Source organism: Euphorbia lathyris, chromosome 8 (genome assembly GCF_963576675.1).
Source record: "Euphorbia lathyris chromosome 8, ddEupLath1.1, whole genome shotgun sequence".
Taxonomy (NCBI): Eukaryota; Viridiplantae; Streptophyta; class Magnoliopsida; order Malpighiales; family Euphorbiaceae; genus Euphorbia; species Euphorbia lathyris.
The window spans coordinates 72,263,310-72,329,388 of NC_088917.1; the positions used below are offsets into that span (position 1 = coordinate 72,263,310).

General features: G+C 38.0%; 1 protein-coding gene across 1 annotated transcript; it reads left to right on the forward strand.

Moving 5' to 3' along the window:
- The first annotated feature begins 34,040 nt into the window (after positions 1 to 34,040).
- LOC136203651 (receptor-like protein 9a) lies at positions 34,041 to 39,566 on the forward strand. The gene is made up of 4 exons (XM_065994854.1): positions 34,041 to 35,535; positions 36,366 to 36,524; positions 36,941 to 37,087; positions 39,263 to 39,566. The coding sequence occupies exons 1-4, from the start codon at positions 35,469 to 35,471 to the stop codon at positions 39,475 to 39,477; spliced, it is 588 nt and encodes a 195-aa protein (XP_065850926.1). The 5' UTR covers positions 34,041 to 35,468; the 3' UTR covers positions 39,478 to 39,566.
- The last annotated feature ends 26,513 nt before the right edge of the window (positions 39,567 to 66,079 follow it).

The following is a 66,079-nucleotide window of genomic DNA, read 5'->3' on the forward strand; positions in this document are numbered from 1 at the left end:
TGCTGAGAAAGAAGCTTCTCAAGCAGGTGCTTCTGGCGAGAAGAATGTTAAGGAGAAGGCTCCTGTTGTTACTTGATGTTTATTTTTTGTAAAACTTGAATACAATTTTTAATCCTTATGTTTGCTATTTATTTTACCTTTACGTTTGCGTAAGGAAATATATATAGGCTTTTAGGATTTATTTTGGAGTAGGTGGCCAGACATACTCCATTGTGCGAACCTTTGTGAAGGTTTGAAGCTGTTTTATTCCTTTAGAGGAAGTAAAGCTGCCTTTAGGGATCAACTTGCTACCTATCTTTGAGGTGAAGTGATCCGCCTGTAGGACTTGTGAACCCTTCTTTGGGAAGGGAGTAAGAGAGTGTAAAGACCTTGCGTCCAAGGAACGTTTTAACTCTGTCTCGAATGGGGATCATCAACAGATGGATCCGCCCATGAGATTGTTCTCCTATCTTTGAGGAGAAAAAGTAGCTATGAGATAGCAGTACTTTTTAATGTGGAGAGCGTTTGATGCCCCCTCTTTTTGAGACTGGAATATTTATATTGCTGCAAGAAAATACTTAAAAAGAATATGGACAATAGAACAATTGCTTTTTATTGATAGAAGATATGCTTTATTACAGCAAGCGGGTCTTATATGTGAGCCTCATTAAAACCTTTAACAAGAAAAACCACATGGGAAAAAAGCTTATTAAAGGAAAAAGAGTACTCAAGACCTTGTTTACATTCTATTTTCTGGCGAAGTACTTGTGGAGATTTTGGAGATTCCAAGTGCGTGGCAATGTATTTCCATCCATGTTCTGGATCTTAAATGTGGCGAACCCAATCTTGTCCACTATGCGATATGGACCAGTCCAGGTGAGCCCTAGGTTGCCCTTCCCTTCTTTTGATTGGATTTTGTCGGCCTTGCGGAGCACGAGATCTCCCACATTCAATTCTACAAGTCTGGCGTTTTTGTCATGATAAGCTGCGATCCGTTGCTTGTAAGCCGCCATACGCACATATGCCTTGTCTCTCTTATCTTCCACTTGATCAAGACTTTCTCTTAATCTCTGACCGTTGTCCTCCTCGCAATAGAATGCAACTTTGTCATTCGGAACCAATATCTCGACTGGGATTACAGCTTCCACGCCATGAGAAAAGGCGAATGGGGTCTCGCCTGTGGCCGTGCGAGGAGTAGTACGATACGCCCATAAGACGCTTGTTAACTGATCCGCCCATTTCTTATCATGCTCTGCCAGTCTTTTCTTTATTCCTTTTATGATTGTCTGATTCGTGACTTCATTCATATCGTTGGATTGCGGGTAATATACGGAGGCGAATCTGTTTAAAATGCCCAATTTTTCACAGAAAGCTTTGAACTCACCACAGTTGAATTGCGTTCCATTGTCGGTGATGATCGTGTGCGGAACTCCGTATCTCCCCACAATATTATCTTTGACGAACCCCACCATGCGTTCAGCATTAATGGAGGAGACAGCTTCAGCCTCTACCCATTTAGTGAAATGGTCCACTGCCACTACCACGTACTTCCTTTGTCTACGAGTAGGAGGAAATGGTCCAACAATGTCAATTCCCCAGACAACAAAGGGTCGACCTTCAATGATGGGCCTCTGGAGATGTTTGGCAGTATGGGATTCATTTGCATGAATCTGACAACTATGGCAAGATTCCACCAGTTTCTGTGCATCCAGTTCCGCCGTGGGCCAATAAAACCCTGCTAACCTCGATTTTTTCAAGATGGAGGCGGATGCCTCATGGGCTCCACATGTTCCCTCGTGCAGCTCCTTGAGAACCTGTTGTCCCTCTTCTGGAAAAATGCACTTCAACCAAGGATGGCTAAAATATTTTCTGTAGAGGCAATCGTTTATTATAGAGAAATAGGCCGCCTTCCTGACTATCCGTCGAGCTTCCTCCTTGTCCGTAGGTAGTGCTCCATCTAACAGATACTGACGGATGGCAGACATCCAATCACCTTCTACTGTCGTGAGTAGGGATACTTCTTCCAAGGTGAAGGCCGGAGCTGCTTTAATTTCGAATGGACATTGTGAATCCGCCCAGTTCTCCTTGCTGGAAGCCATTTTAGCTAGATGATCCGCTTCGGTATTTGAACCGCGAGGTACATGGATCAACTCCCATTTAGTTTCTTTGGCTTCAAGGTGATCCAGCAATTTTTTAACCTCAGCAACATATTTGGCCAAGACGTCATCTTTTACCTCGTAATTTTTGATCACCTGGTTGACCATCAACTTGGAGTCACTATAGATCACGATCCGCTCAGGAGTGATTTCCTTCAGCAGGCGTAGTCCCAATATTAAGGCCTCGTACTTCGCTGCATTGTTGGTTGCTATGAAATCCAATTTTGCTGCGTACCTTAGTTTTATATATTGGGGGCCTGTCATTACGATGCCGATACCAGCTCCTTCTGCTGAGGAAGCTCCGTCTGTGTACATCGTCCATTCCTCAACTTGAGATTTGGGGAGATTTATCCCTTCTTCTGTGAATTCATTCACAAAGTCTGCCAAGACTTGACTCTTCAAGGCTGATCTGCTCTCGTATCGTACATCAAATTCTCCAAGGCGGATTGCCCATTCCATCAATCTGCCTGAAGTGTCCGGCTTTTGCAATACCTTCCGCATGGGTATGTTTGTTCGAACTATGACAGTATGAGCCTGAAAGTATGGCCTAAGGTGGATTGTCATGGTGACAACAGCCAATGCCATTTTATCAAGCTTGGAGTGTCTGGTTTCAGCATCCTTTAATACTTTGCTCACGTAATAAATTGGATACTGCTGGCCGTCCTCTTCTCTTATCATGACCGTGCAAACAGCTTTATCTGTAACTGAGACATACATATAAAGATCCTCACCTTTCAAGGGCCGACTCATTAAGGGCGGTTCTGTAAGAAACCGTTTGATTCCTTCGAAGGCCTTCTCACAATCCTCATTCCACTCGAACGCCTTTTGCTTCTTGATGACCTCATAAAAGGGTAGGCATCTGCGGGCTGAACAAGAGATAAACCTGCCCAAGGCTACGATCCGCCCGTTAAGGCGTTGCACTTCCCTGATATTCCGTGGCGCTTGCATCTCCAGAACAGCTTTAACCTTGTCAGGATTTGGGCTCACTCCCTTCTGGCTAATCATGAATCCTAAGAACTTTCCATATGTTGCACCAAAGGTACATTTTTCTGGGTTCAGTTTGATATTGTGACGTCGGAGTATGCCCAGTACCTCCCTTACATCATCTACATGTTTTTCCACAGTGGTACTCTTGATGATCATGTCATCTACATAGACGGAGTAGTTATCACCTTTGCTTTCCGCGAATATTTTATTCATCATCCGTTGATAGGTTGCACCTGCGTTCTTAAGCCCGAAGGGCATGACTTTAAAGCAATAAGTGGCTTGGTGAGTCACGAACGAGGTTTTGATTCTATCTGAGGGCTCCATTGGGATTTGGTGATAGCTGGATTTCACGTCAGTGAAGGAGTACATAGCGTGTCCCGCGGTTCCATCTACGAGGATATCGATACACGGCAAGGGGTAGTTGTCCTTTGGACAAGCTTTATTGAGATCCGTAAAGTCAATACACATGCGGTAGGATCCGCCTGCTTTCTTCACTAGAACGACATTTGCCAACCATTGTGTATAAAGTACCTCTTCAATGGCGTCCGCCCGTTGGAGCTTGGTGATTTCTTCCTCTATCACCTTCTGCCTTTCTAGGCCATGGTTTCTCCGCTTTTGGGCAACCGGGACTGCATCTTTGTCAATGTTGAGTTTGTGAGTGATCACATCTGGACTAATCCCAGGAAGGATCTCATCCTTCCAAGCAAAGACGTCTTCTGCTTCATGGAGAACCTTGGTGATTGCTTCCTTAATTTCTCCTTTGAGCCCTTTAGCCATCCGTACCTGCTTTTCATCTGCCATGAGGTACATTTCCGTTTCGCCCAAGGCCATTGTGACGAGTTCTTCTTCGTCTTCTTCCTTTGACTGGGGGCGAATCATTAATGATGCCGAATATGTCTCCTGAGCTACTTTTTGACTCCCTCTGATCATTACACCTCCCTTGGCCGTGGGGATGTAAAGAGTTAAGTGGCGAATGGAGATAAGGGCCGCTGCTTCGGAGTTAAAAGGTCGCCCAAGGATCATATTATAGGCTAACTGACCATCCAGGATAGAAAATTCCAGATCGCCTTTCCAGACTTGTTCATCATCCGCTAGCTCACAATCTAACGTTACTTGGCCCTTCGTGCGAATGGTGTGTCCTGTCACTCCCAGGATGTCTACTATGGTGGTTTCCACCTGGATCGGGTCTACCATTAGTTTGGCGAATGCTCCCCTTGTGATGACATTGCACGAACTCCCAGTATCTATCATCACTCTTTTCATCTCCCAGCCTTCCACCATCATAGTAATGACCAAGGCATCTGCATGAGGAGAGATCTCTGGACCTATATGTGCAAAGGGGCGATTCAGTGATGCCCTGTCAAGAGCAGTGGTCTTTGCCTTTTTCAGTACTGGTTGGTACCCAGGTCCGCCTGCTATGACATTGATGGTCCCTTTTCCTTTCTTCTTCGGGTCATCTCTGGATCTATCACCATCTCCCTTCTTGCCATCATTTTGGATGAACCAATCCAATTTGCCTCTCTCAATGAGACGCTCTATTTCCCGGGCTAACTCCCAGCATGCGTCTGTGTCATGGCCATTTTTCCTGTGATATTTACAATAATTTTTAGGATTTTTACCAGTGTTGGTGTACTCCCCCCCTTTTGGTTCGGGGTATGAAATGCTCCGTTTGTGCTGGTTGTTCTCTATCCACATGAGCACTTCGCTCTTAGAGGCATTGAGAGGCGTGAAGGACGTGACAAACGTCGATTTGTTCTTTGAACCCCTTCGTCGGCCTCTAGAGGATGAGTCCTGGTGCTTCTCCTTTTATCTATCCCGGTGGCGAGATTCGCCCTTGTCCTTTCTAGGCGGAGATAGGGATTCGCGGCGAATGTCATCCACCTCCATAAAGTCCTTGCAGCGCTCCATCAATTCTGCCATACTGCTGGGCTTCTTTCGAATTAGATCCTCCTGTAAACTCTTACAAGTTGTGTTCTTTACCAGAGATTCCACTGCCATGGAGATATCCACATCAACAATTTGTATACACAATTTGTTGAAAGTGTTTACATACTCTCGAAGGGATTCGTTCGCCTTCTGCTTTAATTCAAAAAGCTTCCGTGACTTGACCACTGGAGGGATACAGTCGGCGAACTTAGCACAAAACTCTCTGCTTAGTTGATCCCAACTGTCTATCGAGCCAGGTGGTAGAGATTGGAACCAGTCATAAGCGGGACCTCCTAACGTGGTGATAAACATTTTGCATAGCACTGGTTCCGTTTCACGGTTAAGGGGAAGCAGTATTCGATACTTCCTGGCGTGGGCCTCTGGGTTGTCAGCATCCGTGTATATAGGGAGATTAGGTATTTTAAAATGCCTATCCGTTTCTTCTGCCTCGATCCAAGCTGTGAAGGGCGAATCTCTATTGGCGAATGGGTTATGCCTGGCATTCTCCTCATTCATGCAGAGCACCGTAGCTCGAACTCTGTCGTCAAAATTCTCCGGACCCGCCCTTGGGCGTCCCCTCCGTGGAGATCTACTTGGAGAAGATGAAGAGCTGGATCCAGAAGACGGATCCGAGGGTGATCGTCCACCACCGCTTTCACGTCCGCCTCCTCCTCCACCTCCACCTCCTCCACCCTGTCCGTCCGGGGGAGCTTGACCGCTACCCCCTCCAGGGCCTCCTGAAGGAATGTGCCCATCATTTCCTTGGTGTGGTGGTGGCGATGGGCCATTCAAACGTGGTGTCTCTACTGGCCTTTTGCTCTGTCTATGTCCAGTAGATGGGGGTGATCTACCCTTGCGGGAGGATCTCGGTCTCCGGGGCGAAGGTGATTCGGACCGCCTACTTTTCTCTTTTCTACGCTTTTTGTGTTTTCTCCCTTCTGATCCACCCAAGGAGAGATTCGACCGTGGTCGCCTTGGGATACTTGATCCGCCTAGGTTTATCCCTTGGCTTGCAGATCCGCCAGGAAGAGTTTGATCGTTCCTTTGACTTCCTCCTGCGCCAGCAGGGAATAATTCCCGATTGAGCGGTCGTTCCCCAAACGCCGCCGTGGAAGTTACCATGGATTCTATATTGTGAGCTTGGAGAAATGAAGAATTGAGGGCATTTGGTCCTAGAGCCATCTGGGGCCAAGAAGATATCGTAGATGTGGGCGCCATGCTCCAAAACGGAGGAATGGTCATGAATGACCGTAGGCGATTACCTGTCTCAGAGCCAAACTTCTCTCCTATTGCTTCTGCACACATGTTGATGAATGCATCCGGGGGCATACTACTTTCAGCTTGTGTTGTGGGAGCATTTGAATCAGCACGTCCAGCACTCATTACAGGTTGGCTCGATGGTGTTACTAATGGTGTTTCTACCCCCGATGTGGGGTTCGGTTCCCCATTTGCCATGTCTTTTTAAAGTGAACGAAAAACCCTTTATTTGATTAGGGATTCCACCTTCACCGCACCAATTGATGACTAGTGGAGAAATTTCGATCAGCTTCCGTCCCTGTGGGGGCGTCATTGGGTTCGACGGGGGGAAGCTCCGATGCCAAAGTCAGTAAGGAAGAACAAGAGAGCAAACTGAATTGACAAAGGGTGAGTGAATGTGTACCTTGATAGCCTGAGACATAGGCTATATATAGTCATGAAGTTGTAACTCTCAGTAACTAGAAAGTCTCTATTAATGCTCCATTAATGGCGGTTACTGGTTACCCTTAAGTTGGCGGTTAGCTAATTGATAGCTCATTAATGGTCTTTATTACAAGGTCGGCTCAGCCGTTCTCATGGCGGATTGAGAGCTTATGGAGATCCGCCTCACAGGTTCGCTAGCGGGTCTCTCTTAGCGAGTCCTAGGTGATCCGCCCGTCGGATCTCTTTACTTCGATATGCCGTGGAATTCCTGTATCAGGTGACCAACACGTGGCGTTCTTTAAGCAAATATCCCTTTTGATCCTTGGGATAATATCACAATGTTATCAAGGTGTTTGGTGTTGTTCATTATTTGAAGTGCCAGCGTGATCAGTGGCTGGACTTTTATTTTGACAACCAGTAGGAGTTGACTGGTTGAGATTCTGCACTTGAGGATGTGGGAGAGGTTGATCGGCAGAGTCAATTAACTGCTCAGAGTCAGGCTGAAGCTGACTGGTTTTAGGAGGTTGAGGAGTTTCAGAACTGACCTGAGTAGGTTTTTCCGTTGCTATCTCAATGTCTTGAGCAGCAGGAACTTCGAGCACTTGCTCGGTGGAGATGGGATTTTCTAGAGTCTTGGGATCGGCGTGTTCCTCGATTTGAGAAACAGAGGCTTGCTTGTTCTGTAATTTCTGTGGAGAAGACTCAGTGTTCTTTGAAAAGAACTTGAATTGAAGAGCAGTGAGATCAGTAATGGGATCCCATAGAGGTGAATCATCCAGAAGGTCAATAACTGGAGATTTATGAGCCTTTTTCTTGAGGCGTTTGAATTTCTTAGCCTTTGGAGGAGAGGGGTCAGCTGGAATAGAGTCAAGAGACTCAGAGGATGAATTTAGCCCAAGGTCAGCATAGACTTTCGCTGTTGGCTCAGCGTGTTCCTCAACCTGCTTCGCATTAACTGTTTTCATCTCTCAGCAGCCACTGTTTCAGTTTGTTCAACATCCACTGTCTTCTTAGGAAGAATCTGATCGCCGAAATTACCAAGTTCTTCCTCTTGGTCAACAGGTGGTTGCTCGAGATCAATGCATTGACTTCTCACAAAATGTGACTTTTCAGAGATTATCGAGGCAAGAGGGGCTGCGTTAATGGGATTCAACCCAGAGGATTTTCTCTTCTTCCTCAGAGGTGTTTCTGGAGTATCCTCTTTTGTTTCTTCCTCAGGCTCAACTTGCCTTTTGAGGTTTTCTGCTGACTTAGGTCCATCCTGATCTTGCTCAGCTTCAGTTTTCTTGCCTTTGGACACAAACCGAATCTTTTTCGGGGCAACATCAATGTCTATGGAAGAGGTTTGAATGGCTTTCCTCTTTCTGTCAACGCGAGCTTACTTTACTTTCTTCCCTTCTCGGGTCATCATGCCCTGTGATTCCTTATCCACGGCCCCCTTTCCTTTCTTAGGTACGATGGGTTGGTCGTAGGCCAAGCCGAATAGGATGCCAGCAGAAATCTCCGTTCCCCAGACCTTGATTTCCTCTATTAGGCTCACTTGGTAGTCTTGGAGGATTTTGGTGATGAGGGAGCCTAATCTAAGAGTGCCAGTACTTTTTTGGAACCCCCGATGAGAAAGACCGGCATGTTGAGTGGCTGGTAGGTCCGCATATACCAGATAAAGCATTGCTCAAATTTTGACGCTGAGGATGTCGAGTTGACCTTTGGGAAGAGGAAGTTGGTCAGGATATAGTGATCCATCTTTTGATTCTCACCCATTGAGGTACTAGCGATTTCCCCTACATGATCGGCCGGTTTGCAGAACTTAGTGGGATATTCAATTTTAGCATGGTCACTTGTTGTTCTGAGTTTAGCACCCTCGGTTTTCAGCTTTAGTAGAGTGGCGAGGTAGGGGGATTTATGAAGATGTCTTTCCCCTTGACCTTGGTGACCATGTAGTCCCGGTCATCGTCAACGGCTCTCAGATTCGCATAGAATTCTTTGACCATTTCTGGGTAGGTAGGTTCTCGAATGGAAAAGAGTTCGCCCCATCCATTTTTAGAAATCCATTCGCAGAATGGTTTCTCAGCATCCACAAATCCCTTCGAAAACCAGCGTGAATGGTCAACCTTGTAACCCCTGACGCTGTTGTAGACTAGGGAGTAGGTACGTTCCATCGGTTTCTTTCCCTTATCCTTCTTTTGTTTCTCTTTCGAGGAAGTTGCTAGGTCAGCGTGAGGATTCTTGCTTGGAGTTTGGTCATGCTGACCATGTTCTTGAGACTTGGTGGGGGTCTCGCTATATTCCTACTGAGCAGGAGATGGAGGGTTTTCATCGGAGCGGTTGTCATCGTAACTGGCACCGGAGATATTTTGTGAATCGTTAGACATGATTCTTAGAGATTTTTTTGGGATTTTTAGAGAGATATGATTTGATTGCCAGAATTTCTAAGTGTAAAGAGGTAGAAGTGCGAATTCATCCACTATTTATAGGGGTGTCGAGTTGATCTGAAGCGTTGAGGTGGCGGTTTGACCTCGAGATAATCAACCGACAATGATTCTGGCATTTATGACACAATCAGCACATGTGTTTTCTAATTATTGCGCTTACATCATCCTAGGTGGCTATTTAATGCGCATGCTAGTATTAATTCTACAACGGATCTTTTACTCAGCGTTAAGAATGTCCAAAGTTTTGTATTCTGAGTAGTCAGTTTTACGTAGAATAATCATTCGTGTGCTTAGTAACTCAGCTTAAGATAATCACTAAGTGAGTTCATCTACTCAGCATGGGGGATTTCATATCATGTTATACTTAGCATGCAATAGTTACTAATTTAGCATGAATCACTCAGCATCGTTATCACTCAACGTTTAAGTTAAACATAGAATTTTATTGAAGTGGATTGAACATACCGATAGCTTCTCTAAGTATGTTGAATTGCTCACGAGCCAGTGGCTTGGTGAAGATATCAGCAAGCTGCTCATCCGTTGGGACATAGGTTAGCTTGATCTCTCCCTTGAGTACATGGTCTCTGATGAAGTGATGTCTTATACTGACGTGCTTCATCCTGCTATGCTGGATTGGGTTCTTTGATAGGTCAATGGCACTCTTGTTGTCACATTTGACTTTAATTGTTTTAGTCTGAACACCATAATCTTCTAGCTGTTGCTTAATCTAGAGGACTTGAGCAATACAGCTTCCAGAAGCAATGTACTCAGCTTCAGTGGTTGACAGGGCTACTGACGACTGCTTCTTACTGAACCAAGACACAAGACAGCTTCCAAGGAAATGACATCCTCCTGAGGTGCTTTTTCGTTCAAGCTTGTCTCGTCCGTAGTCAGCGTCAGTGTATCCAATGAATGTGAAATCATAAGTATTGGGATACCACAAACCTATATTCACTGAGCCTTGCAAATATCTAAGGATTCTTTTTACAGCTACGTAATGAGATTCCTTAGGGTTAGATTGATATCTAGCACAATTACATACTGAGAACTGAATGTCCGGCCTACTAGCAGTTAAGTATAGTAGAGAGCCAATTATACCTCTGTACAATTTGCTGTCTACCGACTTACCATTTTCGTCAGCGCAGAGGACAGTGCCTATTGGGGTAGATATTGACTTGCAGTTCTCAAGTTCATACTTCTTCAATATCTCCTTAGCATACTTAGTTTGACTGATGAAGATGCCATTTTTCCCTTGTTTGATTTGAAGTCCAAGGAAGAAGTTGAGTTCTCCCATCATTGACATTTCAAACTCAGTCTGCATCTGCTTACTAAATTCCTTGCACATGGACTCATTAGTGGCACCAAAAATAATGTCATCAACGTATATCTGAGCCAGTAGGGTATCTTTACCCTTCCTCTTAATGAATAAGGTTGTATGAGCTTTTCCTCTGACATAATTTCTAGTCAGTAGGAAACTGGTCAGCCTCCTATACCAAGCACGTGGTGCTTACTTGAGACCATACAGAGCCTTTTTGAGCTTATAAACGTGGTTTGGGAACTTGGGATCCTCAAACCCTGGAGGCTGATTAACATAGACTTCCTCGTTTATAACTCCATTAAGGAATGCACTCTTAACATCCATTTGAAATAACTTAAAGTTCATGTAACTAGCATATGCACACAAAATTCTTATAGCCTCTAGTCTTGCCACTGGGGCGAAGGTCTCACCGTAGTCAATACCTTCTTGCTGACTATAGCCCTGAGCTACAAGTCTTGCTTTGTTCCTGACTACGTTCCCTTGTTCATCTAGCTTGTTGCGGAAGACCCATCTTGTTCCTATGGCCTTCTAGCTTTTTGGGTTTGGCACTAAGTCCCATACTTCATTTCTTTTGAACTGATCGAGTTCTTCTTGCATTGCACCCATCCAGAACTCATCGTGCTCAGCTTCAGAGAAATTCTTTGGTTCCAGAACTGAGACGAATGCTACGTTGCTGAGGTATCTCCTGAGTTGATTTCTTGTCATCAGGGTGTTTTCAGCAGCATCAAGAATAGCACTCTCTGAGTGTCCTCTTGGTATTCTGATTTCTTTTGGTAGAGTGATTTCTTGAGCTGGTTGTGTTTCAACAATCTCTGCAGGTATAGATTGGTCAATGAAGACAATTTGAGTTTCGCTTTTACCTTTGGTCAACCCTTGAGGTAGTGACTCAGCGGCTGGTTCTTGGTCAGCAGGTGCTGAGTATGGATCATCCTCAGTCAGCTGCTTGTCTTTTCCTGCAGGGTTAGTTTCATCGAACTCAACATGTACGGACTCTTCTAAGACCTGAGTTCGTTTATTGAAAACTCTATATGCTTTGCTGTTTGTTGAGTAGCCTAAAAAGATAGCTTCATCAGCTTTTGAATCAAACTTAGCAAGGTTGTCTTTAGTATTTAAAATGAAACATTTACAGCCGAAGGCACGAAAGTATCCAATGTTGGGTTTTCGTCCTTTCCAAAGTTCGTAGGGAGTTTTCTCTAATATGGGTCTGACTAGAGCCCTATTAAATATGTAGCAAGCTGTGTTGACAGCTTCTCCCAAAAAGTACTTTGGAAGCCTATTCTCACTCAGCATTGTCCTGGCTATTTCAACTAAGGTTCTATTTTTCCTCTCAACTACCCCATTCTGTTAAGGCGTTCTAGGAGCAGAAAAATTATGGTCAATGCCGCTGGCTTCACAGAATTCAACAAACTGTTGATTTTTGAATTCTCCACCATTATCACTTCGGATGTGAGCTAACTTTAGGTCTTTGTCATTTTCAAGTTTTCTTACTAATGTTGAAAACGTCTCAAAAGTTTCATCCTTGCTACTCAGCAAGATGATCCAAGTGTACCGAGAAAAGTCATCTACAATGACCAAGGAAAATCTCCTACCACCCAAGCTCATCGGTTGGACTGGTCCGAAGAGATCCAAGTGTAGCAACTCGAGTGGACGCTTGGTTGAGACAATGTTTTTACTGTGAAAAGATTTTTTAGTGTGTTTTCCATACTGACAAGCATTCATAATTGATCCTTTTCGAACTTAAGTTCTGGCAGTCCCTCAACTAATTGCTTTCTTGCTAATTTGGCCAGGAGGTCCATGCTTACATGGCCAAGTCTCATGTGCCATAGCCAGGAATTTTCTTCCTTTGACACTAAGCATACATTTTTTGAAAATTTCTTTTCCAAATTCAGCATAAAGACATTATCAGCACGAGGGGCAGTTAAAATTAATTCATTTGTTTTTCCCTCAAGTATTTTACATCCAGTGTCATCAAATATAACTTTTCTGCCGTTGTCACATAGCTGAGCTATGCTCAGTAAGTTATATTTCAGTCCACTGACTAGGGAGACTTACTCAATAGTAGGATTACCACCAACGGTTCCTGACCCTACTATCTTACCCTTTTTGTTGTCTCTGAAACTTACGCTTCCACCTTGTTTACGCACAAGTGTGATGAATTGAGTTTCATCACCAGTCATATGCCTCGAGCATGCGCTGTCAATGTACCATATTTTTTACTTCTCAGCACACCTCAGGCTTACCTTTAATATAGCTAGTTATCTTTAGGTACCCAAGTCTTTTTGGGTCCTTGTTTGTTAGGCTCAGCAGGTGAAACATCATGTTTAATCTTATGACGACACACTTGGATAGTGTGCCCATTTTTCCCACAGAAGTCACAACTGACCTTCCGTTGGGGATATCTCACTGACTGGTCAGCACCCAATGCTGAGCATGCCACCACACCTTTGTGGTGTGTCCTTTCTTCCCACAGAAGTCACACTGGACATTCCGCTGAGGATTCCATCTCTACTGACTAGTACTTTGGTACTCAGTTGAGTGTGCCTCATCGTCAGATGCAATGGAGGGGTCAGCATGCTCAGAAACACAAGGCTCAGCAAGCTCATCAGCCATGAAGCAAATCTTTGCTGACTCAGTGGCATCAGCTTCTGATGATGATGACTCATCACTGTCACTCCAGGTTGCCACCATTGCCTTCTTGTTGTTCTTCTTTTCCTTCCTCAATGTAGGACAGCTTGATTTGATATGGCCAGTTTGATGACATTCAAAGCATGTGATGGGCTTTGAGCTGTCCTTCTTGTACTTGTTGTCGCTGGACTCAGCTTTGCACTTGTCAAACTTCTTGGAATATTTATCATTCTTTCTGAACAGCCTTTTCATTTTTCTAGTGAACATGGCCATTTCTTCATCGTCTATTGAGCTCCCATCAGTGGAGTCAGCTTTCATGACAAGAGACTTTTGCTTCTTGTCCTCAGACTTCTCCTTCACCTCAAAGTTCTTCATTGAGATCTCATGGGTCAGCAGAGATCCAATGAGTTCATCATACTTGTAGGTGGTCAAGTCTTGAGCTTCCTCAACAGCAGTTTTCTTGGCTTGCCAGCTTTTGGGAAGACTCCTCAATATCTTCTTGACTTGCTCTTCCTCAGTAAAGATCTTGCCAAGTCTTTTGAGCTCGTTGATTATGTTTGTGAACCTTGAGTTCATTTTAGAGATTCCTTCATCATCATTCATTTCAAACAGCTCGTATAACCTCATATGATGGTTCATCTTGGACTCCTTAACTTTGTTGGTTCCTTCATAGGTGACCTCCAGTTTCTTCTAGATTTCCTGTACTGACCCACAACCTGAAATTTTGTTGTACTCTGCAGCATCTAACGCACAGTGAAGCATGTTTATAGCCGAAGCATGATTTTGTAGTTTCTTGAGGTCATCTTCTGTCCACTTAGCCTCAGCTTTAACAACCGTTTAGCCGTCAACAGTTTCAATAGGAACAAATGGGCCTTGGACTATAGAAAGCCATGCACTCATATCTGTTGCCTGAATGAAATTTTTCATTCTGTTCTTCCAAAAGGTGTAGTTAGACCCGAAGAATAGAGGAGGCCGAGTAATGGACAGTCCCTCAGGAAGAATCTGAGTTGTCTGATTTCCTGGGAGGAAACGAGTGCTGTTCTCAGCCATTGTGGGGATCAGCTTAAGATAGTTATATCTTGCTCAATGAGCTTTCAAGCTCTGATACCACTTGTTGGTCTCGTGTAACATGACAAGATTAGTTCCAAGGCAGGGGATAGGAACTATTCTAAATTTTTGTTCGTTAAAGCTGACTTCTTTTCTTTAAGAAAACGTTTACACAGCAGTGCTGAGTAGTTTAAGACACAAGCTTAGTCAACTAGTGAATAATTTTGTTTCTTTTCTTGATTCAGGAGATAACACTTGAGTCTATTCCTGAACTCAACTTCTCAGTGCACTCAACTCAGCGTGAGTTCGTTACTTAGTCAGTTTTATAGCAAGCAATATATAAAGGAGTTAAGGGTTAGAAATATGTTACTCAGCAGACATATCCTGGTTCGGCCTCTCCACCTATGTCCAGTCCCCGGAACTCGTTCCGAGCTTTTTGAATCCTCTACTGAGCTTTTTAAAGGTAGAGCACAAAACCTTTTACAACAGAAGCTGAGTATACAAGAGTACCATCCTCTATTCCTCTACTCACTCCTATTACTACCGCTGAGTACTATAACCGAGTACTCAGCTTCTCCTTTCTATATGATGACAAGCGGAGAAATTCTGATTAGCTTCCGTCCCTGTGGGGGCGTCGTTGGGTTCGACGGGGGGAAGCTCCGATGCCAAAGTCAGTAAGGAAGAACAAAAGAGCAAACTGAATTGACAAAGGGTAAGTGAATGTGTACCTTGATAGCCTGAGACATAGGCTATATATAGTTGTGAAGTTTGTAACTCTCAGTAACTAGAAAGTCTCCATTAATGCCCCATTAATGGCGGTTACTGGTTAGCCTTAAGTTGGCGGTTAGCTAATTGATAGCTTATTAATGGTCTTTATTACCAGGTCGGCTCTGCCGTTCTCATGGTGGATTGAGAGCTTATGGAGATCCGCCTCATAGGTTCGCCAGCGGGTCATTCTTGGCGAGTTTTAGGTGATCCACCCATCGGATCTCTTTACTTCGATACGCCGCGGAATTCCTGTATCAGGCGACTAACACGTGGCGTTCTTTAATCAAATATCCCTTTTGATCCTTGGGATAATATCACAATGTTATCAGAAGCCCCCCCCCCCCCAAAAGTTCCTTTAAAGTCCTTTAGGGCTTTTGAGATTCTTTGCGCGCCGTCATGATTACCTGCATTAATGAGCACTCTGTTCGATACCAATTATGGAGTGACATGTGTAGCAAGCGCATCATCCGAGGAAAGAGAAGACGCCTTCTTCTTTTTCCCTTTTCTCTTTCTTCCTCATTTGTTCTTCTTCTCCATTTTCTTTCGCATCTTCTGTGCAGAGCTTCTTCGGAGTATTTCCAGAATCTTTTAATCTTCTACTCTTCATGTAAGTTCATCTTTTCGCTCTGTATATTGTGTTTTGAATGTTTAGAAGTTCTTCTTCATCCTCTGGGTCCACCTCTGAATTTTTCAATTTGTCCTCTCCTTCCGAGGTTGTATTTAGCTGGACCTCTTCTTCGTCGAAAAATTCTACTTCCTCCGAAGGTACGGTTAACTCCGATTTAGCTGAGTTGCTTGACTCGGCGTGTAATCACGGTCGAACTTGTTTAGGTAGTAGTAATCAAAACCTCTCAACTCCGATCACTGAAACCGCTCCGGCCGTTGGTCTTAGGCGTTTTTCTGGTAGGATGGCCCCTTCTTCTACCCTACCTAGGAAAAAGAAACCTCGAGCGGAGTCCACTTCGTCTCGTATGAGTGCCGCGGATTTAGCGGATCTGGCGAATAGTGATGAGGTGGTGGCGAAGCTCATGAAAAGTGTCAAGGCGGATGCCTGGACATATGCTGATGCCCTAGATTTCATGATGAGCGATATTCCCCTGATTCGCAAGGATGGGGACAAGTTCATTTACTCAAAGATTACACAATTTGACCAAGGTAACTTCGTTTTCTTTTTGAACCTTGATTACTTTGTTGTTTTCCTTGGCAGGGGTTTATCTAAGGCCAATCACGCTCTTGCAGAGAAGCGTAAGAAGCTGATGGAGGATGAGGCTCGTAAGAAGGCTCAAATGGCGAATCCCCAAAAGGATACTGGGAAACGTCCGGCGGACACAGCGGCCGATCCGCCTCTAAAAAGGAGGAAACCAGCAGCTTCGGGTGGTCCGAAGATTATGGCGGATGCCATGAGATCCGCCATGCCCGTGGTGGAGATGGGACAAGTAGGTTGTCTTTATCTCTTATCTATTAGCTATGTTTGGAATCTAAGTTTTGATCCTTACATTTTCGTGCAGATGGCGAAGCCTGACCTAGGCAGATACTGGTCCGCCAAATATGGTGTCCAGGGATCTTTAGAGAATGAATCTGTTATCAATGACCTAGATGAGGCTCTGGGTCAGCTGGGCGAGGTACAGAGGAATCAGAACCAGATTCCAAGATCAATCCATGCTCAAAGGGGAAAGACGGAGCTTCTTACGGTAGATCCCTTTTGCTAGAATGACTCTCCCTGTTTTTAGAAAAAGTTATATCTTTGTTCCTTCATTTTGACAAAACTGTTTGTCTTTGACAGATGTATACTCGCATACGTGCTATGGAAGCTGAGCTCCTTCAAGGCGTGGCGGATAAGGCTACCATAGAAAGGTTGGAGAAAGAAATAGCTGATGCCAGGGCGAATATCGCATCCGCCACGTCTGACATGGCCCTTAAGGACGCCGAGATAAGGAAGCTAAAGGAGAAGATTGAGGCAGATTCCAAGGAGCATGAGAATGTTGTAGAAGAAGCTGAGTACATGGCTGGTGAGCAAGCTTTCTTTTACGGCGAACTGATCATGGCGTATGTCTCGCTGGCGCATCCTAAGATCGATTTCACAGATCCGCAGTTCGTCGTTCCAGACCCAGAAGATGTTCTTAAATTTAACAAAATCCCAGACATCAAGGACTACCTCCGTGACTATGTTCGGAAATGGATGAAGGGACCCATTGAAGAAAGCAAACCTACCACCAACGTCAAGCTAGTGGACCTCGAGGAAGTGCCTCCGAAGTCTGGCGAGGAGCCGATAACCGATGGCACCCCTCTTCCTGGGGAAACACCTTCCGTGGAAAAGGAGGTCTCCTTGGTGGGCGTATCTGGGGCTATCGAGAAGGAAGATTCTCAAGCAGGTGCTTCTGGCGAGAAGAATGTTAAGGAGGATGCTCCTGTTGTTACTTGATGTTTTATTTTGTTTGTAAAAATTGAAGTACAATTTTTAATCCTTATGTTTGCTATTTATTTTACCTTTACGTTTGCGCAAGTAAATATATATAGGCTTTTTGGATTTATTTTGGAGTAGGTGGCCAGCCATACTCCATTGTACGAACCTTTGTGAAGGTTTGAAGCTGTTTTATTCCTTTAGAGGAAGTAAAGCTGCCTTTAGGGATCAACTTGCTACCTATCTTTGAGGTGAAGTGATCCGCCTGTAGGTCTTGTGAACCCTTCTTTGGGAAGGGAGTAAGATAGTGTAAAGACCTTGCGTCCAAGGAACGTTTTGACTCTATCTCGAATGGGGATCGTTCACAAATGGATCCGCCCATGAGATTGTTCTCCTATCTTTGAGGAGAAAAAGTAGCTATGAGATAGCAGTACTTTTTTTTAATGTGGAGAGCGTTTGATGCCCCCCTCTTTTTGAGACTGGAATATTTATATTGATACAAAAAATACTTAAAAAGAATACGGACAATAGAACAATTGCTTTTTATTTGATAGACAATATGCTTTATTACAGCCAGAGGGTCTTATATGTGAGCCTCGTTAAAACCTTTAACAAGAAAAACCACATGGGAAAAAAGCTTATTAAAGGAAAAAGAGTACTCAAGACCTTGTTCACATTTTATTTTCTGGCGAAGTACTTGCGGAGATTTTGGAGATTCCAAGTGCGTGGCAGTGTATTTCCATCCATGTCCTGGATTTTAAATGTGGCGAACCCAATCTTGTCCACTATGCGGTATGGACCAGTCCAGGTGAGCCCTAGCTTGCCCTTCCCTTCTTTTGATTGGATTTTGTCTGCCTTACGGAGCACGAGATCTCCCACGTTCAATTCTACAAGTTTGGCGTTTTTGTCATGATAAGCTGTGATCCGCTGCTTATAAGCCGCCGTACGCACATATGCCTTGTCCCTGTTATCTTCCACTTGATCAAGGCTTTCTCTTAATCTCTGACCGTTGTCCTCCTCGCAATAGAATGCAACTCTGTCACTGAGAAAGGGTGAATGGTGTTTCCCCTGCGGCCGTGCAAGGAGTAGTATGATACGCCCATAAGACGCTTGTTAACTGATCCACCCATTTCTTATCATGCTCCCCCAATCTTTTCTTTATTCCTTTTACGATTGTCCGATTCGTGACTTCGGTCATACCGTTGGATTGTGGGTAATACACGGAGGCGAATCTGTTCAAAATGCCCAATTTTTCACAGAAAGCTTTGAACTCACCACAGTTGAATTGCGTTCCATTATCCGTGATGATCGTGTGTGGGATGCCATATCTTCCCACGATATTATCTTTGACGAATTCTACCATTCTCTCAGCAGTGATGGAGGAGACAGCTTCAGCTTCCACCCACTTGGTGAAGTGATCTACGGCTACTACCACATACCTCCTTTGTCTACGAGTAGGAGGAAATGGTCCAACGATGTCAATTCCCCAGAGGGCAAAGGGTCGACCTTCCAGGATGGGCTTTTGGAGATGCTTTGCAGTATGAGATTCATTCGCATGAATCTGACAACTATGACAAGATTCCACCAGTTTCTGTGCATCAAGCTCTGCAGTGGGCCAATAAAATCCTGCTAGCCTGGACTTTTTTAGGATGGAGGCGGATGCCTCATAGGCTCCACATGCTCCTTCATGCAGCTCCTTGAGGACCTGCTGTCCTTCTTCTGGCAAAATGCATTTTAACCAAGGATGGCTAAAAGATTTTCTGTAAAGGCAATCATTTATTATAGAGAAATAGGCCGCCTTCCTGACTATCCGTCGAGCTTCCTCCTTGTCCGTAGGTAGTGCTCCATCTAACAGATACTAGCGGATGGCAGACCTCCAATCCCCTTCTACTGTCGTGAGTAGAGATACTTTTTCCGAGGCGAGGGCCGGAGCTGCTTTAATTTCGAATGGACATTGTGGATCCACCCAGTTCTCCTTGCTGGAAGCCATTTTAGCTAGGTGATCTGCTTCGGTATTTGAACCGCGAGGTACATGGATCAACTCCCATTTAGTTTCTTTAGCTTCAAGGTGATCCAGCAATTTTTTAACCTCGGCGACGTATTTGGCCAAAACCTCATCTTTTACCTCGTAGTTTTTGATCACCTTGGTTGACCATCAACTTGGAGTCGCTATAGATCACGATCCGCTCGGGAGTGATTTCTTTCAGCAGGTGTAGTCCCAATATTAAGGCCTCGTACTCCGCTGCATTGTTGGTTGCTATGAAATTCAATTTTGCCGCATACCTTAGCTTTATATATTGGGGGCCTATGATTACGATGCCTATACCCGCTCCTTCTGCCGAGGAAGCTCCGTCTGTGTACATCGTCCATTCCTCGACCTGAGATTTTGGGAGATTCATCCCTTCTTCTGTGAATTCATTCACAAAGTCTGCCAAGACTTGACTCTTCAAGGCTGATCTGCTCTCGTATCGTACATCAAACTCTCCAAGGCGGATTGCCCATTCCATCAATCTGCCTGAAGTGTCCGGCTTTTGCAATACCTTCCTCATGGGTATGTTTGTTCGAACTATAACAGTATGAGCCTGAAAGTATGGCCTAAGGCGGATTGCCGCGGTGACAACAGCCAACGCCATTTTATCGGAGGTTGCGCTTCTTTGATTGCTTTCGCCTTATTGTCGTCAATCTCAATCCCTCTTTGATGGACTAAAAATCCGAGGAAGTTTCCAGCTTTGACCCCGAAGGCGCACTTTAGAGGATTGAGTTTCAAATTGTACTTACGCATCCGCTCGAAACTCTTCCTCAAATGGCCGATGTGTTCTGCCTCTCGCTTGGATTTGATAACGATGTCGTCTACGTATACTTCCATGGAGGTGCCGAGTAAATCGTGAAAGATGGCATTCATTGCTCTTTGGTATGTGGCACCGGCATTCTTTAAACCGAATGGCATGACGACCCATTCGAACGTGCCAATTGACCCTGGGCATCGAAATGCCGTTTTTGCAATGTCTTTTTCGGCAATGGGGATTTGGTTATATCCCGCATAGCAATCGCAAAGAGATATTAATTCATTTTTAGACACAGCATCTACTTGGTTTCAGCATCCTTTAATACTTTGCTCACATAATAAATTGGATACTGGTGGCCGTCCTCTTCTCTTATCATGACCATGCAAACAGCTTTATCTGTAACCGAGACATACATGTAAAGATCCTCACCTTTCAAGGGCCGACTCATTAAGGGCGGTTATGTGAGAAACCGTTTGATTCCTTCGAAGGCCTTCTCACAATCCTCATTCCACTCGAACGCCTTTTGCTTCTTGATGACCTCATAAAAGGGTTGGCATCTGCGGGCCGAACAAGACATAAACCTGCCCAAGGCTACGACCCGCCCGTTAAGGCGTTGCACTTCCCTGATATTCCGTGGCGCTTGCATCTCTAGAACGGCTTTAACCTTATCAGGATTTGGGCTCACTCCCTTCTGGCTAATCATGAATCCTAAGAACTTTCCATACGTTGCACCAAAGGTACATTTTTCTGGGTTCACTTTGATATTGTGACGCCGGAGTACGCCCAGTACCTCCCTTACATCATCTGCATGCTTTTCCACAGTGGTACTCTTGATGATCATGTCATCTACATAGACTGAGTAGTTATCACCTTTGCTTTCCGTGAATATTTTGTTCATCATCCGTTGATAGGTTGCACCTGCGTTCTTAAGTCCGAAGGGCATGACTTTGAAGCAATAAGTGGCTTGATGAGTCACGAACGAGGTTTTGATTCTATCGGAGGGCTCCATCGGGATTTGGTGATAGCTGGACTTCACATCAGTGAAGGAGTACATAGCGTATCCCGCGGTTCCATCTACGAGGATATCGATGCACGGCAAGGGGTAGTTGTCTTTTGGACAAGTTTTATTGAGATCTGTAAAGTCAATACACATGCGGTAGGATCCGCCTTCTTTCTTCACTAGAACGACATTCGCCAGCCATTGTGTATAAAGTACCTCTTCAATGGCGTCCGCCCGTTGGAGCTTGGTGATTTCTTCCTCTATCACCTTCTGCCTTTCTAGGCCATGGTTTCTCCGCTTTTGGGCAACCGGGACTGCATCTTTGTCGATGTTGAGTTTGTGAGTGATCACATCTGGACTAATCCCGGGGAGGATCTCATCCTTCCAGGCAAAGACGTCTTCTACTTCATGGAGAACCTTGGTGATTGCTTCTTTAATTTCTCCCTTGAGACTTTTAGCCATCCGTACCTGCTTTTCATCTGCCATGAGGTACATTTCTGTTTCGCCCAAGGCCATTGTGACGAGTTCTTCTTCTTGTTCTTCTTTTGACTGGGGGCGAATCATTAATGATGCCGAATATGTCTCTTGAGCTACTTTTTGACTCCCTCTGATCATTACACCTCCCTTGACTGTGGGGATGTAAAGAGTTAAGTGGCAAATGGAGATAAGGGCCGCCGCTTCGGAGATAAAAGGTCGTCCAAGGATCATATTATAGGCTAACTGACCATCCAGGATAGAGAATTCTAGATCGCCTTTCCAGACTTGTTCGTCATCTGCTAGCTCACAATCTAACGTTACTTGGCCCTTCGTGCGAATGGTGTGTCCTGTCACTCCCAGGATGTCTACTATGGTGGTTTCCACCTGGATCGAGTCTACCATTAGTTTGGTGAATGCTCCTCTTGTGATGACATTGCACGAACTCCCAGTATCTATCATCACTCTTTTCATCTCCCAGCCTTCCACCATCATAGTAATGACCAAGGCATCTGCATGAGGAGAGATCTCTGGACCTATATCTGCAAAGGGGCGATTCAGTGATGCCCTGTCAAGAGCAGTGGTCTTTGCCTTTTTCAGTACTGGTTGGTACCCAGGTCCGCCTACTATGACATTGATGGTCCCTTTTCCTTTCTTCTTCGGGTCATCTCTGGATCTATCACCATCTCCCTTCTTGCCATCATTTTGGATGAACCGATCCAATTTGCCTCTCTCAATGAGACGCTCTATTTCCCGGGCTAACTCCCAGCATGCATCTGTGTCATGGCCATTTTTTCTGTGATATTTACAATAATTTTTAGGATTTTTACCAGTGTTGGTGTACTCCCCCCTTTTGGTTCGGGGTATGAAATGCTCCATTTGTGCTGGCTATTCTCTATCCACATAAGCACTTCACTCTTAGAGGCATTGAGAGGCGTGAAGGACGTGACAAACGTTGATTTGTTCTTTGAACCCCTTCGCTGGCCTCTAGAGGAGGAGTCCTGGTGCTTGTCCTTTTCTCTATCTCGGTGGCGAGATTCGCCTTTGTCCTTTCTAGGCGGAGATAGTGACTCGCGGCGAATGTCATCCACCTCCATAAAGTCCTTGCAACGCTCTATCAACTCTGCCATGCTGCTGGGCTTCTTTCGAATTAGATCCTCCTGTAAACTCTTACAAGTTGTGTTCTTTACCAGAGATTCCACTGCCATGGAGATATCGACATCAACAATTTGTATACACAATTTGTTGAAAGTGTTTATGTACTCTTGAAGGGATTCGTTCGGCTTCTGTTTTAATTCAAAAAGCTTCCGTGACTTAACCACTGGAAGGATACAGCCGGCGAATTTAGCACAAAACTCCCTGCTTAGTTGATCCCAACTGTTTATCAAGCCAGGAGGTAGAGATTGGAACCAGTCATAAGCGGGACCTCCTAACGTGGTGATAAACATTTTGCATAGCACTGGTTCAGTTGCACGGTTGAGGCGAAGCAGTATTCGGTATTTTCTGGCGTGGGCCTTTGGGTTGTCAGCACCCGTGTATATTAGGAGATTAGGTATTTTAAAATGCCTATCCATTTCCTCTGCCTCGATCCAAGCCCTGAAGGGCGAATCTCTATTAACGAATGGGTTATGCCTGGTATTCTCCTCATTCATGCAGAGCACCGCAGCTCGAACTCTATCGTCAAAATTCTCCGGACCCGCCCTTGGGCGGTCCCTCCGTGGAGATCTGCTTGGAGAAGATGAAGAGCTGGATCCCGAAGACGGATCCGAGGGTGATCGTCCGCCTCCACTTCCGCATCCGCCTCCGTTTCCACACCCACCTCCTCCTCCACCTCCACCTCCTCCACCCTGTTCGCCCGGGGGAGCTTGACCGCTACCCCCTCCAGAGCCTCCTGAATGAATGTGCCCATCATTCCCTTGGTGTGGTGGTGGCGGTGGCCCATTCGAACGTGGTGTCTCTACTGGCCTTTTGCTCTGTCTACGTCCAGTAGATGGGGGTGATCTACCCTTTCGGGAGGATCTCGGTCGTCGGGGCGAAGGTGATTCAGACCGCCTACTCTTCTCTTTTCTACGCTTTTTGTGTTTTCGCCCTTCTGATCCACCCAAGGAGAGATTCGACCGTGGTCGCCTTGGGATATCTGATCCGCCTAGATTTATCCCTTGGCTTGCAGATCCGCCAGGAAGAGTTTGATCGTTCCTTTGACTTCCTCCTGCGCCAACAGGGAATAATTCCCGATTGATCGGTCGTTCTCCAAACGCCGCCGTGGAAGTTACCATGGATTCTGTATTGTGAGCTTGGAGAAACGAAGAATTGAGGGCATTCGGTCCTAGAGTCATCTGGGGCCAAGAAGATATCGTAGATGTGGGCGCCATACTCCAAAACGGAGGAATGGTCATGAATGACCGTAGGCGATCACCTGTTTCAGGGCCAAACTTTTCTCCTATTGCTTCTGCACACATGTTGATGAATGCATCCGGGGGCATACTACTTTCAGCTTGTGTTGTGGGAGCATTTGGATCAGTGCGCCCAGCACTAGTTACTGGTTGACTCGATGGTGTTATTAATGGTGTTTCAACCCCTGAGGAGGGGTTCTGCTCTCCATTTGTCATATTCTCTCTAACGTGAATGGAAACCCTTTATTTGATTAAGGGATCCACGCTCACCGCACCAATTGATGACAAGCGGAGAAATTCTGATTAGCTTCCGTCCCTGTGGGGGAGTCGTTGGGTTCGACGGGGGGAAGCTCCGATGCCAAAGTCAGTAAGGAAGAACAAAAGAGCAAACTGAATTGACAAAGGGTAAGTGAATGTGTACCTTGATAGCCTGAGACATAGGCTATATATAGTTGTGAAGTTTGTAACTCTCAGTAACTAGAAAGTCTCCATTAATGCCCCATTAATGGCGGTTACTGGTTAGCCTTAAGTTGGTGGTTAGCTAATTGATAGCTTATTAATGGTCTTTATTACCAGGTCGGCTCTGCCGTTCTCATGGCGGATTGAGAGCTTATGGAGATCCGCCTCATAGGTTCGCCAGCGGGTCATTCTTGGCGAGTTTTAGGTGATCCGCCCGTCGGATCTCTTTACTTCGATACGCCGCGGAATTCCTGTATCAGGCGACTAACACGTGGCGTTCTTTAATCAAATATCCCTTTTGATCCTTGGGATAATATCACAATGTTATCACTATACTTCTAGAAATGATAAGTGTTTGTCCTAAACAACAATTTCTAAGACACTTTAGATGAATAAAATCACTCTAGACTTTTACACAAGATTGGAATTGGTGTAAGATTTTCTTTTCTTTTCTTGTAGAACTTCAAGTATCAATTTGGTCAGCGTTTCGACTTGATTTAAGATCTGCATCGAATGAAGCATTTGAGAGGCCTATTTATAGTGACACTTGATGCACCGGTGATTTCGAATTTCAAAATAACCGTTGGAGAGAAACGGCTTCCTGTCGCTTTCACTCAGTACGTGATCAGTGTCCTTGGCCAATGAGATTCTTGTATCTTCTGTCTACGGCAGTACTCAATAGCTTTTCATCAGATAGAATATAACGTTTCCACATTTATAGTAAAGTCTTCTAGACAGCTTCCTGCGTTTTCTGAGCTTTACCCAAAGTAGAAATACTTTGTCTCCAAGTTTGTTCTGTTCTGCCGCTAACCTGACTACCTTGTCGCTCAACTCAGCAGCTTCGTCTTGAGGCCATTTAGATGAAGGCTTCTCGATCCTTCTTCATGCTGGACTGGCGTGTTACTTAGTACGACTGTGTTTTGTTTTCCTGGGCCGTGAGGTCTTGATCTATTGACTTGGGCTTGATTTCCTCTTGTGGGCCTTTAGGCTTTTTATCTTAATGTCTTATAAATCAAATAACTCAACATTGAACAAACACATTAGTGTGAAGAAATCGAAGCATTTAAATTTAATGTGTTAAAATATTTTTATTATTCACATAAATAATTTTGTCAAATCAAAATCGTGTGGAAAGGTGTTTCAACAGCCATTCCCCTTCAACAAACAATCACCAAAACCCGCAACAAGATCACCCCTTATGGTCCCATCATAAGAAAATGTTCTCCCTCAACATAAAGCTCACATTCCTCACAACAAGCTTGCCTCTCATAGGCTTATCATAGGGAAGGTTCTCACTCAACATAGAGTCCATATTCCCCACAACATCTCCCATGGGCTCATCATAGGGAATGTTCTCCCTCAACATGAAGCTCACACTCCTCACAACAAGATCATCTCTCATGGGCTCATCATAGGAAAGATCCCCCCTCAACATAAAACTCCCATTCCTCATGACAAGATCACTCCTCATGGGCTCATCATAAGAAATATCCTCCCTCAACATAAAACTCTCATTCCTCATGACAAGATCACCCCTCATGGGCTCCTCACAGGAAAGGTTCACCCTCAACATACACAACCAAGCTTCCAACACATATATTTCAACAAAGCACAAAAGAATAAGTTCAGATTTTACCCAATGAGTGACTCGATTCTTTTACATGTTGCATGTGCTAGACATCTCGGTGCTATCAATAGGCTTCATAGAGCAAACTTCCTCCTCCTCTCTAGAGCTCAACTCACCATATGTAGAGCTAGGTGCACTATCTCCCGGATCCCATGCTATGTCTCGTGGTAGCTTTCTCAAAAGTGGAAGCCCTTTAGGGAACCCCTTAGGTGGCTCGTTCAAAGACAGGTGCTTGTCACCTTCGGACATCGGCTCAACTTCCTCACTTCCAACTTTACTACCCCCCTTTTCAACCTCGTTCTCCTTCTTGGATTTGACTTCACTAGGAGAGTGGCTAGCTAACTCATCCATGGAACCCAAGTCAAGATGATTGAATGTCTCACCCGTTCCACCAATGCACCCATTCACACTCAACTCCCGAGTTGGACACTCTTCCAAAGTGGTCTCTGTTTTCTTACTAGGAGAACTCTTCAAAGGTGTAAGGACATATCGGATTCCGCCTTTGCGTATGGTGTAGGTGTTGCTTTTTCCCTCATATGAGGCATCACAATCAAATTTCCATGGCCTACCAAGTTGCACATCACAAACACCCATCTCTATAACATCACACATAGCTTCATCCCCATAAGCTCCAATAGTGAAAGGAACTTTACACTAATGAGTAACATGAAGCTTCTCTACCTCGTTGACCCAACCAAGGCAGTAAGGTCTATGATGTGGCTCGGAACCAACCCAAACTTGCTCATGGCGGACCGACTAATGATATTCACTTGGCTTCCTCCATCGATCACCATCTCACACTTCTCAAGAACTAAGCATCGAGTTCTAAATAATCGATGACGTTGACTAGGCTCCTCTTCACTAGGCATTGGCACCCTAGTCACCAAATACACATTGTGCTCCTTGCCATCATCATCAACTTCATAGGTGTCTTCAACTTGGCTCCACTCAACACTTCTCGACTCATCCTCATCTTGGAACCGATTTTCTTCACCATCATAAGCATCTTCATTTCGGTTCCACCCAACATTTCCCGACTCATAGTCATCTCGGAACCGACCTTCATCATACTCATAAGTGTCTTCGTTTCGGTTCCACCCAACGTTTCTCAACTCGTATTCATCTGGAACCGATCTTCATCGTCATTATAAGCTTCTTCACTTCGGTTCCACTCTACATTTCTCAACTCATCATCATGATGGAACCTACCTCCATCATACTCATAGATATCTTCGTGGTAGTTCCGTTCAACATCATCACAATAGAATCTACCTTCATAAGGAGCCCCGTGTCGATCCCACTCAACACACCGACGCCCATTCTCATCATAGTAGACCCCATCTTCGTCTTTCCCATAAGCGGCCCCATATTGGTTCCACTCAATGCTTCGACGTTTATCCTCCCCATGGTAAACTCTACCATCTTCATCATAATCAAACTCATATGCACTATGACAAAGTTCACCATCCTCACATATCTTATCTTCGGAAGCGTGCTCTCTCTCTTCAACCTCATCCTCAAGGTCGCCTTCATAATAATCACACTCCTCATGTCTTACTAGCTCATTCTCGGATTGGTTCTCCTCTTCATCAATCTCCTCTTCATTGTTGTATTCAAATTCAGTTCCATGTTCATCTACGATCCATCTTTTCCCACGACCTCTCGTTTCCTCACACTTCTCCCCATAGTTCAATCCGGGTAACCCATTTGAATAGCTACCCGACCCAACGACATGTTACAACCAACTATATTTGAACCACCAACATCTCTCCCATCTCAATAGCCCTCAATCTCCACACATAATGGAATTTCATCATTCTTCCCAAAGAGATTAATAAGCCCAAGGTCACTCTCCCCTTCCTCAAGAGTAATGCCTTCAGTTTCCTCAAACTTACAAATAAGATTATGCTTAAGAGGCATTTTATCAAACACTTGGGGAGCATCACTTGCTACATGGGCTTTCCCAACATTCTCACCTACAAACACTCCTTCCTCCTCACCCATACATGAACTCACATTCTCATTCACAACATCATTATCAACAAATCCACAATGAGAATCTAAATCCACCTCAACATCATAAACAATATCACAAACAGCCAATCTCTTCCTAGCAATAGGACTATCCACAACTTCAATATGAGAATTGAAAGTTTTGGATTTACCTCTTCAATGTGTAAAGGAGAAAAGATTGGTGATGAATCTTTAGGAGGGACTTCCATGGTTGGTTGGGAGCTATTTCGGTATTCTTGCTTGGGACTCTTTACGGATGACGCGAGCTCCCTCGTTAGCTCGTTTATCACCCGAAAATCCTCTTTACAACTCGTGTGTTGCCTTCTCACGATGGCTTCAAGATTCTCCAACGCCTTGTTGAAGGTGTATTCATATCTTGGGGATAAATTTGGTCGAACCATAGTCGAAAGAAGTCTCCGTTCAAGGAAAACGATCGGCTCTGATACCAAATGATACATATCAGTTTTATCTGAAAGTTTTAATCGTAAACTTACAAAGATATTTCTTCTCTAGCTAAACTAGAAGGAGTGAATCCCGGGTTTTACGGATTAAATTCGTAGGAAATCAAAGATCCCCCATTATTGAAGGTGAAAACCTTAACAAGCTTCTTGAAGAAGAATTTAATTTGATTGATAAAAAGTTTTGGATTACAATAACAAAGAGATGAATTTATATCATCTAAAACCTAATTGCCAAATTACGATAAAGGGTAAAGAATATACTACTTAAAATAATAAGATAAGGGTAAAGGGGGTTAAATATAAAGGGGTGGCATGGATGGTAAATAGGGAGTGGTAGGGTTGTAATAAGGGAGTGGCAAAGGTGTAAATAAGGAGTGGCAGGATTGTAAATAAGGAGGAAGCTGGAGTAAGGAGCAAGTTCCTTAAGCTGAAGGCACGCGAGACGTGCCTAATTCTACATGGGGCGTGCCTTGGCTGTTGAGCTCTTTTCTGGATCAGTACTCACTCTACACGGGGCGTGCCCAATTCTACGAGGGACGTGCCTTGGCTGTTGAACTCTTCTCCGGATCAGACACTCAAGTACGCAGAGCGTGCTATAAGGTACGCGGGGCGTGCCTGAGCTGTTGAGATGTTATGTGGCCCTGTTTTGGCCTCTTTACCCGCTTGTTGTTCGTGCTTGGTTCTTCCTCCGACTTCCCTCGTACGGACCCGATCCTAGAGAAAGATGTCCCGCATCACTTAAGGCACAACTAATCTTTCCTATAAGAGGTGGAGAGGGATACTTTAGCTGAATTAGACGAACGATTTTTTTTCAGGTTGTGGGATACAAAAATAAAATCGAAGAAACTTTGATAGAATATTGAATAATCGATTTTGTTTATTTTATTTAATTTTGTTTTATTACCTGCAGTTTACTGTTGAAAAATACCACTTCTTTTTTAAAACAAAAAAAAAAAGAATTCTCTAAATAAAAAAAAAAGTGTTTCTTCTCCGAAATATAGATATTCACACTATTCACAAAACTAATTAAAAATGGGTTTCTTCTCCAAAATATAGATATTTGATATGATATAAGTTAGTTGAATTATTGTGGTTGTTATATTCTCTTCAATCATAATTAAAAGGCTTAATTTTCCACAATAAACAATAACACTTATGTATAATTTCCAAAGAAGACTTTGACTTGATGAAAGCCATTAACCAAAGGAGACTTGACTCTTAATCAACAATGACAAAACTATTTTTATTTTCATTTTAATTGTTTTAGGAATTACTATAATAATAAATAAAAATGAAATGGTAAAAACTACTAATTAGTTTTTTTAGGAGCCAACTTTAAAAAAAAATTATTAACTTAAAGAATATTACATCAATATACACGTTAAAATCCCAATAAAGCTAGGTTCAGAACTAAAAAAATAGGTTTATTCAAAGACACAACGGCATTAGTAAGCGCGTGAGCCACCATGTTGACAATCCTTTTATCAAAAGTGACACACATTGGGACATCTAGATACTTTGAGTTGACAATAATTAATGACATAGCCAAATTCAGAGAGATCTGTGCTGCATGAACGAATTGTTTGATCTATTTCCATCGCATCCATTTCGATCACCACGTCAGAGAAGTTATGTATAGTGATAAATAATAGTGTTGATGCAGGCCTAACGCCTCTTCCAATCTTGGAGGAATGAGTCTCTATCTCGGAATCTCAAAATCTCGGACAAAAGCTTCGTCATGGTTATAGAAAATACCATCCAAACCGAGAAAATCTAGGCATATGAGCTGCATTAATAATTAGCTTTAAAGAATTCACTGTCAGAGTTATCTGTCTCTCTTGCCATCGAATTATGGACACTCCGAAAGACAATGTGGTAGCATTAGTGAATTGTTGCGAGTTATATATATATATCGAGGTCTAACCACGATAAACCCCTCAGAGACGGATTATGGATATATGAATTGACGGGATGCCTTCGGTTAAAAGGGGATAGACCCCCTCGGATGGTGTTGGTTGGCCGAGCCTCGGGGAAACCTCGGCGCCACACGGGGAATTGGCTAGGCCTTCGGATTGGCCCCGTGACACTCAACTCATTTACAGCCCTAACTAAAATCACCATTTAGTTTGATGCTATAGAAAGATCAGTTAACGATCCTAAAATAGAAAATTTTAAGAATTAAAGTTGTTTAATACAATATTTATTATGGAAGTAAATATTTTATTTTCCAAATCATCATTTTCAAAGCGCTCTGTCTCTAAAATATTCATTTTCTCTCTTCTCACGAAACAAAACCTAAATCACCTCAAAATTAAAGAATTAAAGTCGCTTAAAATATCATTACTTCCTTGATTTTAATTTTGAAATTGTTAACACTCATTTGATTTTGAGGTCTTTATATTTAGTAAAACGAAAAACCTCAGTAAGATATTGGATTAACTACCTTCTTTATTTTGTTCTTTTCTTTTAGCAGAAATCTATATCTATATATAATATAAAACAATAACGATGAAGTTGAGGTGTCACTTCCTCCTTTTTTACTAATAAAAAATATAATATAAAATATAATATATTTTATTAAAAGTTTGCGCAATGCGCTTACATTAAAGAAGAAAGAAAAATCCCCACCAAACCCGGATGTGATTCGAACCCATGACCTCCCAAGGCATAGGTAAGCTCTCAACCACTAGGCTAAGAGCTTCACCACATAATATAAAATATAATATATTAACTTTAATTATATTATTATATTTATTTATAAAAATATTATTTTATCCGTACTATATCTAAAAGTTCTACATAATTTAAATTAATTCCTAAAATCTCTCCAATTCGATGAATATCTATATCTAAAAGTTTTATATAATTTAAATTAATTCCTAAAATCTCTCTAATTCTCTATATATCTATATCTATATATATATATATATATATAATATAAAACAGTAACGATAGAGCTGAGGTGTCACTTCATTATTTTTTATTAATAAAAAATATAATATAATATATAATATATTAATTTTAATTATATTATTATATTTATCTATAAAAAGATTATTTAAAGTAAATATGAAAATAAAATAATAAAATTTCATTTATATACTATATCTAAGAGTTCTACAGAATTTAAATTAATCCCTAAAATCTTTCTAATTCTCTGCATATTTATATCTAAAAGTTCTACATAATTTAAATTAATCCATAAAATCTCTCTAATTATTTATTATTTAATATAATATAAAACAGTAACGATGGCGCTGAGGTGTCACTTCCTCCTTTTTTACTGATAAAAAATATAATATAAAATATAATATATTAACTTTAGTTATATTATTATATTTATTTATAAAAATATTATTTTATTCGTACTATATCTAAGAGTTCTACAGAATTTAAATCTATATATAATATAAAACAGTAACAATGGAGCTGAGGTGTCACTTCCTCCTTTTTTACTGATAAAAAATATAATATATTAACTTTAGTTATATTATTATATTTATTTATAAAAAGATTATTTTATTCGTACTATATCTAAGAGTTCTACATGATTTAAATTAATCTCTAAAATCTCTCTAATTCTCTGCATATCTATATCTAAAAGTTCTACATAATTTAAATTAATCCCTAAAATCTCTCTAATTCTCTCCATATCTATATATAATATAAAACAGTAACGATGGAGTTGAGGTGTCACTTCATTATTTTTTACTGATAAAAAATATAATATAATATATAATATATGAACTTTAGTTATATTATTATATTTATCTATAAAAAGATTATTTAAATTAAATGTGAAAATAAAATAATAATATTTAATTTATATAGCACCTTTATATCATTAATTGTAATTATTAAATACTAGTTATAAATATATCTCTAACTTTTTTTCGAGATTGCCAAATTTAATTTAGAAGTTATTTTTAATTTTTCGAATTAGTAAATCATAAGATTTTATAATTAGTAAATCGTAAAATTTCACGTTCAATATAATTTAGAAATATAAGTTTCACATCTAATATTTATTTTTGGGAAAGTAGAATAAGAGTTAAAATGAGTTAATACACATATTTGCCCATGTGTTTTCACGAAAAAACAGATTTACCCTTAAATCAAATTAACTCATAAAACTATCCCTGAATTTTCCATAAACCTGCAATTATACCCTAATCTAACAGAGTTGCTAAACGGCGATGACATCAAACCTTCTTGTCTCCAAAAAAATTGGATGACGACAATCAAAATTCATTTGGTTTCTTATTGTTTTCTATTGCTATTGCTTTTGGATTAATTGGAAGATTTAGACGCAGTTTTATTAGGTTGATTGAGCTTTTATGAAAATGAATTTTGACCAATCTGTTCTTTTCTGAAGTTTTTCTGGAGACAAGCAGGTTTGATGTGAACGTCGTTTAACAGTTCTATTAGATTAGGGTATAATTGTAGGTTTTTGAAAAATTCAGATATAGTTTTGTGGGTTTATTTGATTTAAGGGCAAATCTGTTTTTCCAAAAAAACACATGAACAAATATGTGTACTAACCCGAGTTAAAAGTATGTTTGTGTTTAATTAGTGAAATAGCTACAAGTATAAATGAAAAATACTCCAAGATATTATTATGATTTAACTGAAATTACACGCATTGAAATTAATTTTCCATTCCATTTTTTCAGTTAAATTATTATGGTTATTATATTTTCCACAATCGTAATCAAAAGGCCACTTTCCACAAATAACAGTAGATCTTTATGTATAATTTCCAAAGAAGACTGACTTGATGAAATACAAACTCTCAATTATTTTAAAAGGAGACTTTGAATTAATTAATTACATAATATAAAGGCTGAATGCATCATTTATCTGAATTTCTCAAAAAGGTTGATTTACTTCATAAATTTTTAAAGTGTTCCGATAGACCTCTCAATTTGCATAAAATGTTTAGTTACCTCTCTGAACTTGCGTAAAATAATCAATTAATCACTCGGTTTCAAAAAAAATAAATAAATTAAATGCGAAAGATGTATTCCACATATTTAGAATATTATTATATAATTAAAAATAGATAAAAAAACAAGTTATTAATTGTTTAACTATAAAACTTGTCTTCTTTAATATTGGAACTGCATAGTCTGATCTGATCGTTTTACTTTTTCTAAAACTTGCAATAATTCTTCTGCACTTAACTTACATTTTCGCAACTTAATTACATTTTAGAAAAGTTTACGGAGCTAATTGAACATTTTATGAAAATCCAAGAAACTATTAGAACATTCTAAAAGTTTTTGGGAAAGTTAAGAAGAAAGTGGATATAGTAAGCCTAATCTAAATTGAAAAACAAGTGATGGACTCTGCCCCTACCTATACTCCCCCGACTGTGTATATAAAAGGGTGATAAGGGAAGTTTTGGAAAATAAAGAAAAATAATAATTAAGAATGGAACCTGATAAGTTGAGAGTGATGATATTATTAATAATAATAATAATAAGTTGGAAGTGTGATTGTTGTTTTGAGGATGAAAGAATTGCTCTTTTCCAACTTAACTCTTCCTTTAATGAATCTTTTTCTTATCCTCCTTCATGGGACAGAAGCAACTTGCACAGATGATAACTGCTGTAAATGGGAAGGTGTGGAGTGCAGCATCCTCCCAGCCAATGGCTTGGGCGGGTGGTATATCCGCCAAAGCCATTGGCTGGGCAGATGCTGGATCTGCCCAGACCAGTGGCTGGGCGGGTGCTGATCTGCCCTGTCCATTGGTGGACGGATCTCGCACCCACCTAGACCAAAATTGGACTTAGGCACAATCGTAGACGTTTTAGCGCCGGAAAATACAAAATTTTCCAATTTTTTGTGACGAGAAATGTTAATCGTCACAAAAAATATGCATTATGTTCATGATTTTTTTGAGAAAAAAAGTAAATTTTATTGTTTTCGACTCATAATCATCCATTTTCGGGATTCAGATTGTCGCATATCAATTATTTTCATAATTTCATTTATTATTGTTCGAATTTGTGATTTTAGACAAAGAATTTTTAGTTTTTTATCAAAAATATGACAAGAGGAAAAAAGTCCAAATGGGAGCAGTACTAGTAATTTGAGAGCAGTATTGAACAATTCAATTTTTTAATTATTATTGATAATTGAGTAAACTTCTTTGATTGGAATCCTTCTATGCCAGATGTGGTTGGGATCCACGAGAAATACTATGATACTAAAATCAGTATAAAATTTAGAAATAATAAGGATAATGACAAGAGTTTTGTGAGATCAGTAACTTTTTAGCATTTAATGATGCTACATCCGAGCAAACATTCCATCAATACCCTTAACGATTATGAATTGCCATTAAGTACATCAATTTTTATTTTTAATGGTATTTTTACGATGGCAAATGTATACATGTTGAATGAGATGGGATGACGGATCCTTCTCATTCAACTCCTTTTATTGTATCTTGTCCCGGTTCACATGGTGAGCATAATGTTAGAAGCTGTTTTCTTCTTTTATTATTACACCTGTACTATAAAGATAATATTAATATACAGATGTTATCAATTATTATTTATGAATAACTATTATCCGGACCTTAGTTTTATAATATTATTATTATGCAGGTTTTGATAGACTATCAAGACTACAAAACTTAGAGTCTCTTCATCTAAGTTTTTATTACCTACAAGATAGCATCAACCTATCATCTATTGGAAGAATTTCATCTTTAAAATCTTTAAGTTTACATAACATTGGGTTAAATTGCACGAATGATATTTAAGGTGAGCTTAGTTCTATATACAACCACGAAATTCAAAATTATTATTATTATTTTATTATTTATATGCAGGTTTTGATAGATTATCAAGATTGCAAGAGTTAGAATCTCTTCATCTAAGTTTTAAAGAGAACAAGATCCTATCACCTATCTGTATCCTATCATCTATGGGAAGAATTTCATCTTTGAAATCTTTAAGTTTAATTGAGTTCAGATGGGCGAATGATACTCAAGGTGAGCTTAGTGCTATGTATATCTTACCCTTACAAACATGGATTTCTATTATTACAAACCAACCAAGACAACATCATTAGATATCATGGTTATAGTTATGGATTCCAAAATGAAAATATTTGATTTTCTAACTTTACTATTGCATCTTTCTATGAACGGACAATCATGTTAAAATCAAACCAAATGAATTCAAGCTTACATAGTTCCAATTTATATACAACCACTGAAAACATCAAAACTAAATCTTTTAATTCTAGTCAAGACATCAAAACTAGTGATAGATAAAATTAAAAAGGAACCATGGAGCGTAAAAACACCCTTACATTTTGAGTCAGTATGAATTTTACTTTTAACGCCTAAAATGTTACAATTTTACCTTAACTTTGAAAGCAAATAGCAATTTTATCCCTAACGTTGATAATTTGAGAAATAATCCACCAAACATGGTCATGAATCTTATCATCTACACTTCACAAGTGCGTCATTTTATCACTAACAAATCACAATTTTATAATATTAATCTTCAATTCTATAATTAAATTATAAAAAATATGAAATATTTTTTTCCTGAACTAACTGATATGAAATTGGTGGAGGAACAAAATATCTGTGTTTTGTGTATGAAATTGACAAAAATTATCAACATTATGAGTAAAATTGCTCTTGACTACCAACGTTAGAGATAAAAGTACACCATTTTAAACGTTAGAGGTAAAGTTGCTCCCGAGCCTAAATGTTAGGGGTATTTTTGACCATTATCCCTTTAATAAACAAGTATTTTCCTAGACCTCAAATTAATTACTTATTTTTTTTTATCTATATGCATGCAGGTTTTGATAGATTATCAAGCCTTGAAAAGTTAGAGTCTCTTGATTTAAGTTGGAGCTACAACATGGATAATAACATCTTATCATCTATCAGCAGTATTTCATCTTTAAAATCATTATATTTAAACAACACTAATTTGAACTCGACCACTGATATTCAATGTGAGCTTCTCGTTTCTTGATATATTATATTCTATTATGAATGCATTTACTTGAGTTAGACAGTAAATGTGATTCAATCCGGATTTTCTGATTTTTCACTTTTGATATTTCAGTTTATAGTTACCTATTTAGAGTAAATTACATTCATCTTCATTCAATTTTATCCTTATTAATACTAAATGAACTTCAAAACCTTATATAAAAGTCAATAATGTTATGCTTTACTTGTTAGAGTTTAATATAAGATCTACGATTTGGCCTTAATCATCAGCTTGATCTGTTGGTTAAATTGGTTCCCGGCCAGTTTAATCAAGTGCTCTAGAGTTTAAATACAACTCAGATTAAAATCGGTTTTTTTAATCTGGACTTTATGTATATAGTGAACCATCATTTCTAAATTGTTTTTCCTACTAAAGGGCTATCAAAACTTGGCAATTTGGAGGTTCTTGGTTTAAGGGACAACAACTTCAACAACAGTATATTGTCGTGTTTAGCTAAGCTTTCATCTCTAAAGGCACTGGATTTGTCTCGGAATGGATTGGAAGGAAGAATTGATTTTCAAGGTGAGTTACTTATAACACTATATGTTACTTCTTTTCCAATAATAAATAATATAAATGAAAGGAGATATTCTTGAAGATTGTAGAGAGTTAATGATAAATAAGACGTCTACTGTGTCTTTTACTCCGCGACTAGTGAATAGAGCTGCTCACAAAGTAGCGAGACATGCTCGTTCCGATGTTAGTTGCTATTCTTTTTTTTAATGAACCGGATTCGCTAATAAGTGTATTGCTTGAGGACATTAATGCCTCCTTAATATAAAGATTCGTTTATTCCAAAAAGAAAAAAAAAATATAAATGAAAGCATATTCTTCATTAATTATACTACACGTGTATTTTCTCTTAAAATGTGCAAAAAGTAAACTTCAATTTTCTAAAAATACCAACAAAATAAGTGGTCTACATGATTAAGTGTGGCACATTCTACACAAGCGCGTGATTTCACTTAGTTTCAAATAGTTTTATATTTGTTACTATTTTTAAATAGTTTCATACGAATTTCACTAAGTTTTACAAAAGTGTATCCGAATTTCACTTAATTTCATATGAATTATTTATGTGTTAATGTTTCAAAATATTTCATATAAGTTTCACATGACTTTCAATCAGTTTACCTGAATTTCATATGTATTAATGTTTTTATAATGTTCCTTTGTTTAGACAATAGAATCACCTTACTAATTCTCGAACAAAGTTCACATTTGATTAATTAATTGATGCTATTTATGTACATTTGTTTTTTAATATCAGTAATCTTTTATGAAGTGGTATAATTGCACCACACTAAGGGGTGTTTGGTTAGTTACATTTAAATTATGGAATAAGAATGAGAATGAACTATTCCTTTTGTTAGTGTTTGGTTAAATTTTATTTAGGAATGATAATCTCATTTTAGTAATTATTAATTCTCTCCCCTCTACACATCAATCACATTCCATTCCATTACTATTGATATATTAAAATGAAAAATAGACATGTCCTTGAAAACCCACGATTTTCTACAATAATCATGGTTATTTTTTATTTTTTAAAATGGTTATTTATTTGTTGGTAAGATGATGATATACTATATTTTATTTTATATACTAATATATCTATATTATAAACCAATTTTTGTTTTTCTTTGAATTCATTTGTTTTTATTTACAATAATAAAACAAATTATCAGTAAAAAATCATTACTTTTATTTTAATATACTAGGTTTTACACTAATTTTTGTTTGTATTGCAATATCTACATATTTTTAGGATGATTTACTCTTTTTATATTTATTTTTTAATTGATGTTATAAAAATAATTATTTATTAAATTATTTTAAACAAATATTGTATCCATTCCGATTCCGTTCATTAAAAAACTAAAGAGCTTCAAAAAGAATATCATTCCGATTTCAGATTGAACCAAACATAATAAATAAATAGTCATTCCGATTCTAATTCTGTTTCCGACTCCCAAGTTCAAATCAAACGGCTCCTAAGATTACTCAACTAAATTGGATTCTACGATGGGCGCATTACGTATCCCTATGGTACAATATTTGGGAGAAAAATGACACATTTAGAGTAAATAATTTATACATTTATAGTTCCAATTTTAGGTGAAAAGAACACCCATCATTTTTCATAAAGTCCAAAAAACCTCGGTGCTTTCACCCATCGTTTTGCTAAAAATGAGATTTTTTAGTTTGACACTATAAAAATGATCATTAACGGTCTCAAAATGATTTTGAAAAATAATAAAATTGGTTCCATAGTAAATGTATTACTAAACAACTTTAAAATTCTGGTAATTTTTCATTTTGAGATAGTTAATCAGTCACATTATATATAAAAAAAATTCAAATATTAGTTTAACAAAACGTGAAAATACATGGGTTTTTTTTGAACTTTATTATTATTTTTTACTTCAAATCTACCATGTTATGTTTATGAAAATATATTGAATATTTACCTTAAATATTTGATAGTATTTCTAGAATATTGGGTACATAATAAGTTTTGAAAAAAAAAAACGAAATAAATATGCTTGCAGATTGAATGGCATTTTACCTTCCAGTAAAGGTATTTCAATGTTTCTCTTAGCTTCTTCTTTTTTGTTGTCAAATTATATCTAAATTTAGCAGTATATGTGTCAAGTCTTAACTAATTATTTTGGAAATAAATGAAATAATCTACAGGTCTTTGCAATTTAAGAAATCTAAAAGAGCTTGATCTTAAGTACAACCAATTCAGTGGGATGTTGCCTCAGTGCATTGGAAACTTAACATCTCTTCAAGAGTTCGATATTTCTCAGAATCATTTCATTGGAAGTATATCTCCCATTAGGAGTCTTACATATCTTTACTGTTGTTGGAACTTTCGAGCAATCTATTACAAGTTCCATTGTCACTGAAACCTTTTTTCAATCACTCAAGGCTCAAGTATTTGGAAGGTGAAGGTAACCAATTGATATATGATGAGGATGTGGATGTACATGATTTGACCCCAAAGTTTCAACTAAAGACACTACATTTGTCTAGTCAAGGAAATGGAACTGCAAATAGAGGAGGATTTCCCATATTCTTAAGGCATCAACATGATCTACAACACCTCGATCTCTCAAATATTCAACTGAAGGGAGAGTTTCCATGTTGGTTGCTGAAGAACAACACTAACTTGGAGACTCTGAATTTAGTCAGCACTTCTCTTTCAGGGCCTCTCCACTTGCCAACTAATTCACACAAGTATTTGCTGAACTTGGATGTCTCCAATAATAACTTGAATGGTATCATACCAATAGAAATTGGAAAACTCTTACCAAATCTGCAACTTTTAAACTTGTCTCGAAATGGCCTCATTGGTGGTATGCCTTCATCATTTGGCAAAATGAGAATGTTGTACATTCTAGACTTATCCTCCAATAATCTATCTGGTGAAATACCTGCACATTTGGAAATAAGCTCAATCAGTGCAATGATTCTTTCAAATAATCATTTTGAAGGCCAAATTATATTTTCCCATTGCCAATTCTTGCAAGTATTACGACTGGATAACAATAGTGATAACTTGTGAAAAAATCCTTGATCGGAGCACTTTCGTGTGAGGCGCCGTTGGGATCGGCCGGGGACACTCCGATGCCAAAGTCAGTAATATTTCTGAGAATAAACTGTAAGCACAAAAGTAGAGAATCAGTAAGTGTACCTTTGATCCTAGGAAGCTGGGGTATTTATATAGGTTTTTGTAACCTTCAGCATTAATGGGGAAGCAGGTGAAGAGTCGTGTCATTACTCGTCTTTAATTGCTATCAATTCTCCATTAATCCCAGTATTTAGCATTGAAACCCTCAAAGTTGAGGTATTCGAACAGTCAAGTCTTTATTTCCCTTTAATGGCTATTAATTGCCATTTAATTGTATTTATTCTCATTCATGGATGGTAATAAATGCGCCTTTTCGTATTCTTTGATCCGTCAAGGCGTATGTACGTTCTCCTTGAGAGCTATGGTGGGTCTCCGCTACTCGCTCTCATCAGGCGTATCTCGCCATGGTCCACGTGGCGTGGCATAATGCTAGAGAATCCTTCCTTTTCCTCATTATTTGCATATTCGCCCCTGCATTAATTATCATTAATTCCACATTAATCATGCATAAATATCTCTTTTAGAAGGAATAATGGTTTGCCATTATTTCTATTAATTTTCCCTTATTCCTTATTCAAGAATAATTTGGGTTGTTATCAGAAGCCCCCCCTAAACGTATAAAAAGCTCTTTAGGGCTGTCTAAATGGTGTTTTATTTTTCCATATTGGAGGAAAGTGGACCCGCCCTAGATGGGATCATATATGGATATGATGCACTTTTAGCGGTTTTTTCTTCTTCGTGAATATGTGGTCAGCTGTATCCATTGTTAGCCTCTAGGGGCTTTTTGAGAGTTATATTTCTTTTAGAAATGGAATAACCCGCCCTTTATGGGACCATTTGTTCCTACCGCATAGGATTATGATTCGCCTTAGGGACTTTTTTTCTTCAGTTCTGTCATATTGAGGAGAATGACCCGACCTTAGGGATCAGTAAGAATGATCACTCATTTAGGGACTTTTGTGCATTTTGTGGAGGGTTTTGGCACTCTATGCACTTGCCTTTTTAGCCTTTACTCATTTTCCAAAGTGTTTTTACTTTGCATTTGTGAAGGCGAGACTTCGTTATTTCTATGATGAAGACGTGAATTCATTACTTTGATGAAGACGAGGCTTCATTGTTTGGAGATGAAGACGAGGCTTCATTACTTGGATGAAGACGAGGCTTCATTATTTGGAGATGAAGACGAGGCTTCATTACTTGGATGAAGACGAGGCTTCATTATTTGGAGATGAAGACGAGGCTTCATTACTTGGATGAAGACGAGGCTTCATTACTTGGATGAAGACGAGGCTTCATTATTTGGAGATGAAGACGAGGCTTCATTACTTGGATGAAGACGAGGCTTCATTATCTTGGATGAAGACGAGGCTTCATTATTTAGAGATGAAGATGAGGCTTCATTATTTGGATGAAGACGAGGCTTCATTATTTAGAGATGAAGACGAGGCTTCATTATTTGGATGAAGACGAGGCTTCATTATTTTGGATGAAGACGAGGCTTCATTATCTTGATGAAGACGAGGCTTCATTGTTGGATGAACCCTTTTCTTTCTAGAACTATTTTTACTAATGCATTATATCTTTTAGCAAGTAACTTTTTAGAATCTGGTTTAGGATTTCTCCGATTGTTTAGGGTAGGTGGCCAGCCGTACCCCAATGTGTGAACCTTTGTGAAGGTTAGAAGCTTTTATTCCTGGTGAGGAAGTTAAGCTGCCTTAGGCAATCGATTTGCTTCCTATCTTTGAGGTGAATCGATCCGCTGCCAGGTCTTGAGACTCTTCTTTGGGAAGAGTATTTGAGAGTGTAAAGTTCTCACGTCTGAGAAATGTTTTAACTCTGTCTCTGACGACAATCAATTGTTTCCTATCTTTGAGGTAGATCGATCCGCCGCTGAGATTATTGTTCTCCTATCTTTGAGGAGAAAGTTTAGGGTGTAATTTTCTCATGTTTGAGATAATTTTAACCCGCTTTTGATGGTGACCAATATTTTTCCTATCTTTGAGGAGAGAGTTGAGCTCATTTGAAAGCTCCTGAGGGTCTGTGCTTCTTATCTTTGTGGAAAGGGGATCCGCCCGTGATGGGGATCAATTGTCCTATCTTTGAGGTAATTGATCCGTCTGTGGAACTTTTCATTCGCCAGCCACTGGGCGTATATCAGGAATAAAAGCTAGGCAAATGAATATAAGAAGTATGACGAGAAAGAATAAATTATAAAATATAGGATACTATAACAGTTTAATGCACATATAAGAATACGTAAAAATACTGATTTTTAGGCCTATGGTTCCGTCTTTTCTGAGCAACTAGAACTGCATCCTCAATGATGTTTAACTTATGAGTAATCACATCTGGGCTTACTCCTGTGGGGATCTCATTCTCCTATGCAAATAGGCTTTCAGACTCAATGAGGACTTTCATAACATCCTCCTTGATCTCAGGTTTTAATCCTTTGGCGATCCGCACCCGCTTTCCATTAGCAATAAGGAGCGTTTCTGTGTCGCCCAAAGCTGTAGTGACAAGTTCATCTTCCTCACCTTCGTCATCTTTGGATTATGGGCGGATCGATAGTGACGCCGAGTAGGTCTCTTGAGCCACCTTTTGGTTCCCGCTAATCATTACTCCTCCTTTGCTGGTGGGAATGTACATTGCCAGACGGCGGGTGGAAATTAGGGCTACAACCTTTGAGATGAACAGCCGCTCAAGAATGATGTTATAAGCTAATTGTCCATCCATAATAGAGAACTCAAGATCACCAATCCACGCTTGATCATCATCCGCCAACTTGCATTCCAAAGTTACCTGGCCCTTGGTCCGGATAGTGTGACCTGTCACTCCCATGATGTCAACAATGGTTGTTTCTATTTGGATCGGACCAACCTTTAGTTTGGCGAATGCACCTATGGTGATGACATTGCAAGAACTGCCCGTGTCTACCATTACTCGCTTCATTTCATCTCCCATCCTTCAATTGTCAACGCATCTGTATGTGGAGAGATTACTGGAACTGTTTCTGCAAAAGGGGCAATTGAGGGATGTTTTATCCAGAATGGATATTTTTGCTTTTTCCACGGGTGGCTGATACACTGGTCCATCTGCTATGACATTAATGACACTTTTGAATTTCTTTTTGGGATATGTCTTCTGCTTGTCGTCTTGTTATTTGTTATTCTGGACAAAGCTATCTAGTTTGCCAGCTCCCAGCAAGCTTCAGTGTGGTGGCCAACCTGTAGTACGCTTTTGCGTTTCTTCCAACGGTTACATGCTCCCCTCCTTTGGGTTCGGGATATGTAATGTCCCGCTTATATTGATTCTTTTCTTTTATATTGTGGCAAGTTGGAAGCTTTAATCATTTTTTCCGCCTCGTACCCCATGATTCGCGCTGCGAATGGCGAATTCCTGTTAACTGGATGGCGTATCTTTCTGCATTGTTCTCTTGTCTATCCAGAGCGCCATGCACTCGCCTTTCAATCTCATCATTCGCGTGTTCAATGTTGAATCATGATGGTGAAGCCGGCTCTTGATCTTGATCTCGATCATGTTGAGGTTATGCTTGGAGCTATGGTTTAACGCGGATGGATGTTGTCACAATCGTGGGAGCCATTTTATCTAGCTTCGAATATCTTATCTCCGCATCCTTCAACATTTTGCTAACATAATAGATGGAGAACTGCTGACCTTCTTCTTCTTGAATAACCACGGTGCACATAGCTTTATCCATGACAGATTGATACAAATGCAGGTCTCCCCTTCAGATTGGTCTGCTCATCAAGGGTGGTTCTGCTAGGAATTTTTTTATACCTTGATATGCTTGTTGACAATCTTTCTAGTACAATGATCCGTCCGTTCAACCTCTGGATCTTTCTCACCCATAGTGGGGCTTTCATTTAGGCGCTCTTTTCACCTTTTTCCTCGCATGGCTTTTATTTAGGCGCTCTTTTCACCTTTTTCCTCGCAGGGCTTTTGCTTTATCTGGATTTGCTCTAACTCATTTTTTGCTAATGACATAGTCAAGGAATTTTTCTAAAGTGACTCTGAATATACACTTCTCTGGATTGAGCTTTATTTTTCATGCTAGTGTTTGGCACTGGTTGCATTATTAGCAATTCCCTTGTACTTGTGGGTTAGTACTGAAAGAACTCCAGAAGTGGGGCATACATTGTCCATTATTAAAAGATTGTGGTAAGGCATAAGAGTTATATTTACTTACCTTGGGGATCAATGGCTTGATCCAAGGAACAGACTTCATAGCGAAAGACTGTTTGCATTGGCCTTTGTTGGCAAATATCATGTACGATGTAATGTCTCTTTATGGAATTCTTAGTTCATCTTGGAATCAATTTAGTAATTCCTTCACATTGGTCCATGACTCTAGAATGAACTTAGTCAAAGGATAAAACCGAGTAAATATTATATATCAAACAAATTCATAATAGAATTTTATTCATGCTTGTGTTAATTTTATTCATGCTTGTGTTAATTTTTTTTGTGTTAATTTTATTCATGCTTGTGTTAATAATACCACATATAACGGTCATAACCATAAAGATTACTACTGCACATAAATATCATAATGAATTCTTAATAAATAACCATAATGAAAATGGTTTAAGAACAATGTCCTTTTGTATTTCAATGCACATTAATATCCAAGATAGCATATTTATTTTAAACATCATAAAAGTTATGACATTCTATATTGGGTAAGATATCTTACATAGTTGCTATTTACTTGCAATTAATATTGTGCATCCATGCATTAATGACATTCAGAGATCATTAAGGCCTCATTTGAATGAGGTGTAATTAAAGTAAGGTAAGTGATGATTTAATAATATAGTTATATATAAAATTACTCTTATATCATTTCATTTGTATGAATAAAATAAAAGAGAAAGGGTAATTTTGGAAGAAAAATACATGTACCATGATTCTCCTCCAATTTGGAGTGTAAGGAAAATTACTCAAAATCCACTCTCACCTACCTTCACATACAATCCTCCAATCTTTAAGGAATTCTCATGTATATTCTAAGAATTTTGCATAAATTAATGTTCTGATCCGAAACCGACACTTGCACTATTTTGTAGTTAGCTCAAAACATGAAAGTTTTGTTTATCCCATTTGGTAATTCATCAGCCCATAATGACCTTAATAGTTAGGGACAATTACAGGATAATTACAAATAGACTCAATATTTTCAAGTCTCTTGTGTTGGTAACAGAAATTCTAACAATTTCAAATAAACAGTTTTTATATGAATAAACACATCCTTGTAAAAGAGGAAATGAAATAACTGTTTGACAAAACAATATTCAAAAATATGAATTTCTGATATTAAAAGTACTATATATGAGAAAAGCCATACATAGATGGTGAATTGTACAAGAAAAACCAAATATGATTTTTTGCAATTTCTTCTAATAGTTATATGCATGTTCATCCAAAAGACTGGTCAGACCTAAATCATCTGTAATTACACGAGCTTTTTATGATATCTTAATATTAAGTGATAAAATCACATTGAATGGATGAATTTTTTATAAAATTCCAAGATTATGGATCTTATACATGCATCTTGTACTAATTCAATGATAATGATATATTATATTCGTCATGCATAAAAATATAAGGCATATTGAGCATGCAAGATTTAATGAAAGATTTGTGTCTATGACTTTATCTTTCAAAATTTATTAGATTTATCATAATAACATATATGATATTCATAGCACTTTATAAGGATGGGGAATCTCAAATTTCTTTAATTAAAAATGCAATAAGAAAGTAGAAGAAACTTATCTTATTTATCATAAAATTCCAGATTTAATGTAGAAAACTCTTTCCCACCAATCTATAGAGAAGCATATATTTGGATAGATTTGTTTGTACTGATTGAGCCAAGGTTTGAGATTGAGATTTCTGTTCCATTGACTCCATTGTTTTGTTCTTTGTGAAACTCTATACGATCAAGATTTTGTGATCTTCTGTTTGTTAGAGATCCACGCTCACCGCACCAATTGATAACTTGTGAGGCGCCGTTGGGATCGGCCGGGGACACTCCGATGCCAAAGTCAGTAATATTTCTGAGAATAAACTGTAAGCACAAAAGTAGAGAATCAGTAAGTGTACCTTTGATCCTAGGAAGCTGGGGTATTTATATAGGTTTTTGTAACCTTCAGCATTAATGGGGAAGCAGGTGAAGAGTCGTGTCATTACTCGTCTTTAATTGCTATCAATTCTCCATTAATCCCAGTATTTAGCATTGAAACCCTCAGAGTTGAGGTATTCGAACAGTCAAGTCTTTATTCCCCTTTAATGGCTATTAATTGCCATTTAATTATATTTATTCCCATTCATGGATGGTAATAAAGGCGCCTTTTCGTATTCTTTGATCCGTCAAGGCGTATGTACGTTCTCCTTGAGAGCTATGGTGGGTCTCCGCTACTCGCTCTCATCAGGCGTATCTCGCCATGGTCCACGTGGCGTGGCATAATGCTAGAGACTCATTCCTTTTCCTCATTATTTGCATATTCGCCCCTGCATTAATTATCATTAATTCCACATTAATCATGCATAAATATCTCTTTTAGAATGAATAATGGTTTGCCATTATTTCTATTAATTTTCCCTTATTCCTTATTCAAGAATAATTTGGGTTGTTATCAAATAGCTTCAACGACAATATTCTACATGGCTTACTTAATTGTACTATACTGTCAATTTTAGATGCCAGTGACAACCATATCTCTGGCAGGATTCCTGGATGGATAGCTAATATGTCATATCTTAAAGTGTTGGATCTTTCACATAATCTATTCTTTGGAAGTCTTCCAACACAATTAGGACCTTCAAATATCTTCGAAATTTATTTGTCGGGGAATATGCTACAAGTAGGGCTGTAAACGAGCCGAGCCGAGCTTTGGCCTGTTCAAGCTCTACTCGCTATAAAATTAACGAGCTCGAGCCCGAGCCAAGCTTGCTATAAAAGTAACGAGCCGAGCCCGAGCCGAGCTTTGGCTTGCTCAACGAGCTTGGGCCGAGCTTCGAGCTTGTTTCGAGCTCAAAATCCTTTTTGGACTTTGTTCATTAAGAAAATTATCTAATAATGAATTGTTTGTGAGTAAATCGTTAATTATATTTGTGAAGTTTGCTCGCAAATAACTATTTAATTGTGTACATAAACAAGTTAACAAGCAAAGTTCGTGAATAAATAAATAAGATGCTTACAAATAGTTCGTCTATTACTCATTTATTATGTTTGTGAACGAACTCATGTAATAGCAAATAAAATAATATTAAGTTTAGATATTTGTGAACTAACACAAAACTATATAGTTTTCTACAAAAATAAAATTTGTTCATAAATGTTCTAATCGAGGCTGCTCGCGAGCTTTCGAGCCGAGCTTTGGCCTGTTCAAGTTCGGCTCGTTTATTAACCGAGCCAGTAAATCGTGTTCACGAGCGGCTCATTTACAAATCGAGCCGAGTCGAGCCGAGCTTTTATCGAGTCGATCACCGAGCCGCTCATGAGCGGCTCTGCTTATTTACCGCCCTAGCTACAAGGATCATTGCAAACTTTATTTGATAATTGCTTTCAATTGATAAGACTGGATCTTAGCCACAACAATTTTAGTGGAACAATTCCAAAATCGATTGGAAATTTGACTCGATTGAGATATCTCCTTATGAGTCACAACAATCTTGAAGGTGAAATCCCAACTAAACCTTGCAGTTTAGAGATTTTAAGCTTGCTTGATCTTTCCCATAATAAGCTTTCTAGTCATGTCCTCTCATGTATAAGAGCTCAAGGTGGTACGGATATACCATATTTTATAGTTTCACCAACTTATATGGAACAACCTTTGGAGTTCACAACCAAAAGTAGAACTTATTTGTTCCAAGAAAGCATTCTCAAGTATATAGCAGGAATAGACCTCTCATGCAACAATTTGTCTGGTAAAATGCCGACTGAAATTGGAAACCTTTCTATGATTCAGTTTTTAAACTTGTCACATAACAGTTTGATTGGACGAATTCCTGAATCATTTTCAAACCTGACACAAATTGAAAGCATGGATCTTTCGTACAACAACTTGGATGGAAAAATCCCATCTCAGCTCCGTGGGCTACATTTTCTATCCCAGTTCAGTGTTGCACACAACAATTTATCTGGCAAGACACCTGAGATGGATGGACAATTTGCTACATTCAAAAACACTAGCTATGAAGGTAACCCTTTCCTTTATGGACCTCCATTGCTACAAAGTTGCTCCCCAACAGTACCAATTTCACCAGGTGAAGATGATGATGAAGAACAAGATGGTGGATTCATGGACATGGACATGAAAGTTTTTTATGTGACTTGTGTGGTTACTTACATGGTTGTGTTGTGTAGTTTTGGAGCAGTTTTGCATGTAAATCCATACTGGCGGAGAAAATGGTTCTACACGATTGAAGTAAGCCTAAAAAATTGCTACTACTTTATAGAAGATCATGTTCTTCCATTACTCAAGCGCAGACCTTCATAAGGTCCGCCTCCTTTTGAGATCGATACAATAAAATAATGTTTATTTACTGTTTCAATTTATGTATTTGGGGTTTTATTTCATACTTTTTTGTACTATGATTTCACATAAAAGACCTTGTTGTTCGTATTAGCTTTATAACGTCAGTTTGTTTTGTTCTATAGTATATAGCAAATTATATATACTTTGTTTGTGCAAGTGTATGATTACTTAAATCACATTTCTTTTATAATTAGATGATAATTATCTTTATATTATGTAAAGTCCAAACAAAAATTAAATTAAGAGAATAAGTGTGTAGTTAAGTTTATAGCCTACATGAAATTTTACAAGTCCTCAACTTTCAATCAAAAGTTCTGAATGAATTCTAACTACCTAACCTCAACACACTAGTATTAAGTCTAAATACATCATTTATCCTCATTTATCCCTAAACTTGTACAAAAAAAAAAGTTGATTACCACCTAAATTTTTAAAGTATCACAATAAAATATCACGATAGCCACCTGAACTTGCTTAAAATGTAATAAAATATCCACTCAAATGTCAAAAAATAAACTGCATGTGATGTTGCACACTCTTTAGAATATAATTACATAATACACATAATAGACATATGAAAAATGAAGTCTTTACTTGTTCAACTTGAAAATTTGTCACGCATCTTACTTTGTTTTGCAACCGGTGATTAATTGATTTCATTTTACGCAAGTTAAGTGGACTATTTTTTAACAAAGGTTATTTTTTAACATGAAAAAAATCAAAAGTTCATACCCTAAATCTCAATGAATGAATAATATTCAACCAAAATATAAACATGAAAATTATCACCTGATGCAAAAGTTGCTATAATAAAAACATCATCTGATTAGAAAAAAAAAAATACTTTTATACCATTTTATAAGTGTTTATAAATTACAACATGTTTACTTAAAGTATTATCTAGAGATTGAAAAAACTCCAGCACAGCAAAATTTTGAAAAGAAAAAAAAAATTGGCACTAGATAACTGTAAGAACCTTAGCTTTTAAGAAAATTTAAAAAAAAGTTCTAAAACTTTGAATTGAAATTACAATTAAGAACAAAAACTATAAGAATAACTCTCTCTTACGTTAGGGCATAACTTTGTTTTTGCATCATCTAAGTCCACCTTTGAGTGCTACTTGATGACTAGATAAAAAAAATAAGTTCATGGATAAGCTCATTCCATCCGAAACTATGACAGTATACTCTGCATATTTCTTACTCCTAGTATACGGAGACGAGTTCATCACCCTGAACGCACACATATGAATTCAACTCAGTATTTAAAAATATTGAAGACAAGAAAAGTTCATTAGTAGTAATTACAATAAACTGCTCGACCACGACAAGCTCAAATTTCGGTCCATGTAGTTCACATACACTCAAATTTCGGTCCATATAGTTCACATAAGCTTTAGCAGTTGATAACAGTATATTACAAGAACCATTAAAAGATTGTTCCTTCAATTGTATAGCATAGATTACATTGCTAACAAAATAGTCTAAGAGTCAAATTCTGTAGAACGGTTAAATGTGGGGATAAGGGTCAAATTTGTTCCAAAGATTATTGGGAAAGATCAATGTTATCCTAGTCATATGAAATTGGACTAATGTTACTTTTATCTTATGATCGAAACTTTAATCCATTTTTTCGCCTATGATAGAAATTCTATCTCAATTTTATAAAATCCGTTGAAAAGGGGAAAAATGAGATATGGTATCAACCATGGGGCAAGATCTACGTAAGGGTAAAATTGATCTTCCCCAATAATTGAAGGGGAAAACTTGACCCTTTTTCTGTTACATGTGTCAAAAATTGAAGTATAATGACTAAAATATGCAAAATATAGAGGCAAAATTTTGACATTTACCTTTCTCTGCATTTCTCAAAAAACCGAGCCAATGATGCTTTCCGAGCTTGAGGTACAACCACTGCAAAATACAACAATTCTCTTGTTAAAATATAACAATTTCTCTTGTTAAAATGATACCAAATGCATTATCAAAGTTTCAAATGAATCTCAAACTATAACACACCTGATGGAATCAGAGTTGCGGAACTTGTTCCTGCTGAACTAACTGATTTAGGTGGTTCTGTTTGGTTGGTTGCAGATACCAAAGCTCCTACAGGTTTCACTATAACTGCCACTTCATTTGTTATAGAATAGGACAGTGATATAGGGCTTGGAAGACCCGGTATAATACTAAGTGCCATAAATCTAAAGGCATCACTATTAGATGCATATCCAATAAAAATACAATCAAAGGTTTTTAGCCCTATGTTGGGTTTTCTAAAAGATGGAAAAGCAATTTAACAAGACAACTTCAAACCCTCAAAAAATTTAAATTAGTCGAAAACACCTTCCAAAGCTCATAAGGAGTTTTGTCTAGTTTTTTTATGAGGAACTCTATTTAAAATATAGCATGCAAATAAAACAGCTTCCCCCCAAATATTATCAGGCATACTAGAACTAAGCAACATTGCATTCATCATTTCCTTAAGCGTTTTATTTTTCCTTTCAGCTACACCATTTTGTTGTGGTGTATATGGCACAGTAGTTTCATGTATAATGCCATTTTCTTCACAAAATATTTTAAGGAAATTAGTTCCGTATTCTCCGCCTCTATCAAATCTAAGCCTTTCTATTTTTCTATTTAGCTGATTTTCTACTTCCATTTTATATTTTAGAAACATACTTTCAGCCTCATCTTTTGATCTTAAAAGATATACTTTGGTGTATCTAGAAAAGTCATCAATAAAGGTCATATACCATCTTTTACCGCCTTTACTAATAGAATTCTTAAAGTCAGCTAGATCAGAATGAATCAATTCAAGCAATTCAGTACTTCTTTTAGTAACAGATAGAAAAGGCTTCTTGGCAAATTTAGCTTCTACACAAATAGAACATTTTCTTTCATGATAAGAATTAACAATATCGATAACATGCATATGTTTCAACGTTTTAATAGAAGCATAATTCACATGTCATAATCTATCATGACAAACATCCAAAGACTCATATAAATAAGCAGGACCAGAAGAACTTGCATTATTTCCAACGGAGTTAACATAAACAGTGTTCATGATAATAAAAAAAAAAGTCCATCACCTAGGTACCCTTTCCCCACAAAAATCTCATTCTTAATAAGAATCACCTCATCAACCTCAAAAGTAATTTTTAAACCAGCCTTATTCAATAACCTACCAGAGATAAGATTCTTACGAAGGGAAGGCACATACAAAACCAAATTCAATGACAAACTTTTCCTAGAAGTTAATTTGCGTAAGACTGTTCCTTTACCAACAACACCAGCAGTTGCGGTGTTACCCATGTAGACACATTCCCCATCAGTAGCATCCTCAAAGTGATGAAACAAGTCTCATTCGAACATAAGTGTCTGGTAGCTCCAGTGTCCAGCACCCAGTCAGTTTTGTTTTCCACCAAGTTCGATTATACCACCATAGCAGCAATGATTTCACCATTCTCCACCAGATTGGATTGTATGGTAGGCTTTGTGTTTGCATTTTGATTTGAATTTTGTTGGTTCTTCCTTTGGAAACATTGAAATGCCATGTGCCCGGGTTTTCCACACACAAAGCATTCAACCTTTCGCTTTTGGACCTTTCCATGCTTGAAAGACTTATTTTGTTTGAAGCCTTTCTGGGACTTATTTACATGTCCTTTTGATCTGTCTTTTGGAATCACAGTAGATTCAACAACATTAGCATTAATAGAAACTGAAATAGAGGAAAGTTGCTTATCTTTTATTCTGTTTGCTTCTTCAGTTTGCATATGACTAACAAGCTCTTGGAGACTGAAGTCTTTCTTTTTGTGCTTCAGGTGGTTTCTGAAGTCGCTCCAGGAAGGAGAAAACTTCTCCAACATAACATTGGCTTGAAGCATATCGCACATATTCATCCCCTCAATGAGAACTTCAGCAACAAGATTCTCATATTCATGAATATGTTCAATAATGGGTTTTTTTATCAACCATCTGATAATGTAGCCACATGCTAACAACATACTTTCTTTTTCCAACATCAACAGATCCATACTTATCTTTTAATGAAACCCAAATTTCTTTCGCATACTTTTTGTTCACAAATATATCAAACAGTGGGTTCGACATATGATTAAGGAGATGACCTCTAACTGTTTTGTTATCTTTTTCATACTTGGCAGACTGGTTATCATACTGTTGAACAATAAGTGACATAGCAGAACCGTTTGGGTCTACAGGGGGATCAAAAAGAACAACATAATCGAGGTCTAGTTGTTCAACAAATATAAGCATTTTCTGAGACCATCTTTTGTAGTTGAGACCGTCTAATGGCTCTAATTTAGAGAGATCAGGAATGTTCCTTGAAATTAAAGCAGACATGATGACGGATAGAAAATAATCGTTTTGAAATTGTAGAAACAAAAGAGGGAGCAGAACAACTTATCAGAATGGAATCGCTGTGTCGTGGACAAAACCACTGAGTTGAAAACGATTACGGTAGACTCTAGTGCAATCTGGAAGTCTGATCGTCAACCAAGGTTTACACAGTAAGCACCGACCTAGTGCACTTTAGGACGAAGCTTTGGAACATCAAGAATTTAATGCCTAGTGAAGAAATAATGTTTTAGATGAAAATCAGAGAATCCGAAAACATATATATTCAGAACTGCTAAGGATTCCCTTTTATTTTAGTTTGAAAACCGAACGTTATAGTGGACAACGTTTATGGAGAGAAAAATGTAATTGTTGAATAAAAATAGGGATAGTGGAGATACGGGCCGATGACACACGAACAAACGAGCGAGCGCGCGCGTGTGTTATATTTTGTAAAACTCACTTAACACAATTTAATATCTCATAAGGCCCAACCCAATATAAACCTTTCAACTAACTCATAAGTTTCCCATGTGGGATACTTAAAAGTTACAAAGCAAAAGCAATGACTAAAAAGCCATTTCACCTAAAGTCTCCAACAACCATCACCAGAAGAATGCCTTACAATAGGTGACTGTAATTGAACTGTGGAGGCGGATGCCATCTTATTATGAGTAATTGTGGTTTTAATAGTTGCAAATAAAGGTATGTGGTATACGTTTTTACAAAACAAAGGATTTCAAATTACATCGTTAAGTTTGGATGCAATCAAGAACATTTTTAGTTTATTTTTAAAATTACATTTATATATTAACAAAACAAATACCCAAAAATTAAATTACAACAGTGTAAGATGAACTTAAATAACAATTTAGTTCTTATAAACCATGAAACTAATAAACAACGTAAATTTTTCACCATAAGAGATATGGTTTCGATTTAGGGAGTTGCGTTTTGGGGGAGGAACTGTATTTTGTCGAGATGTAAATTTATTGTTACAATGATCGTCGCGGCATGAGTGTGGTATTATGTGTATATGACATATCTTTCTTTTGTGTAAATGATTTACTTCAATATGATGAAAAAGAACATGTATCAATATATTATTTTGTTTCATTGATGTTGATTTTGTCACTATTACTGCTAATAATGTTTCAAGTAAAGCTTCATTTCGTCATATATTAAATGACATCATTCAACATTTGTCACCTAAAAATATAGTTAAGGTGACGAATATCAAATCATTCAATTTTTTGTGACGAAAAATTAAAAATTCTCCTATTTTTTGTGACAAAGAATACAAAATTGTCATGAAAAAATATATATTATTTTCATGAGTTCTTTGATAAAAAGATGTAAATCTTAATGTTTCCGACTCGTAATCATCCATTTTTAGGGTTCGGATTGTCACACATCAATTATTTTCATAATTTCAATTATTGTTGTTCGGGTTTATGATTTTGGATAGAGAATTTTCAGTTTTTGATCAAAATTATGAGAATGGCAAAAAAGTCCAAAAGTGGCGGTAAAAAGGAATTTGATGGCGATATTTAGCAGCTCACTTAAAATAAAGATTTTTTTTGATGAAAAAGGCAACTTGTATTAAGGAGATTGATCAAGTTCAATACAATGAGCTAAAAAAGCTGGAAAATCAGCAATAAGAATTTGAGGACTACATAGAGAAATTCCCCATTTCGCTAACTCGTGAGCAGCAGCATTAGAAGAACATCCTTCGTACACGAAGCACACCTCAGAAAAAGATTGAGCTACTGTCAGAATATGTTGAACCACCACATCAATGTAACTAACATCCCTAGCATCCTGAACTGCTTCAATAGCCATTTTACAATCCGACGAAACCACCACCTTAGAAAAACCACACTCTTTCGTAAAAATTAACCCATTTAAAATGGCTAAAATTTCCGCATGCATTACAGACCAACACAATCCCAATGGACACGCCCCACTCATCAGAACCTTACCCAAATTATCCCGTACCAAAAAACCAGCCGCCCCACAACATCCTCGCGAAGAGAATGATGCATCACAATTCAATTTAACAAAACCAGAAGGAGGAGGCATCCATTTTTCCAGAAGATTACAAGAAACCATAGAAGAAGGGATAGTACTTACCGAATCAGCAGCTCTACTAGCCCCATTGACGAAAGCCCGATCATCAAGAGACTTCTCGCCATGTGTGATAAGGTTATGATCATACCAAATCATCCAAATAAAGCAACTGAAAAGAAGAAATTCAGAATTTGGTAGCATTAGAAAAACCTTCTCAATCCATTCCAAATATGACCCACCCTCAACTGAATAAACCTTCAAAGAGAAACCCCTGCACTTCCACCGATTCCGGGATCGACGACAGAATTTCATAATATGAATCAAAGTACTATCATTCTGACCGCAAAAGGGGCAATAAGAAGCAACATGAATTTTTTTGCGAATGAGATTAGCAGCACAAGGCAAGAAATTATTACAACATGCCCAAATTAGATGAAGAATTTTGAGCGGGAGCTTGAGCTTCCACAAGTGCTTCCATAACCGACTAGGCCCCGACGATGCCCCCGAAATATTATCAAAAATCCTATTTACCTCAAGAGCCATTTTATAACCAGATTTCACATCATAACACCCATCACGGGACCACGGCCAGTAAAACTGATCAACAGAGTTGGGTCGAAGAGGAATATGCAAAATAGCTTCAGCCACATCAGGGAAAAAACAATAATTTACCACCCTAGAATTCCATAAACATGTACATGCAATTATTAAAGAATCAACATATTCAGTTGGGGTATTGTATTTAACAGTCAAGGGACGACCACACGGCAATGAAGGAATCCAACTCTCCGAGAGAATCCGAATAGAGGATCCATTCCCCACCCTCCAAAGACCACCTCTCAACAAAATAGATCTAACACTTAGTAAGCTTCTCCATACGAAACTATCAGCAGCTCTTCCAGAAATCTCCACCCAAGATTGGTTCCTCAAATACTTGCTATTAAACACTTGTGCACACAAAGATAAAGGTTGATTTACAATTCTCCAAAGCTGTTTAGCCAATAAAGCTTGGTTAAAAGAAAATAAGTGCCGAAAACTAAGACCGCCTACCACCTTAGGTGAACAAAGAATATCCCACCTAGCCCAATGTATAGCACGTTTTCCATTAGCATCTCCCCACCAATAACCAGCAATAATAGATTGCATCTCCTCACATAGAGTCTTGGGTAATAGAAAACAGCTCATAACATACTGAGGGATAGCAACCGCAACCGCCTTGATAAGAATTTCTCTACCACCTCTAGATAATAACCTTTCATTCCATCCACTAATATGCTTTAGAAGGCGATCCCGTAAGAATTTGAAAATAAGTTTCTTAGACCTTCCTAACATTGTAGGTAGACCTAAATACTTTGGAATAGCATCAACGGATTTCACCCCCATAAAGCTTCTCAAACTTTCTTTGAACTCCACCGAAAGATTCGAACTAAAGCTGATCTCGGATTTATCAAAATTCACACATTGCCCTGAAGCTTGCCCATACAATGCTAAGATCTCCTTAACCACAACCATTTCCTCAAAAGAAGCTTTGAAAAAAATAAGAGAGTCATCCGCAAAGAACAAATGAGTAATCATAGGACCACTAGGACCCGGCACAATCCCATGCAAACATCTGTCAACTACTGCCTTCTTAATCAAAGATGAAAACGCTTCCGCACATAATACAAACAAATAAGGTGAAATAGGATCTCCTTGACGAAGACCCCGACTAGGCTTAACAAAGCCTTTAGGCACCCCATTTATAAGAAAAGAAAAAGAAGTAGTAGAAACATATCTTAGTACAAGATCCACAAATCCATTTGGAAATCCCATCCTCCTCATCACCATTTCCACAAAAGACCATTCAACCCGATCATACGCCTTACTCATATCAAGCTTTAACGCACAATAACCCTTTCTCCCATGGCATCTATATTTCATAGTATGAAACAATTCAAAGGCAATAAGTGCATTATCAGTAATCAACCTTCCAGAAACAAACACACATTGAGTCTGACTAATAAGACCATCCAACACCCCTTTTAACCGATTAGCCACCACCTTAGACATAAGTTTATATATCACATTGCACAAGCTAATTGGACGAAGATCTTTCATAGAACCCGAGGACTGCACTTTGGGTATTAAGGTAATAAATGTATGATTGAAATTAGGAGGAAAATCCGAACCATTGAGAATACTCATAACAGCCTTAGATACATCCCCACCAATAATATCCCAATATGAAGAATAAAACAAAGCTGGCATACCATCAAGACCAGGGGCTTTAGTCGGCTGCATTTGATCTAAAGCAATTTTAATCTCCTCATTCAAGAACGGGGCAGCCAACAAATCCACATCTGCTACAGAGAGCCTAGAATCAATAGCCTCACAAACCCGATTTGGACAAACAGGAACAGTCGAAGTAAAAAGATGTTGATAGTAAGAAGTAACAATATTTTCAATTCCAACCTCAGACTCATACCAATTACCATCCTCATCTTTAAGCTTAAGCAAAGAATTACATCGACGCCTATTATTAGCTTTACCATGAAAAAACCAAGTATTACGATCCCCGTCAGCTAACCAATCCACCCTAGAACGCTGCTTCCACAATTCTTCCTCTTTACCAAGCAAATTTTGAGTGATTAATTAATTAAATTTTATTTTATTATTTATATTGATTATATTAATAGCTTAATTTTAATTTACATTTTTAATATAAATATATTTGTTGAACATTCTAAGCTGCATTTGGAAATTAGTTTCTTTAGTATAATCAAATTCGGCCCAACTACAATGCAAAGATAGTGTAAACAGAGCTGAGTGAGGATAATATAATTATATAAGCCAATTAAATCTGATTCCACGCAACCCATAAATATCAATATGGTCCTGTTTGGTAAAGAGCGTTTTAGGATAAAAAGAGCGTTTTGACCAACTTTAGCAGTTTGACCACTGAAGCCGCTGATTGGAGTGTTTGGTGGAGAGAGGTTTGGGAGAGAGTTTTGGAATGAAAACGATAATTTTTAGGAGCTTTTTCAATTAGCGTTTTGCAATATTAAAATTAATGAACTTCTTTAACCCTACTTTTAGTTTGTAGGTCCTAAAATTAAAAAAAAATGCTCTTATTCGTCTTTTTGCACAAACCGCTATTATCAATTAACTAATTTTCACCAAACAAGTCTACACAAACAGCTAATCAAATCAGCTAATGTAATCAGATAACAACTAACAGCTAATTCCCAAACAGGACCTATATAATCGGGAAAAACACATTAATCAACTATCGTAGAGATTTTGGATTGGACATATATATAAACTCTCCGGATCCAAACGCCATGTAGTTAATAATGAATAGACCTATATATTGTATCGGAAGTATTGTAGAATTTTTTTGAAATGTGGTATCCACTTTTTCTCGTTGATTATTTTAATCGAGCAATGCAACATAATTTCAAAATTAATAAAAATTAAAGGGATAAGGAGCAAATTTACCCCTATGGTTTTAGTAGAGGAACGAATTTACCCCTAACGTATGAAATAGACTAAATATACCCCTAACGTTTATATAAAGGATCAAATATGCCCTCGTTTAACGGAAAAAGATAACGGAATAATTTACCGTTAGTTGACTTGTTAATTGACCCCCACATCAAATATTTTTAATCCTGATCGTACATGTCAGATATGACGTGTATATATCTGGATCGTTAAAAAAAAGTAATAAACATGTGAAACTTAAAACCCCCAATTTTTTTTTCAATGCTCTTCTCTGCGTTTCTGGTCCTCCTAGCATTTTTTTATTTTTTACCGTCTCTTCCGTTGGAATCAAAGTTGATCTTTATCTCTGGTCCTTTTTGTTCTTCTTTTCCTATTTGCCATTGGTGCGCTTCTAGCCGTGTGTTTTTCCTCGTTATTTCTTTTGGCCATCTTTCTTCTTCCTTAGTGCGCTTCAAACCTCACAGCCATAGATAGAACTCGAAAAAGTGGAAAAAATTTCCAGAGTTGAAACCCCATCAACTAGAACAAGCGAAGATTTTCCCGCCAATTCAAAATCTAGCTTCCTTTGTACCTCTTCACTTTTTCCTCATTTAAACCGCTGATTTTGAATGAGATTTTGCTCGTCTTCTGTAATTGAGGAACAACTAATTTACAACTGAAATTACTAGAATGGAAGCTTCAAGCAGTAGAAGTAGAAAGCCCTTTTCAGGTTGCACAAACACAGTTGATGCAGTAAATCCATCTCAATCTTTTTCCACTTCAACCAAAAATTCTTCGTCTATCATCAAACGCAGTAAATTGATAAGCGCAAATAGGAAAAGAAGAACAAAAAGGACCAGAGATGAAGATCAACTTTGAACCCAACAAAAGAGACGGTGAAAAATAAAAAAAAATGCCAGAGGACCGGAAACGCAGAGAAGAGCATTGAAAAAAGAAAAATTGAGGGTTTTAAGTTGCACATGTTTATTACTTTTTTTAACGGTTCAGATATATACGCGTCATATTTGACATGTACGATCAGGATTAAAAATCTTTGATGTGGCGGTCAATTAACAAGTCAACTAACGGTAAATTATTCCGTTATCTTTTTCTGTTAGACGAGGGCATATTTGATCCTTTATATAAACGTTAGGAGTATATTTGGTCTATTTTATACGTTAGGGGTAAATTCGCTCCTCTACTAAAACCATAAGGGCAAATTTGCTCCTTATCCCAAAATTAAATTAAATTACTCTAGTCTCTCAAACCTATTTTGGGGGGTTCATGAACATTCAAGTCTCCTTTTGAAACTTTCAACAAGTCAAAGTCTTCTCTAGGAAGAAGCTTTTTGTTTGTGGAAAACAAAAGCCTTTCTTTTATTAGGAGAGAAGAGAAGTTGGAAATTGATTGCAAGAATAATTTTATATCTAATATTATAAATAATAAAATTTTATTAATAAGTTAGATAAATTCAAATATTTTTTTTATAATGATAAATTCAAATATTATTAAAAATACAGATGATATGCATAAATCTGAATTCGCTTGAGAATTTTCCGATGCATAAGATAAAACAGAAAATAAGATCAATGAATTTTATGGGTCGGGAACTCTATTCTAATACTAGAATTGCACAGAACATGTTTCTGGCAAAATTTATTTTCAATAGCCTCTTATTTCCTTCTCAAATCACTCAAATTCTATATTTTCTCTCTATTATTAATTATGGAGGCTCTGTTCCCTACTAGTTACCAATTTCTTTTATTTTTTATTAGTAATTTATTATTCAATAGTCTATCTTTTCTCACTATTGGTAAATATAACAACAGATAATAATTTTAATAATAAAAATAAAGAATGAATGAATGAATTTGAGGAGTATTGTTGGAGATGACATATATTTTAATGTTTTACATTACTAAGAGTTAATCATTTATATTAGGTTTAATAGCTTTGCCGCTTCTGAACTTGTCTTTTTTTTTTATAGAAATTGGGACGAGACAGAACTAGGACGGGGTGAGCACCTATGGCCAAAGAACTGTCAAACCTGGAATATATTAAAAAAAAAGGAAAAAGTGAATGTTTGAACAAGAGGAGAAGAATGAGAACAAACAAAAAGAAGAGGGGATTAGAAAAGTTTAGAGAAAATTTAAGAGAAACGCGAATGTGAAATACTACAAATGTCATCGCTTCTGAACTTGTCTAATTTTGTCACTTAACATCTTCTACTTTGTGGCCAAATATCAACCCCCTCAACTAAAAATTATCATATATTTAGCTCATTTTATGTGTACATGGTATTGAGTGCTACGACATTTTCTGCGTCTATTCCAATACACATTTTACATCCTGATGTAAACCCTTCATCCATTGCTTTGAAACAACCTAAAAACATACGAGACGTGAAGTGATATATTTGGTGAGTTGAGAGGCTAATATGATGCACAAGATGAGTTGAGGAGGCTATCAATATCATGTAGACACATAAAGGGACACAAAGTGTTAGATTTGTTTAGTTGAGGGGCTGATAGGTTGGCCACTAAGTAGAGGGGTTAAGTGATAAAATAAGATAAGTTCAGGAGGCAGCGGAGGTATTCAGCTTTTATATTATTTTTAGAGAGTTTACTAAGAGCCTCTTGGAGATGCTCTTAGTTGTATGATATCTCATTTTATTTATAGGTTGTCAAGGGTAAATGTGATAGTATGTGGGTGCAGGGGCGGAGACAGTGGGCCTGAGGGGCCCGGGTCCCTCCGGCCACCGGAACCACCATGATCACGAGTAGTTTCGACTCCCCTATCTCCATAAAATTTTAGGTTATGGTGGTTCTGGCCCCCTGTTTCTAAGAAAATTAAATCGGGTGCTGAATTAGCACCCTAAAATTGGTTTGGGACCGTTAGGTCCTCTCTATATCCAAAACTCCAATTTTTTTTGACATGTTAGGCCTTCATTAAATCCAAAATTCTATTTTTTTTCGTATTAGACCATTCTTAAATCTAAATTCCTAAATTTTTTTTGGCCTACTAGGCCCTCTCTAAATCCGAATTTTTTCTATTAGACATCGATTTAGCAAAAAAAAAATACACACATGTCGATACTAGAGCCAGAACCCTATGATGAAAACCTTTTAAAGATGATTGGAAATATGATCGAAAATGGATCACAGAAAAATCCCTCATTACAAAGTCAAAGTCAACCATTTTCCATCCAAAACCAAAAAATTTAGAGCACCTAATAGAATTTTTGGATATCTTAGTGAATCGTGTCCCCCAAGAGTGTCAAAACGCACTTTTTCAGACTCAATTCGGAGGTCTAACAAAGAATCTCTAACTAGTTGAAGTTTTCGGGTGAAATCCGGGATCAAATGAGCAATAACCCTAGTTCTGGTAATTTTTAGCCGTGGACCACTAGACACAAAAATATCATTCTCGTTGAAACGTGTCCAATGGCATAAAAATCTTCAAAATTAGAGCTCGATAAAGACAGTTTCGAGGCTAAAATACATCTGCGAAAAGGACGAAACAGGGAGCACATGTGCACGTCAGTAGCTGCATCTACCACTAGTCAACAGAGCTTATTCGATGCTTATACGTATCGAAAAGTAGAGAAATCCTAATTTCATTGCTTCTATTTAGAATGATTTTGTGAATTTAACAACTGGAAGCCGAAATTTCAGTAATCGAAAAATTGGAAATGCTAATCGTAATAATAATGGTGGCAATCTGAGTAATAATGCTAATTCCTCGGTGAAAAGCAAGGAGGAGAAATTTTGTTCTTATTACAGGAAATGAGGACATGAGAAGAGTGAATGTTTCGTATTAAAGGATATCCTGATTGGTTTAAAGGAAAGAGAGTTACAGGTTCAACTCCAGTTAACCATCATGCACATATGTCTCATGAGCAACAAGAGTTTTCTCCAGTAGACGATTTTGAAGAAGGTGAAGCAAGTTCTGCTAAGAAATAATCTGTACAAGAATTAGTGTAGAGAGAAGTACAGGGGATAGAGATTCCTAATTCAATTTTTGCTGGAAAATAAAAGAGAGTGTCGATTTTGATAGAGCAAATTTTTAACTTTGATATTGATTTGGTTAAAGTAGGTTTTCGTGGAGAAAACCTTTATATTTTTAGTTATCATATTATCAATTGTAACTAGATAAATAACTTCGTTCTCTCCCAAAAAAAATAGAGGGCTTCAGAAATCGAATCGGTTTTCAGTTAAAATATGGGCGTTTGATTTTCATGAGAAAAAATGGGTAAATTACACTCATAGCCACTGAACTTTACCAATTTTCACATTGTGGCCACTGCACTTCAATTCTTCTCGGTATAGCCATTAAACTTTACACTTTGTTACACCGGTGGCCACTGTGACCGTTGACCAATGTTTTTACCTTTGACTCTCTTTTTTTTTTACATGTCTTCTTTCCCCTTCCCTACTTCTAAATCCTAAAATACCTATCTTACCCATCTCCTCCTCCATCTCAATCTCAATCTCAATCTCATCTCTCTCTAACCAGAACTCTCGTTTCTCTTTCTAACTCTCTGTTTCATCCTCACCCTCAATAATAAAATAATAGTCCTTTATCCTTCACATTTTTTTATACATGCATTCACTTATAACATGTAGGGGTCGTCTTAGACTTTTTGGGGGCCATGTGTCAAACATTTAATATTTAATAAAATTTTGTATTAAGAAAATATAAAGAAAAATGAATGAATGGTATGTTGTGAATTTGAATGATTGCATATCTAAATCGCATATACACTCAATGTAGTGAAAGAATGTAAATGGATCTTATTACATTATGTTAATTTTTTTCTTCAATTTAAGCTAATATCTATAGTACATTTTAAATTTTTGGGCCATTATAATTTTGAGATCCTGTGTGAAGGGCTCCTTGTACACCCTCATCTACCGCCTGGTAAGGGTATATTGTCTCTTCTTTTAAATGTTAAATCTGGTTTTATATTTTAATATATTTCTATTACAATCTAAGCTCTTTTGTTTTGTCCTTGGTAATTGATGAAAAAGCCAGTGTGATTTTTATGTAGGTGTGCAAGAGACCATTAAACAAAAAGGAAATAGCGAAGAAAGAGCAAGATATCATCAACATAAAGCCAAATTCTAATTTTCTTACGGTGTATGAAACTAAACTCAAAGTGAGTGTCTAGAAAATGAGAGAGAAAACCGATAAGAAATGATAGTCAAAGGTAAAAAAGACTGATCAACAGTACAGTGGCTATCGGTGTAATAAAGTGTAAAGTGCAATGACCATAACGGGAAGAATTGAAATGCAGTGGCCATAATATAAAAATGGATATAGTTTAGTGGTCATGGGTGTAATTTACCCGGAAAAAAATAGAACTTAAAATCTTACTGGTTTTAGGACCCATATATTTTAACATATGTTAAAATTACGAAATAGTAAATTTGTACTATTAGAGAATTTAAGTTGCACATTGTTTGATTGATAAAAAAAATTATTGAAAAATATTCTAATGAAAATTAAGATACTTCTTTATATAGTATAATCCATCATTTCATTTGGAGTAAATAAGTTAACTTTATCGGTATTATTAATTAAATAACTGAGGAAAAGTGTAAATTTAGTTTTTTTTTTTGTAATTTTAGTTTAGATATAAAATTTATGAAGTTGTTTTTTTCCGAAGCGAAGCAAGAGTATCTATCTAGTTATATTAGAAACAAAAACACCTCAATGTTATGTTACTTAAGATTATGGCCTTTTGACCCGACTTCTCCCTACAACTCAGTTGCACATATTCAGTCAACATCATACCCTTATCAATATTACTATGTTAAGTTTTAGTTTCTCTTTCCATCTACAATTAACCAAACTTAATGGAGTAATATAAATTCCGTTATCGATATCTAAATTTGTACTCTTTTTGTAAATGTTAAGCCTATATTTATGCTCTTTTATGCTTGGATGTTAATTTGATACTCTCCGATTTTGATACCTTATCCCATAAATTTATATATATATATAAATAGTGATAAAATAGAATATACAAATAAGTTATCGGTGTGTCAATTAGTTAAGAAAAATATAAATTCATTAAAATGGATAAAATTGTATGGCTTTGATTCCCAATCTAAATAAAAATCAAGAGTTTATATCTGAGATATTAGGAAGTTTGATAATTGTTATAATCTAATTCAAACCAAATAAGTAGATAAATTATTGATAGGCCAAATAAATATATTTTGGTGATTCTATTGATATTTTGAATTAAGTATATAATAAGTTGTGATATACTTTTGTGGATAAAATGGTAATAAATTATATTGATTGATAATTCCTTGCATTAAAGGTGTTACGGATGGATTTACAGGATATATGTTTGTAGATGTCTGTTCCATGTTCGATGCCATTTAGAGGTAGATGTAACAAATTGGGTATATTAATTATCGGAGTACAATAAAATTTCTCTAATGTTTTATATCATAATAAAAGATCTAACTGTCACAAAAAGATTCTGAAAAAAAATTCTGAAAAAAAAAAGATATCATAAATGTTAATAATTATTTCTATAGCAAATTTAGAAATAAAAATGATAAAAAAAACACAAATCCTATATATTCCGCAATTTCATGTTTAACTAAAATTAGAGCTGTCAAAATGAGTCATAACCCATTTATTGACCAATTTAATCCATCATTTAAATAGGTTAGGGTTGACCTTTTTATGGATTGGGTCATAAAGAGGTTGAGTCATTTAACCTATATAATAAAAGGGTTGAATAGGTTTTTGGAAGGGTCAACCCAATAACCCATTAGTTTCTTATTCATCTTAAAACAACCACAAATACTTATTCTTTAATATTAGTAAATTTGAATTATTGAATGAAATTTGAATTATTCATCCACTAAATGAGAAATATTCTCTTCATATTATTCTTTTCATACTTATTCTTTAATATTAGTAGATTTTTCAATTCATTATATATAGTTTCCTTTGAAATAATATATTTATTTATTTATAAAATGTGAGGATGTGAGGCTGTGACGACAACCCAATAAATAATTTCGTCAAAACATTCATTTATTTAATAATTAATAAATATATTTTTTTTATTTCTCATACAAAACGTCTAAAACAAAAAATAATATTCTCTAATTCCATGCAATATTAAATTATATATTCTCAAAAGAAAACTTATAAAATTAAGGGTTTTTTTTGGAAGATATAAAATTAAGGGTTAATTTAAAAAAAACACATGGTTTCATGTTTTCATAGATCAGAAATTCTAAAATTCCATAAGTTTCTAGAATTTAAAATTCCAAAATTCTAGAATTTTCTGGAATTTCAGAGCTCTGAAATTTTTGAAATTTCAGATTTCTAAAATTTCAAAAATTCTGGAATTTCAAAAATTCTGGAATTCCAGAATCTGAAGAATTCT

What these genes read in the sequence shown, in the direction of transcription:
- LOC136203651 (XM_065994854.1), top strand. Translation starts at nt 35,469, where the DNA reads ATGGGAAGAATTTCATCTTTGAAATCTTTAAGTTTAATTGAGTTCAGA. An exon ending in ATGGGCGAATGATACTCAAG is followed by an intron (nt 35,536 to 36,365) that starts GTGAGCTTAGTG and finishes ATATGCATGCAG; the next exon opens with GTTTTGATAGATTATCAAGC. An exon ending in AGGAAGAATTGATTTTCAAG is followed by an intron (nt 37,088 to 39,262) that starts GTGAGTTACTTA and finishes AATAATCTACAG; the next exon opens with GTCTTTGCAATTTAAGAAAT.